Source organism: Lycium barbarum, chromosome 5 (assembly GCF_019175385.1).
Source record: "Lycium barbarum isolate Lr01 chromosome 5, ASM1917538v2, whole genome shotgun sequence".
NCBI lineage: Eukaryota > Viridiplantae > Streptophyta > Magnoliopsida > Solanales > Solanaceae > Lycium > Lycium barbarum.
The window spans coordinates 24,781,403-24,853,491 of record NC_083341.1 but is presented as its reverse complement, the minus strand read 5'-3'; the positions used below and the strand labels follow the sequence as shown (position 1 = coordinate 24,853,491).

Genomic DNA, 72,089 nt, shown 5'->3' with positions numbered 1-72,089 from the left:
AACCTGGCCCGGGTGCAGTGAAGGAAGCGTTGAGGCATCCACGAACAGATTAATGAGAAACCACATACATACAAATCACTATGCAGACTCAATGGAAATTAAATAGACCAAATGGCAGGTCGAATCAAAGTATCCGAACAGTATTCATAATACGCGCCTATATATCATTTGGGAAGGCACGGCAGATTATTACCAGAATAAGACTTTCAGATGTCAAAAATCATTTTGTAAGATTTATAGAAAAATATAGTCATATCATGATTAGAATGTTAATCTAGATGTGGTCTGAGAAAATCGGACAAAAACAAAGTAGTTAAAATTATACCGAGAGTATCGGGCCTTGTGGGCCCACCTCGGACCAACCCGAGGCGACGTTCGTAAATTACAGATAGTAGACCTTATGAGGTCGTCCATAATCATTTGGAAGTATTCCAACTCCGTTTAGGAAAGTTGCATACTTAAAGCTCACTTTGAAGACAAGTTATAAGGAAATGGACTCAATCTTACTGAAGAAATTGGGGCGGATTTCAATCTCGAATTCCGAGGGACGGAATCGTATCTAAGGCTCGCGGCCGAGCCTATTACGTTTAGAACATGCCTAAGAATGAAGGGGTAGGCTTTACATACCTTGGTTGCGTCCTACGCTCGTCCAAACTCGATTCCTATTTCGCCCAAAAACTGCAAATGATCACATTTACCAGTTACTATTCATGAGACTTAAAATTTCTAACCTTAACCGATACTTGTCTATAAGAATTTGGGCAGCACCTCCCCTATACATATAGCCTCCCCGAGATTCAACTCGGCTCCAAACAATCAACAACAACCCAACAACAACATCAACAATTATCATAATTCATAATATACGCAATTAGTCTACTTTACGACATAATGCAATAATCCTCATTTCGACTTCACACTCCCAAATCAATACCAACATTCTCTCATTTATTCTAATCAAAGTCATTACAATACCATTCAGAATCATATCATAACATTTCTACAATATATACACGAGATATACAAAAGATATACAAACATGCAAACTTTCCATCAAAGCCATAATTTATCCAATTCTCCTAATCTTTAACATACAAGTTCATAACACATTTCCATCTTCCAAGTTCATCAACATAAATCATCATTTGCACCTTAACCACTTCATTTTCTTAATTTCATAAGATCATACTAAAACGACATACTTTCCGACAACAACTTAACAACAATTTCTTCATGTTAGCTTAACCCATTATTCTTCCATCTACTTCACAAAACCATAACAACACAATTAACATACCAAACAAAATTAATTCATTTTTCCACCATCAACACAACACCACACGGCTACATTCCATATTTCCAATTTCCGTCGAATTCATTCAACTTTCATTTCTAATACAATTTTCACCATAACTACAACTAGAATACAACATAAAAATTCAACTCATTACATCAATACATCAACACACACACATGGCCACTTTCCAACAAACACACCCACTTTGCAAACTTCCATATTTTCACAAATTCTATTCATTTCTACATATTACAACATAAACCAAACTTCATAACATAAGAAAATGAATTGATTCTTACCTTTCTTCAAGTTCTTCACTTGCCACCAAAGCTACTTTCTTGCCAAAATAATTATACCAACTTGAAGAGCACCTTGAGCTTAGTAGAAATTTCAAAAGAGATGGATTTTTTGAACCAAGAATCAAGCTCCAAGAATTTTTTTTCTTTCCTTTTCTTTTCTCTCTCTCTCTAGGCCGAATTGCCTCTTTCTTTTTCCTCTCAATTTTTCTTTTGTTTTCTTGATAAGTCTTGAAGCTTCTAGGCTTATATAATAATGATCACATGGAAAATTAATTAAAATTCCATGGGCTTGGGCCATTGTTGGCCGGCCACCTCTCTCAAATTGGGCCTCATTTTTCCTTTTTATTTTTGAGCCCAATTGGTTAGAATTCTTATTTTGTAATTCCCGAAACTAATTTCCAAAATTCCTATTTTGCCCTTGGCCTCCTCTCGTATTATATACCCAACCTGACCATAGGCATAGCAAGCATCTGAACCTCGACGACACTGACCGGTATGTAATCTTCCACACTGGCTACACCACAGCACCGGTGGTCTCTGCTAGCTAGGATCACCTCCAAACTGAGAGCCTGAGAGTCTCGAACTCTGACCCGAACTGGAGTAAATAGGGCGATCAAATCTCCTGCCCTCAAACCGAAGAGGTGCACTCGTTGCGGACTGACCCGAATATCTAGAATACTGCTGCCGCTGACCCCCTCTATACTCACTACTAGCACCGACAGATCTGGCCCTCTTGCTCTGTCCTCTGTCAATATCACGTTCACTCCTCCGCGACTGTTGCTGCTCTTCTAAATTCTTGGCATGAGCCTGAATACGGGAGATGTCCATCCCCTTTTCGAGTGAATCTGTCAAACAATCTTTGAACAAATATGGCCCTAAGCCGCTCACAAATCTATGCACTCTATCTCCCATGTCAACCACCATAGTCGGAGCATATCTAGCCAATGAATTAAAATGAAGGCTATACTCTCGGGTACTCTTATTCCCTTGCTTAAGATTCAAGAATTTATCAGCTCTAGCCCGACGAACCTCGGGTGGCAAATAGTGGCTGATGAAAGCATCTACGAATTCTTGCCAAACTGGGGGAGGTGCATTTTACTTCCTCGAAGACATTCAATTATTATACCATAAGACCGCTACATCCCGAAGTCTATAAGATGCCAACTCCACTGACTCGGTATCCGAAGCATGGATGATCCTTAACGTCCTCAATATCTCATCTATAAAACCTTGCGGGTCTTCATCCGACTTTGACCTGAAAAATTCTAGGGGATTTAAACACATGAAATTATGAGCCCTTGCACTAGTGGCTCTATCACCGAGACCCGCACTTTTCTGTTGAGCCTGAGCGCCAACCAACTGGGTCAATAACTGAATGGCCTCGGTCATCTGTTGACTCGAAGCACCCGGTAGAGGAACTGGAGACATAGGAGCCGGAGCTGAAGCCCCCTCTTGTTCTTCTAGAATAGGCGGAGTGTGAGAGGTATTGGACGGAGCCTCATTATGTGATTCACCTTCTTCTATATTTGTTGGTGGCTTCCTTTCCATCCGCTTTTCTGTCGCAGCCTTGCCCTTCTGGCCGGCGGTGGATTTTCTCTTTACCGGCATCGCTGAAATCATAACGCACAATTAGGGAGGAGAAAATCTTATAATATGGCTCTATGGCACGATCTAATAAGAAGAAGAATGGTCATTTTTCCTAAATGACCCGCAGCCTCTTATTTATAAGTGTGGCACACTTCACACCCATAAACGAGACTCTGCTGGACACAGCTCATAGACACATCCTAGGACGGAACTGCTCCGATACCACTTTTGTCACAACCCGACTAGGGGCCATGACGGGTACCTAGAGCTGACTACCGAGCACCACTCATTATGCTAATCATCGTACTTATCCTGGACACATATAATCTCGAAGGCAACACATGCATATATATAAGCCCTCACAGCTGCAAAAATGTTATATAAATGTACAATATAGTCATCATGGGACATCTACCACCCACACATACGCATCTACAAGCCTTTACTGGAGTAATAAGACATAAGGATGGGACAGGACCCCGTCGTGCCCAAATATATACACAAAATAATATCTTAAAAATGGCACCCCCAGAAGAGTGGAGTGCTCCTGTAAATCTGCTGAGTAGCTCCTAAGAATATGGGCCACCTCCCTGTCCACCTATGGGCATGAACACAACGTCCAAAAGAAAAGACGTCAGTACGAACATTGTACTGAGTATGTAAGGCATGAACAATAACAACATATCGAAAAGATAAGAAAGCATCAACTAAGGAAACAGCCTGTAGCTGAATGTCACTTACGACGGAATAATGCATGCTAACTTACATCATAGACAACATCATATCAAGTATGTATATATATAAGCTGCCCGACCATATAGGTACGGCGTAATCATCATTAGCCCGCGTCCAGGCCTCCCGCGTCCGGGGTAACCATCTCATGCCGCCCACTAGCAGTGTCTGTCCATGCCCTCTAGGCACGGTGTAATCTCATCATCATATACTTATCATAAAGCATGCATAAAAACTCACGGACAGGCTCTAACTCTATCGGGGTGACGTAAGGTCGAGAACCCCCGATTCCATTATGGAGCAGTCATAATCGTCATGCCTCACCTTGAAGGAACTAGCTTTATAAGGTGAGTCTAGCAACAATGAATAACATCAAGGAATCATTAGCTTCATAAGAATATCATATCGTAAGCTTTGGAATCTCCAACTTAGACTCATCATCATCATTGTCATATTCGTAACATATCTCTTTCTTTATCTCATGCGAAGCTTTTTATAATCATAGGCTCATAGTTTCCGGAATCTAAGAAAGTCATGGAAAGATAAAGGAAGTCATGTTGTAGAAATCATGCCTTGGAAAAGAAGGGACTATCCTTACATACCTTTACGTCTCTCCAACTTTATCAATTAAACGCTTTCCTCCAATGTTCACGATTCTACATTTAAGAGAATTCGTACTAAGATTAGATAGTCGGAAACATACTTAAGCTTAAGCTAAAGCTAACGAAAATTGGGCAGCATCTCCTTTGTTTCTACAACTTCCTCCATATAATATAACAACTCCCAACATCAACAACACACCCACAATATCATAATCAATAAACTTTGCCAAGTTGGCCATCATTCAATTCTTACAATTCCCTCTCAAAGTCATCCATAACCATAGTTATCACCCAACGTCGTATTCATTCGCATATAATGCTTCTCCAACATTCTAAATATCATTTATAACAATATTATACTCATAACATCTCAAGAATTATGATTCATGTCAAATTGCTATTCAAGAATACCATTATTTCACAATTGAGCTCCAATATTCTACCTTCTTTCATAATCTAAGTCTTTCAACCATTCAATATTCTAAATAACATGAAATGATCATAAAAATCACCTTGATTGTGAAGGAATGGGTTTTGGATGGAAACTCTTCACTTGGAGAAAACCCTAGCTTCAATTCCAAAGAGATTTCTTGCTTCCATCAACCCTAGCTAGCATTCTTCCACTTGATTCTACTACTTTTTGGTGTTTGATCTTTTGATTTTCCCTTGAATATGTGTTGGTATGGTGTGGAGAAAGTTCTAGAGGTTTTGAGAGTGTTGAAGAGAAGTGGGAAATGAAAGGAATGAATTTGGGGCCTCCTTACATAAAATTAAAAATCTGCCCATGGGGAGTTATACGGACCATTATACGGTCCGTATAATTGACCGTATAACTCCATCAGTGATGGACCTTCACTGTAATGGTTATACGGACCGTATAAATGGTCGTATAATCCACCTCTTCTCCGATCTTGTTCTCGTCGCTTCGTTTGATCTCCAATCCCTATGGAACTTTCTTAGCACTTGTTTAGCACTTCATTAACAACCTAAGGAGCATTATGAATTTTCCTCAAGACACTATTACATCAACATTAGCTCGGTACTTTGCAAACCCTTTTTCAAAATGCGACTTATGCTTGACATTCTTCAACGAACTTTCTTCTCTTGCTTCAAATGTCTTTGGAATCTTAATTAGAACCGTTAAGTACTACTTCTTACTTGTAGAAACCTCATACACTTCTTACCCTGCGTTAGGCTATCTACCATATGACGACATGAAATTTTTCGAGGTGTAACATTAGGCGTATTGGAGCCTATTGTTACTCATTTCTTGGTAGGCTCGAGGAAGAGGACTCAGATATTGTGATCTCAGGTACCATTTCTGTCAGTCATAGAGCAACATCTGTGTTATTTGATCCTGGATCCACTTATTCATATGTATCTGCATTTCATACCGTTGGATGGGATTTACCCTGTGATAGCATAGATATACATGTTCATGTGTCTACTCCAGTCAGAGATTCTATGGTTGTTGATCGAGTCTACTGGTCTTGTTTACTTACTTTTATGGGGTATGACACCTAGGTAGATTTGATGATTCTGGATATAGTGGACTTTGATATTATATTGGGTATGTCCTAACTTTCTCCTTATCATGCGATCTTGGACTATCACGCCAAGACAGTCACTTTAGCCATGCCAGACATCCCTCGGCTTGAGTGGAGAGGTACTCCTAGTCCCGCTCCGAAGAAAATTATTTCCTTCCTCCGGGCAAAGAAATTAGTAAGTAAGGGGTGTCTAGCGTATTTGGCGCATGTTCGTGATACGACTGTTGCATCTCCATCCCTTGAGTATATTCCTATTGTGAGTGAGTTTGCGGAGGTATTTTCGTCAGATTTGTCGGGTATGCCACCCGATTGTGTCATTGATTTCTGTATCGACGTGGATCCTATTTCCATCCCACCATATCGGATGGCACCAGCCGAGTTGAGAGAACCTAAGAAACAATTGCAGGATTTATTGAGCAAGGGGTTCATTAGACCAAGCGTCTCCGCTTGGGGTGCTCCAGTGTTATTTGTGAAGAAGAAAGATGGGACCATGAGGATGTGCATTGATTACCGCCAGTTGAACAAGGTCACTATCCGGAACAATTGCCATATGCCTCGTATTGATGATCTATTTGACCATCTTCAGGGTGCTTCGATGCTTTCTAAGATTGATTTATGTTCCGGCTATCTTCAGTTGAAGATTAAAGCGGAGGATATTTCGAAGACAACATTTCTAATGAGATATAGCCACTATAAGTTTCTAGTGATGTCTTTCGGGCTTACCAATGCACCAACTGCATTTATGACCTTCATGAATGGCATCTTTAGGTCGTTCCTTGATTCTTTTGTGATTGTGTTTATTGATGACATCTTGGTGTATTCCAAGAGTAGAGTGGCGCATGAGAGCCATCTTCATACTGTCCTTGGGTTGTTAAAGAAACATAGTTTGTTTGCTAAATTTTCTAAGTGTGAGTTCTGGTTAGAGTCTGTATCATTCTTGGGCCATGTGGTGTCCAAGGAGGGGATCATGGTTGATCCACACAAGATTGAGGCTGTAAGGGGTTGGGCAAGACCCACTACTGTTATCGAGATTCGTAGTTTTGTGGGTTTGGCCAGTTATTACCGTCGCTTTGTGAAGGGTTTTGCTGGCATTGCTTCATCCTTGACCAGATTGACTCAAAAGGATGTTCCCTTCCAGTGGACGGACGATTGCGAGGACAGCTTTCAAAAGCTCAAGCTTCTTTTGACCACAACCCCAATCCTAGCCTTACCTGTGGAGGGCAAGGACTTCGCGGTCTATTGTGATGCTTCCCGTATGGGTTTAGGTACGGTGTTGATGCAGGAGGGTAGAGTGATAACTTATGCTTCCCGTCAGTTTAAAGTTCACGAGAAAAATTACCCTACACATGATTTGGAGTTGTTGGCCGTAGTCTTCGCTTTGAAGCTTTGGAGGCATTACTTGTACGGTGTCCATTGTGAGGTTTTCATCGATCACCGTAGCCTTCAGCATGTGTTTACTCAGAGAGATCTTAATTTCAGGTAGCGCCAATGGATGGAGCTCCTGAAGGAATATGACATCTCTATTCTGTATCACCCTAGTAGCGCCAATATGGTGGTTGATGCCTTGAGTCGCAAGGCAATGAGTATGGGGAGTTTAGCTTGATTGGTTGTTTCCGAGGGTCCGTTGGCCATGGAGGTTCAGACTCTGGCCAACAGTTTCGTCTGTCTCGACATCTCGACCCCGGGAAGGATTTTGGCTTGTATAGAGGCGAGATCATCGTTATTGGATAGGATCAAGGCTCATCAGTTTGAGGATTCTTAGTTGAGCAAGAACCGAGATAGGGTGTCGAGAGGTGAGGCCAAGGAGGCTGTGATTGATTCTGGGGGCATTCTGAGGATTAGAGGACACATATGCGTTCCTCGTGTCATTGACCTGATTCAGTTGATCTTATCTGAGGCCCACAGCTCTCACTATTCCATTCATCTGGGAGTAAACTAAGATGTACCGTGACTTGAGACAGCACTATTGGTGGCGCCGTATGAAGAGGGATATAGTTGATTTTGTGGCTAAGTGTAGAAATTGTCAACAGGTAAAGTATGAGCATCAGCGACTCGGTGGGGTGTTTCAGAGGATGCCCATTCCCGTGTGAAAGTGGGAGAGGATTACCATAGATTTTTTCACGGGTCTTCCTGTCACACCCCATTTTAACCGGGTCTGATTTAGGGGTATGACGTATTGGTGATTCCTATTTGTTTTATTTAAGGAGTCGCCACCTAATTAATTTAACGGTGAATTAGGACACCTAGAGGTTAACTAAGGCAAAGTTAAAACTAAACCCTAATTAATAGTCTGCTTAACCAATGTGATTCTAGGTAAGGGCTCTATATTATCCTAAAGGGAAGGGGTTAGGCATCCTTTAGAATCCGTTAACTTACGGTTATCCGACCAAACTTAGGTTAATTAATTAAGATTAAATACGGTGCTTAAATTTTAAGAAAATGACTTATAATGCTGCTAATGTTTCAAAAAGGAAAATATAAGTTGTTTAAAATAAGACTTATACATGTTGCTAAGGCTTTAAATAATAAGGCTATTAAAATAAAATTAATACTTTGCATAAAAAATCTTAGAATATTATTTGAAATAAAGTTTACAAACGTTACTAATAGTTTAAATGAAAGCAACACAACGAAAATGAAATTTACGAAATTACATATAAGTGGAAGAAGATGCAAGTTTATGCAATATTTTAATAAATATTTAAAACGAACTAAACGATGAGGTATTAATTGACTTTAAGTTTTAGAAGTGTGAACGAGATTATGCTCCGTTGACTGCCTTTCGACCAAAAATATGCATAATTTGGATAAAACCTTAAAGATTCTACAAAATATTCTTTAGTTCTTATTTGCGTGCCAGTGGTGTTTTAAAATCCCCAAGATAATAAAATATAATTCCTTTAACTCAAAATATGAATTTCATGCTATTGAAAATCAATTATTCTACAAAGTATATATTATAAATACTACAAATAGCTTTAGTATAAAGATAGAAAATGAAACTTACGGGAACTGATTATTAGTTTTGCTTGGATTAACTACCCGTTATTAAACTAAACCCCACTAAATCTCCTATAATTCGTCTAAGCTAAGAGACCAATAAAATAAAGTGTTAGTCAAAACAACATAAGTTAAATGCGATAAATGCAGAATAAAAATAAAATAGAAGCCCAAGAAATATAAATAAATGGGTTCCGCCCCATTTGGAGCTGCTTCGGTCCGCTCGCTGCTGTTGGGTCTCGGCCCAGCGGAAATCTTAGAAACTGCTGCGGATGCTGCTACTGTTCCTGTCTATTGGGCTTTGGCCCAGAATGTGTTTCTATTTTTTCGCTGCGGATAGATGGGCTGGACACAGGAAGAGTAATTCACATTGGGCTTTTAGCCCAAACCGAATGTTGGGGGGAAGTGAGTCCCCCGGACTTGTAGCGACGATCATGCATAAAACAAGAGAAAAAGAATTAATATCTAATCGAGGGGTAAGGTCAAACACACAAAATGAGACTCAAAATAGATCAGCGGGTGAGTATATGTCGTGTATATCCAAAAATGAAATAGAGACACAGAGAAAGAGAATGGCTTAACGACCAAATAAATAAGGATACTAGGAAGGTAACTACAAAGAAATAATCAAACATGTTCAAATGTGTTTCTACACTTGCTGAACCAATCTATTATGAAATAAAGTGTGGCAAACCCAAATTCGACTGGCTGGGATGAGTAAGAGATGAAGGAAGAATGCCAAACATAGACGTATGATTAAACAGGGAAACCAATTAGCCTTAGTTCAAACCAGTATATTCATTTTTCAATATCCAAACAAATGAGTGAACCAAACTGCCCCCAGATCTAATTCATTATTTAGTTGGAATCCTTCTGACAAAAAAAAAGATTTACCATAACAGGAGGGAAACGACTTGAATATAGAAAGGAACTTATACATGGTCATTAGCTAAAAATGGTAAATATACAGAATCAAAGTAATTTAGGCACCACACCACAATACAAGAAACCACTTATGATTGAAATCATGACTCAACTACTCGCATTTTAACGAGTCCTCCATTATTCCCTGCTGATTCAGACATTATATTTCACCAATTTCTCCTATCTTTCAAATGATGGCCATACAGATCAACCTTAACATGCTCATTTCAGATTCTTACAACATACCAAGTAAAAAAAAAGCACTTAACTGATTTCATACAAACTCAGGAAGGTAACATCATGCATGAAAACCATAGCAAATAAGTTTCTTTCGAATCAGGGGAATGACCAGGTCATGGTAAGAAGACAAAACTCAACAAATTTGACACTTCCTTCTTTTAAATATAGAATCCAGACAAAAGGGACAGAACTGAGTTTAAATACTTGTATCCCTTTAAAGAAACATATTCTGAGATTTTCATATACTAAAACCAATAGTGAATTAACAACATAGATCACTGACACTGACTAGACTGAAATCATCCAAAACAAGACTTTAATAAACCTGAATGACCTAGACAGGTTCATGTTGATTCAAGTTGGACTCAATTGAACAAACATAAACAATTAGAAGACAACAAGTGGTTATACATGCTTAACTGATCATTAACCAAATTAATTAGGAATGAAAACCTAGAATGAACCTATAAATGCTTCTAGCATGATTCCCACATATAAACCAGATGCAACAGATTCACAATTCATACAGATTTTAAAATGAACATCTCCTAAAGGTATATACTCATATGATTCACAACAATGCTCATAAATGAGCTGAAACAGATTAGACTCAGCAGGATTAGTGACTGAACATCAATGAATGCAATGAAACAGAACACTTTCAAACAGGACAGATTCATATAGATTCAGATTCCTAGGAAACAACACTTAAACAGGTTCTAATTTTCTAATAACTAATCATTCAGATTTATACAGCAGTACGCAACTTGAACAACTAGCATGATTAACTCACACATTTGAATTAGATTAAAACCAAACTGCCATACCTAACATGCGTAATTGTATAAATAGAATTTATTTAACAACTAAACCATCACAAATAGGAACTAAAACATAATCAACCAAACGAATCACATGAGTAGTTTAAAACACTCAAACCACTGCTGAAAATAATTTAAGGGAAGGAAATTTACCTCCTTCGGGTGCAGCGAAGTGAGGCGAAGGTCTCGATATCCCTCGAACACTTCAAAACTTAGTTCCCAGAAATAAAAGAGATGGATAAAAATCAAAATTTTGGCTTAGAGTATGTTTAGCAACAAAACGAACACCTTCAGTTTTCTATGGAATTTTAGGCTAAAAGACTTAAATTTTTCAAAAGGGTTATTGTGCGGCTGAGAGCTTAATTCTTCGGGGGCCTCCTGAATTCCCAAAATCCTCCCTTTTATCCTTTCTTTGTATTGTGTTAAAAAAAATGAAGGACTTACGCGTGGGAGCAGAGGAAATGGGGATGGCAGAGGTGCGTGGGGAGCAGGAGAAGGTGGGGTGTCAGAAGGGGGCAGGGTATGGTGGAGATGAAGAAGCAAGTGAGGTCACGTGGTGTAGTCAGAGGCGTGGGTGGAGACAAGGTGAAGTGGCGAGGACAGCGGCGTGGGGTGGCAGTGAAGGGTAACGTGATGTAGTGGAGGTGTGATGGGGAAAAGGGGGTGTTGATGATGTCGGCGGAGATGGGTGGCGGGTGAAAGTGGGAGGCGGAGATGACGAGGAAATGGGGGGAAGGGAGAAGGAGATGCGGCGGTGGAGAGAATGAGGGGAAACCTAAGGTTTTCCCCTTTTCTTGAACGAGATGGGTCATACCCGGTCCGTAAATGGACCGGGTCAATTTTTAGACCGGGTATTAAACGAATAGGCTAATAAATTAAAACACGGATTATTCTAAAAATTGAGATAAGAGATATGGGCTAGTCCAAAAATATTCAGGAGTTAATCGGACTTTGATTCGGGGTCCGATAAGTCAAAATACGGATTGAGTGCAAGAAATAGTTTGGCTTCTAAATTTAAATAAAAGACCTGTTTAAATAACTTGTGTTAAATATTTCTCAATACAAAATATTCAATCCTCAATGTCCGGATAAAAATGGCGTTGTGATAGCCGTGCAATAATGTTTTGAAAATCCGCACTGAAATAAATACTATTATTTAATTATGCAAAGATAAATGCGATGTGTGTGCGTAAGCTGGTAAAATGCCAAAATGATAAAAAATTGTAATAATAATAATAATAATAATAATAATAATAATAATAATAATAATAATAATAATAATAAAAATACGGTAAATAATAATAATTGATAGAATGATACAATGGCGGTATTGATAAGAGGCTAATAATTATAGTAAACATAATATATATATATATTCTTTTTTTCCCAAAAAATATTAGAAGCTTAAAAATAGGTATTTTGGCAGAGAGACGGGACAAAATTGGGTGTCAACAACTTGTCCCTCTTTGCCCGGTAATGATGAAAAGAGTTGTCGGGCAAAGACGTTGACTTAGTAGCCTATTTTGTCCCGGCTAAAGGAAACTTGAGAGGATTATGACCGGACTCCGGTCTCTGAGTTGCCTACATATCTCGGGCTATACGAGAATCAGGTCGAGTGTAGTTCTGGGACAATTACGACACTTGAACCCCAATTGGCGCGAAACTTGCAAAATATTGTCCCAGGGCTGAATTATGATAGCGCTGGGTATTATGATAGAAACTTGAGAATTCTGAAAAAAATTGAATTGCTGGAATGCAAGAGAATGCTTGTAATTGGAGACGAGTGTTCGAGGTAGATCTTTGACCCGTGTCGGGAAGTCTAATTATCTTTCCCGACGAATTGCCCCAGTTCGCTGCCGAAGAAAAAGTTCCACGATTTGATGTATGATGCCAACTTTGATATTGTCAAAAGCCATCAGCTAAAAACAATTGTTAGCAATAAATAAATATATGTAAATAAGCCAGGGTTGGAGAAGTTACACTTGCAACCCCTGTTTCGAAAGTTGAATCCACATTCGGAGGCGGATGCCCGAACTGAAATATAAGATTCCCGCATTCGGAGGTGGGTGCCTGAACTTGAATATAAAATACCCGCATTCGGAGGTGGGTGCCTGAAATAAAATATAAGATACCCGCATTCGGAGGTGGATGCCTGAACAGAAATATAAGATACCCGCATTCGGAGGTGGGTGCCTGAACTTGAAATATAAGATACCCGCATTCGGAGGTGGGCGCCTGAACTTGAAATATAAGATACCCGCATTCGGAGGTGGGCGCCTGAACTGAAATATAAGATACCCGCATTCGGAGGTGGGTGCCTGAACTTGAAATATAAGATACCCGCATTCGGAGGTGGGCGCCTGAACTGAAATATAAGATGCCCGCATTCGGAGGTGGGTGCCTGAACTTGAAATATAAGATACCCGCATTCGGAGGTGGGTGCCTGAACTGAACATTGAAATACCCGCATTCTAAGGTGGGTGCCTGGATTGAAATTGACATACCCGCATTCTAAGGTGGATGCCTAAATTGAACATTGAAATACCCGCATTCTAAGGTGGGTGCCTAAAATTGAAAATTGACATACCCGCATTCTATGGTGGGTGCCTAAATTAAATTTTGAAATACCCGCATTCTAAGGTGGGTGCCTAAATTGAACATTGAAATACCCGCATTCTAAGGTGGGTGCCTGAATTAGGTTTTGAAATACCCGCATTTTAAGGTGGGTGCCTGAATTTGAAATTGAAATACCCGCATTCTAAGGTGGGTGCCTGAATTGAATTTTGAAATACCCGCATTCTAAGGTGGGTGCCTAAAATTGAAAATTGACATACCCGCATTCTAAGGTGGGTGCCTAAATTGAACATTGAAATACCCGCATTCTAAGGTGGGTGCCTGGATTGAACATTGAAATACCCGCATTCTAAGGTGGGTGCCTGGATTGAAATTGACATACCCGCATTCTAAGGTGGGTGCCTAAATTGAACATTGAAATACCCGCATTCTAAGGTGGGTGCCTAAAATTGAAAATTGACATACCCGCATTCTAAGGTGGGTGCCTAAATTAAATTTTGAAATACCCGCATTCTAAGGTGGGTGCCTAATTTGAACATTGAAATACCCGCATTCTAAGGTGGGTGCCTGAATTGAACATTGAAATACCCGCATTCTAAGGTGGGTGCCTAAATTAAATTTTGAAATACCCGCATTCTAAGGTGGGTGCCTAAAATTGAAAATTGACATACCCGCATTCTAAGGTGGGTGCCTAAATTAAATTTTGAAATACCCGCATTTTAAGGTGGGTGCCTATATCATGTCCACTTCCCATGGTGCAAAAAATGTAAATCCACATCCACTTTCAGGGTGTAGAAAAATAAATCCAAGTTCACTTTCACAGTTCAAAATATAAATCTACGTCCGCATTTCACGGTAAAAAATATAAATCCACGTCGACTTTGACGTCCGTATTATACGGTACAACAGTAAATTTACATCTACTTTCACGTCTGCATTATACGGCGCAAAAATAAATTCACTTTTACTTTCAAAAACTTAAATCTGTATCCACTTTCTACAATTATATGTATATTTTTTTTTTGTAATATAATTCTATTTCCACTTCCATGCTCGCATCCACAATGTAAATGTAAATCCACGTCCACTTTAGAAATAGTATTGTAAAAAGATATCCACATCTTAATCCATGTCCCGTTGTGACGGAAGTTAAATATATAATTAACCCCCACAATTTGATATACGATGCAATATTTCGATCTTGTTATCTTATTAACATACTTCATTCTAAAAGAATTTGATAATGATTTGAACATGTATGAAGTGATGACGAAATTGAGGAATTCTAACCAATAACAGGTGATCAAGGTCAGTGTCCATGATTATATGTATTCGATCCATCGATGAATGTCACGAGCTAAAACAACTGTTAGTGATAAGAATCAATAGCTGGGTCTAAAAGAATTATACTTACAGCCCTTGGTTGAGAAGATGAACTTGTGTCCACTGTTGCAATTGAAATTTCGTGATGAGTGGAACGACGCCCACCATTCGGCATAAGCTACCTTTGCATCCACGCTGAAGAGTATTTGCATTTTGAAGAAAGTTAACTTTTTGATCACGCCCATAATTTAATACATGCACCGTGTTCATGTTAATTGGACCTGTCTCAACAAAGAAAAATTGTGAGTTTAAAAGAAAATTGGTTGACTTGTGCATGTCGGGGAACTTGGCCCTTGAATTGACTTTTGTCTCGGTCGCGTCCACGTTCTTCGATGTCTCACCACATATCTTGCTTTGCCGGGGAGTTTCAGTTATAAAAAAAATGTATTTTGAAAATAAAAGTAATGAGATTTGGATGACTTTGAAAGGAAATACTTAGTGGCTCTAATATGTAACATGATTAAGAAGACTCGATTTTTGAATTTACTCACATTTTAGAAATACGGATGGAATTTTGTTTAAGACCACTTTTATGCTACTTCTAAAAATTTGTCCCAGTTTCAGTCTTAGAGATGCTTGATTCTGGACAATTGAAAAATAAGAACTTATAATGAAAGTTTTCGAAAGTGATTTGACCGACTTCGAAATTTGTCTCAGTTTCAAGTCCTGGAAACGCTTGGTTCTAAACGATCGAAAAGTGAGAAAATTGTAATGAAAATTTTTTGAAAGTGATTTAACCGATTTCAAAAATTTGTCCCAGTTTCAAGATACTAAGACACATGAATTTAAGCGGTGGGAAGACCAAGTCTTGTATAAAAATCCTTATGTATTTTATAGGAACCAAAATGTTTGGACAAACTGAAGATAAAAATTTTAAGATAGAAGGGCCGAACCCGCCTCGGGTTGCCTACGTAAACCAAAGGAATCAGGCCAGACGTAGTTCGTGATAAAAATAAAGACTTTTGAGTTTTTTTTTTTTGTTTTTTTTTTAATAAAGGGGGCCGAACCCTATGTGGGTTGCCTACGTATCCAAAAGGAAATCAGGCCACACGTAGTTCCACCCATACAACAAAACACTGTAATATTTTGGAAAAGTGGCCGAACCCGATGTGGGCTGCCTACGTATCCAACAGGAAGTCAGGCCAAACGTAGTTCCAACCATAAACAAAGATACTGAAATGATTTGAAAAGAGTGGCCGAACCCGATGTGGGCTGCCTACGTATCTAACAGGAAGTCATGCCAAACGTAGTTCGTTACAAACAAAATGACAGAATCTTAATTTAAAAAGGCCGTAACAAAACATAGAGGCAACATGACAAAAGGAACTAAATGTTCTAGTTGATGCCTCCGGCCTACTACAAAAAGGAAATTTAAACTTAAAATACTGAAACTCCCGGCGAACCGGGGCTAAGATAGAAGTCCAATTTTGCAACTCAGGTCCTGGCTCACCAGCCTATAAAGTCAATATTTCAGCAAAGTCTTTGATTATCATAGCATGATCATCTTCATCTTCCACGAACAGGTTCTTGACTCCTTCCACGATATCATCATAGGCAGCCTCAATAATCAGATCTGAAGGTTTTGAGAAAGTTTGATCAATGGTAGGAATAGGTTTTGGCAATGGAACCTCCTTCCTTTTATTCTTTCGTGCTTTCTTCACTTCTTCCTCAGTTGGCTCATATCCCAAACCGAATGTAAACTGTTGCGTAGGGAGAACGACTGGCTCAACCCGCCCATTTAGTGTTTTCCCTAGCCCAAATCCAGGTTGGTACCCATTTCTCACCATTTCTTTTGCAACCATAATTGCGGCACATGATCTTTTGAACTCTTGAGTTTGACATACTTCACTCTCCTTAGTGACATTCACAACCTCCCAAGCGTGGTAAGCTGCTCCGTCGAACCCTCCTTCTGCCTCGACGAATGGGGTGGATTGCTCTAGATAGAAAGACGTGTCTCCTTCTCCGTGTATACATATTTGTTGCTGATCGCACTCGAATTTGACAGTTTGGTGCAAAGTAGATGGTACGGCCCCAGCCAAATGGATCCACGGTCTACCTAACAACATGTTGTATGTCGTGGAAATATCAAGTACTTGAAAATCCATAATGAATTCAACAGGGCCAATCAACACTTTCAACTCTATTTCCCCAATAGGGCGCCTTTGAGCCCCATCAAATGCTCGCATATTCATATCACTGGTCTTGAGCTCACTAACATTATATCCGATCTTCTTCAGACTTGCTAATGGACAGATGTTGAGTCCAGAACCCCCATCAATCAATACTTTAGCCACAAACATGTTACGACACTTGACAGTTATATGGAGTGCTTTGTTATGCATGCATCCTTCTGGCGGCAGTTCTTCATTATCGAAACTGATTCGATGACTGTCAAGTACACGCTCAATCATCCCAGCTAACGCCTCACTAGTTGTTTCGCTTAGGATATATGCTTCATTCAAGATCTTCAACAGTGCATTTCTGTGCATATCCGAACTCAAAAGCAAAGAGAGAATAGGAATTTGAGCATTGGTCTTTTTCAACTGATCCACAACTGAATACTCACTAGCCTTAATCTTTCTCAGAAATTTTTCTGCTTCGAATTCAGTCACGACCCTTTTGGGAGGTACATTGGTTTCCTTAACTTGCCCCAATCTAACTAGCTCTTCTGGAGAATAGCATCTTCCAGACCTTGTCATTCCTGATGTCTTAACCTTGTCAGTGATCGTGTCCTTTCCTCGAGATTCCATCACAGTTTGTTGATAATTCCATGGTACGACTTTTGTATCGAGCACTGGTAACTGATTTGGTGCTTGAACTACTTCCACAGGCGTTGATGAAGCTCCTAATATCTCGATAGGCACACAACCCCTTATCACTACAGCCGGAGAAGCAACGGCTACAAGATCATGATCCTCCACACGATCCACAGGCACTATAAATTCGGTTGGGTCGTCAACATTTCCATCTATTCCAATCATATTTATCGCGGCCCCATCATGGGTCGGGAGTGGATTATTAACCACATTTGGTGTTGGTGGTTTGACTTTGATCTGTTTTGCTTCAATAAGATCCTCAACCTTATGCTTCAATGCATAACAACGATCAGTGGAATGGCCTTTTACCCCCGAATGATATGCACATGTTTTAGTGGGATCAAAGCTTCTGGGTAATGGATCTGGAATTCTACCTTCCACGGGATATACTAAGCCTGAAGCTTGCAGCCTTTCAAAAACAACGCTCAGTGGCTCTCCTAATGGTGTGAAATTGCGAAACGATTTATTTGGGCGAGGTGCGGATACATTGTTTGGATGATGAGTTTGTGATGGTGGAGCTGGATATGTTGGTGGTTGTGGAGCTCGATATGCTGGTTGTGTGTTGTAAACAGGGTAGGATATTTGTGGTGATTGAGGTTGGTAAGATGACAAAGCTTGGTCGTAGGGATGTGGAGAATATTGGAAATATTGTGAGTGGTGAGCGTTAGGCTGGTATCGCGGGGGTCGTTGATGGTGGTACGAGGTGTTTCCCAAAGCCATTACCGAGGCTGCTTCCTTTTCTTTTTTCTTTCCGTTTCCGAGAGTACCTGTTTGTATAGCCCTACTAGTAGACTGCAAAGCCGCAAGACTCGTTATTCTCCCTGTCTTAATGCCATCTTCGATCATGTCCCCAGCTTTGATCACTTCTGCAAAAGTTTTTCCACTCATTGTCACCAAACGTTCATAGTATTCTGGTTCTAGTGCTTGAATGAAGAAAGTAACCATTTCTGTCTCCTCCATGGGTGGGTGTACCCTAGATGCTTCTTCTCTCCACCGTATAGCATATTCTCGAAATGATTCGATTGACTTCTTGTTTAACTTTGTAATTGAGATTCTGTCAGGAGCAATCTCAACATGAAACTTGTAATGATCCACAAAAGCATTTGCCAAGTCATCCCAAGTACGCCATTTGGTTGTATCTTGCTTAGAATACCACTCCAAGGCTTTTCCACTCAAACTCTGATTGAATAGTTTGACTCTTATCCCTTCATTCTTCCCCACACCAATCAACTTTTCACAATAGACCTTCAAATGGAAGAAAGGGTTCCCCGACCCATCAAACTTCTCAAATTTTGGAATCTTGTAACCTGGTGGCAATTCTACCTCAGGAAATGCACATAATTCTTCATATCTCACGCTTTGGTTACTACCAAGTCCACGCAAACTTCTCATGGCATCTTCCAAACTTTTGAGCTTTCTATTTATCATTTCATCATTAACTGACCGTGCCTCATTTTCAACTTCGACATAATGATCAACATCTGTGCGACATTGTCCTTGAATCTGTGTCATGGGTGGAGCTGTGGTATAAGTATACACTGGCGGAACTTGATGTGTGTCATGTGCTGGCGGTATGAATTGAGCTTTTGAAGAGGTGGTTGTAAATAAAAAGGGAGCATTTTGAGTGAGGTGTTCGGAACGAACTGGCTGAGAAGTGGTGAAATAATTTGCTTGGTTAAATTCGTCCAAATTTGGGAATGGAGGTGGCACAGGCAAAGTCTGACGAACTCCCTGGGACGGAGTCATATGTGGCGGTGTTTGAGAAAATGACCGGTTATGAAGTACCATATGACTTAGTTCGGCAACTCGTCGCTCCAGACGAGCAATGGTCTCCAAATGTGTTTCTGGTTCATTAGAGGATGTGGGATCACTCGTGATTGGTAAACTAAGAGATGGTTCAGATGAAGTGGTTGCATTGATCAAACTTTGCTCCATTTTAGAACGAGTCCTTTTAGTTAACCAGGTGATTAGTGATGAGTCAGAATCTGATTTCTTGGCTCTAGACCGTGTGAAATATGGATGCTCCGCCAGTTCCCCTTTAGCACAAGTCAACCTTTTTTGTTTTGAAAATAAGTTTAAAAAGAAAAAAGATAAAAACAAGAAAAAGAAAAGGAAAATGAGTCAGTATGCGGTAAGGAGAATATTATTGCATATAAACACATTATTGCACATAATACATCGCGTTTTATAATGCAAGGGATCTCTTTATGCCAGAGGTAGGCCTAACGAACATTGAAGGACAAACATGTCTTTTATGTATCATTCCATAACTCTTCTTACAACTAATTTACAAGAAAAATAAAATTTATTACATGCCAGTTTAATAATACAATTTAAAGTTGATCTAGGATATCTAACGCTTTATCTCCACTAATTTCTTTTAATTGTCTTCAACCTCCGGCATTAATTTTAGATGCTCCACGTCAACCTGCAACAAAAGGTCAGTTTTTCTTGAAATATTTATCTATAGAGTACTAGGTCTACATATTCCACATATTTGTCCTTCAAATAATGCACATAGATAGTGAGTAGTATCACTTAGAGTCATAGACTCTTTTGGACATTTGGTAAGGTTGACTAATGAACTTAATACACCAAGTGGTCGTTTGGTTTGAGGTCAAAATAGTCCCGGGATTACAATCCCGGGACTAATTTATACCATCTGTTGGTATTATTTTATACCATCTTTCAGATGGTATAAAATAATACCAGTATAAGTGGGTTAAGAAGGTATAAGTTGAGTTATTCCAGCACTAATTTTTATACCACGTTTGGTACAAGGTATAAAATAATCCCGGGATAAATCTATACCTTATATCAAACGTGGTATAAAAATTAGTACCGGCATAACCCATGTTATACCTTAAACCAAACGACCACCAAGGGTATTAAGCCTCCTAGGTTTAAAATGATGCATGTCCTTACAAGGTTTTGGCTTCGCTCTACCCTAAGTAGACTAAGAATGGGTTTACTAGACGCAAGGTTCCCAAGCGGACTGCTCGAGTGAGAAGGCTACGCGGTCCCCGTTACTCGGGCACCCCGCGCATACGCCAACTCTCCTAAAATTTGGATTCTACGAAAGAAATTTGCGGGTGCGCAAAACACACCTCGCGTGTACGTGTGATAGTGTGAGTTTCCAGAAGTGGAAGAAATATGAACGGAATGACAGTTTAAGGAAAGCAGTAATGTACATATTACATAGAAAAAATGCACATAAGGAATGAAATACAAACATTTAGAAGTATATAAAGCAACAATATAAGGAAAATAAAGCAAAACAAACAAAGTGTCCCACAAATTATTTATTAACCTAAGTTGTTATGGTTAGAGCCTAAAATCCCCAGTGGAGTCGCCAAGCTGTCACACCCCATTTTAACCGGGTCTGATTTAGGGGTATGACGTATTGGTGATTCCTATTTGTTTTATTTAAGGAGTCGCCACCTAATTAATTTAACGGTGAATTAGGACACCTAGAGGTTAAAACTAAACCCTAATTAATAGTCTGCTTAACCAATGTGATTCTAGGTAAGGGCTCTATATTATCCTAAAGGGAAGGGGTTAGGCATCCTTTAGAATCCGTTAACTTACGGTTATCCGACCAAACTTAGGTTAATTAATTAAGATTAAATACGGTGCTTAAATTTTAAGAAAATGACTTATAATGCTGCTAATGTTTCAAAAAGGAAAATATAAGTTGTTTAAAATAAGACTTATACATGTTGCTAAGGCTTTAAATAATAAGGCTATTAAAATAAAATTAATACTTTGCATAAAAAATCTTAGAATATTATTTGAAATAAAGTTTACAAACGTTACTAATAGTTTAAATGAAAGCAGCACAACGAAAATGAAATTTACGAAATTCCATATAAGTGGAAGAAGATGCAAGTTTATGCAATATTTTAATAAATATTTAAAACGAACTAAACGATGAGGTATTAATTGACTTTAAGTTTTAGAAGTGTGAACGAGATTATGCTCCGTTGACTGCCTTTCGACCAAAAATATGCATAATTTGGATAAAACCTTAAAGATTCTACAAAATATTCTTTAGTTCTTATTTGCGTGCCAGTGGTGTTTTAAAATCCCCAAGATAATAAAATATAATTCCTTTAACTCAAAATATGAATTTCATGCTATTGAAAATCAATTATTCTACAAAGTATATATTATAAATACAACAAATAGCTTTAGTATAAAGATAGAAAATGAAACTTACGGGAACTGATTATTAGTTTTGCTTGGATTAACTACCCGTTATTAAACTAAACCCCACTAAATCTCCTATAATTCGTCTAAGCTAAGAGACCAATAAAATAAAGTGTTAGTCAAAACAACATAAGTTAAATGCGATAAATGCAGAATAAAAATAAAATAGAAGCCCAAGAAATATAAATAAATGGGTTCCGCCCCATTTGGAGCTGCTTCGATCCGCTCGCTGCTGTTGGGTCTCGGCCCAGCGGAAATCTTAGAAACTGCTACGGATGCTGCTACTGTTCCTGTCTATTGGGCTTTGGCCCAGAATGTGTTTCTATTTTTTCGCTGCGGATAGATGGGCTGGACACAGGAAGAGTAATTCACATTGGGCTTTTAGCCCAAACCGAATGTTGGGGGGAAATGAGTCCCCCAGACTTGTAGCGACGATCATGCATAAAACAAGAGAAAAAGAATTAATATCTAATCGAGGGGTAAGGTCAAACACACAAAATGAGACTCAAAATAGATCAGCGGGTGAGTATATGCCGTGTATATCCAAAAATGAAATAGAGACACAGAGAAAGAGAATGGCTTAACGACCAAATAAATAAGGATACTAGGAAGGTAACTACAAAGAAATAATCAAACATGTTCAAATGTGTTTCTACACTTGCTGAACCAATCTATTATGAAATAAAGTGTGGCAAACCCAAATTCGACTAGCTGGGATAAGTAAGAGATGAAGGAAGAATGCCAAACATAGGCGTATGATTAAACAGGGAAACCAATTAGCCTTAGTTCAAACCAGTATATTCATTTTTCAATATCCAAACAAATGAGTGAACCAAACTGCCCCCAGATCTAATTCATTATTTAGTTGGAATCCTTCTGACAAAAAAAAAGATTTACCATAACAGGAGGGAAACGACTTGAATATAGAAAGGAACTTATACATGGTCATTAGCTAAAAATGGTAAATATACAGAATCAAAGTAATTTAGGCACCACACCACAATACAAGAAACCACTTATGATTGAAATCATGACTCAACTACTCGCATTTTAACGAGTCCTCCATTATTCCCTGCTGATTCAGACATTATATTTCACCAATTTCTCCTATCTTTCAAATGATGGCCATACAGATCAACCTTAACATGCTCATTTCAGATTCTTACAACATACCAAGTAAAAAAAAAGCACTTAACTGATTTCATACAAACTCAGGAAGGTAACATCATGCATGAAAACCATAGCAAATAAGTTTCTTTCGAATCAGGGGAATGACCAGGTCATGGTAAGAAGACAAAACTCAACAAATTTGACACTTCCTTCTTTTAAATATAGAATCCAGACAAAAGGGACAGAACTGAGTTTAAATACTTGTATCCCTTTAAAGAAACATATTCTGAGATTTTCATATACTAAAACCAATAGTGAATTAACAACATAGATCACTGACACTGACTAGACTGAAATCATCCAAAACAAGACTTTAATAAACCTGAATGACCTAGACAGGTTCATGTTGATTCAAGTTGGACTCAATTGAACAAACATAAACAATTAGAAGACAACAAGTGGTTATACATGCTTAACTGATCATTAACCAAATTAATTAGGAATGAAAACCTAGAATGAACCTATAAATGCTTCTAGCATGATTCCCACATATAAACCAGATGCAACAGATTCACAATTCATACAGATTTTAAAATGAACATCTCCTAAAGGTATATACTCATATGATTCACAACAATGCTCATAAATGAGCTGAAACAGATTAGACTCAGCAGGATTAGTGACTGAACATCAATGAATGCAATGAAACAGAACACTTTCAAACAGGACAAATTCATATAGATTCAGATTCCTAGGAAACAACACTTAAACAGGTTCTAATTTTCTAATAACTAATCATTCAGATTTATACAGCAGTACGCAACTTGAACAACTAGCATGATTAACTCACACATTTGAATTAGATTAAAACCAAACTGCCATACCTAACATGCGTAATTGTATAAATAGAATTTATTTAACAACTAAACCATCACAAATAGGAACTAAAACATAATCAACCAAACGAATCACATGAGTAGTTTAAAACACTCAAACCACTGCTGAAAATAATTTAAGGGAAGGAAATTTACCTCCTTCGGGTGCAGCGAAGTGAGGCGAAGGTCTCGATATCCCTCGAACACTTCAAAACTTAGTTCCCAGAAATAAAAGAGATGGATAAAAATAAAAATTTTGGCTTAGAGTATGTTTAGCAACAAAACGAACACCTTCAGTTTTCTATGGAATTTTAGGCTAAAAGACTTAAATTTTTCAAAAGGGTTATTGTGCGGCTGAGAGCTTAATTCTTCGGGGGCCTCCTGAATTCCCAAAATCCTCCCTTTTATCCTTTCTTTGTATTGTGTTAAAAAAAAATGAAGGACTTACGCGTGGGAGCAGAGGAAATGGGGATGGCAGAGGTGCGTGGGGAGCAGGAGAAGGTGGGGTGTCAGAAGGGGGCAGGGTATGGTGGAGATGAAGAAGCAAGTGAGGTCACGTGGTGTAGTCAGAGGCGTGGGTGGAGACAAGGTGAAGTGGCGAGGACAGCGGCGTGGGGTGGCAGTGAAGGGTAACGTGATGTAGTGGAGGTGTGATGGGGAAAAGGGGGTGTTGATGATGTCGGCGGAGATGGGTGGCGGGTGAAAGTGGGAGGCGGAGACGACGAGGAAATGGGGGGAAGGGAGAAGGAGATGCGGCGGTGGAGAGAATGAGGGGAAACCTAAGGTTTTCCCCTTTTCTTGAACGAGATGGGTCATACCCGGTCCGTAAATGGACCGGGTCAATTTTTAGACCGGGTATTAAACGAATAGGCTAATAAATTAAAACACGGATTATTCTAAAAATTGAGATAAGAGATATGGGCTAGTCCAAAAATATTCAGGAGTTAATCGGACTTTGATTCGGGGTCCGATAAGTCAAAATACGGATTGAGTGCAAGAAATAGTTTGGCTTCTAAATTTAAATAAAAGACCTGTTTAAATAACTTGTGTTAAATATTTCTCAATACAAAATATGCAATCCTCAATGTCCGGATAAAAATGGCGTTGTGATAGCCGTGCAATAATGTTTTGAAAATCCGCACTGAAATAAATACTATTATTTAATTATGCAAAGATAAATGCGATGTGTGTGCGTAAGCTGGTAAAATGCCAAAATGATAAAAAATTGTAATAATAATAATAATAATAATAATAATAATAATAATAATAATAATAATAATAATAATAAAAATACGGTAAATAATAATTATTGATAGAATGATACAATGGCGGTATTGATAAGAGGCTAATAATTATAGTAAACATAATATATATATTTTTTTTTCCCAAAAAATATTAGAAGCTTAAAAATAGGTATTTTGGCAGAGAGACGGGACAAAATTGGGTGTCAACACTTCCGAAGACCCCTGGCAAGTTTGATTCTATTTGGGTGATAATGGATCGATTGACTAAGTCTGCTCACTTTCTTCTGATTCAGGTTTCTTATACTGCGGAGAAGTTAGCCAGGATGTATATTCGAGATATTGTGAGATTACATAGGATCCCTATTTCTGTTGTATCTGATCGGGGTACTATCTTCACTTCCCGATTCTGGATAGCATTTCATGATGAGTTGGGTACCCGATTGGCCTTTAGTATAGCTTTCTATCCCCAGACCGATGGTCAGTCCGAGCGGACCATTTAGCTGCTCGAGGACATGTGAAAGCATGTGTTATTGATTTTGGTGATCATTGGGATCAGCACTTTCCTTTGGTGGAATTTTCATACAACAACAACTATCATTCGAGTATTGGTATGACACCTTTTGAGGCCTTATATGGTAGGAGGTGTAGATCTCCGATTGGTTGGTTCGATGGGTTCTAGGCTCGACCTAGGAGCACGAATCTATTGAGAGAGTCCCTTGATAGAGTAAGAGTTATTCAGGCCAGACTCATGGCGGCCCAGAGCCGGCAGAAGATATATGCGGGCCGGAAGGTTCGGGATTTGAAGTTTGCTATTGGTGATCAGGTTCTATTGAAGGTTTCACCTATGAATGGTGTTATGAGGTTTGGTAAGAGGGGCAAGTTCAGCCCTAGATACATTGGCCCATTTGAGATCGTGGATTGTATAGGTGATGTAGCTTATGAGTTAACATTGCCGCCAGGCTTGGCGGGAGTTCACCCGATTTTTTCATGTTTCAATGCTGAAGAGATACCATGCCGACGATGCCTACATTATCCGTTGGGATTCTATATTGCTTGATGAGAATTTGACTTATGAGGAGGAGCCTATCGCGATCTTGGATAGGCAGGTTCGAAAGTTGAGGTCCAAGGAGATTGCTTCTGTGAAGGTGCAATGGAAGCACTGCCCTATGGAAGAGGCTACTTGGGATACTGAGTTTGATATCCATAGACAATATCCCCAGTTGTTCACTGATTCAGGTATTTCCTTACTTTCCTTCTTTACTTGCTCGAGGACGAGCAACAGTTCAATTGGTATCTGATGTAACGACCTGTTTAGTCGTTATGGCTCTTTTGGCATTTTCGCCACTTCAGAGCATTGATTGACTCACTTTTGACCCGAGGTTGACTTTTGGGCAAACGGACCTTTTTCGGAGTTTCGTCAACTCCGAAAGGTCTAGATGGTTGTTTAGAACCTGTATGTATAATTGGTTAGATTCCCAATGTATTTCGAGCCTTTGGATGGGAAATGAGAAGTAGGCACCGGTGGTTGACTCGGTCAACGAGACCTCCGTTGGAAAATCTGAGACCGCGAGTGCGTTAGTAGCGTATTTTTGTATAGGTTTATGTGGTCGGATTGTGAGTAGGTATCCTCGAGAATAACCCGGAAATCAGATCGAAGACTTAGAGAAATTCGGGAAATCTGGTGTCTGGTGCTCGCAATGGCGGCACCAAAGCCGCCCCAGCGGCACCGCTGTGGCGGTGTGATGACCGCTGGGGCGGTGATGGGTAATAGAGGCCATACCTCTGCGACGGTATCCCAGCCGCCGTAGCAGCACCGCCATAGCGACATTCCAACCTCCGTAGCGGTGACGGGCAGTGACATTTCATTAAATCTGTCTTAAATAAGTCTTAGACCCTCATTATTTCATATCTCCATATTAGAGCTTAGAGAAACTGTTCTTGGATGTAATTTGAAGAAACTTTTGGAGGTAAACCTTGCCCAATCCTTTACTCTTCCTTAATCACAATCATCTTAGAATTCCCCCTTCCCTTTTACAATCCCTTAGAGTTGGAATTTGAAGAAGGGTTTTGGGATATTTTCCCTTAGGGTCCTGTATGATAAATTGATGATGTTGATGATAAAACTTGATGAATCTAAGCTTAGTAATCATATATCTTTCACTTTTAACATTGAGTTTCGGATTTGGAGAATTAGGGTTCATACCCAATTTGGGGGTTTTCACTAGAAATCAGATTTGGGGATAATTCTTTAGCTAAATCAACAATTAACGATAGGGTTATGATTCCTTAGGATTCAATTTATTATTTTACCCGTGAATTTCCCGTTTCGCCCTTGTGGGCCTGTTTCCCCAATTTCTAGGGTTAAATTGGACCTAATTGATATCATAGCAATATTAGTATCATTATTCATGATTTCTAATTTAGAATTCGATTATGCTTAGACTACTTTGGTTCTGAGCTTCAGAGGAAGGGCAAGGCGATAGAGTGACTTGTTGGTGTTGCGGTTCGGCAGTCCAAGTAGGTTGTGGTTTACCTTTGGTGAGACTTAGTATAGTGAATCACATATTTAGATTATGAAGTCGGAGACAACATGTGAACCTTCGGGTGTGAAGTTGGGATGGATATTGCCTTAGGTTGGGCCCTGATGTGTGTTAGGACTAGCAACCCTGTTATATGTGTTTGATTGTTTAATTGTGTTGGCTTGATGCCATGTGTAGTTGGTAGATAACGAGTGTCGCTTGTTGTCCTGATTCGGATAGGATTTACATACCCGTTGTTGGTATTTGTACTTGATACATTATTGGCGTACCCACTATTGGTACTTGAGTTATTAATATATATATTGGCGTACCCACTGTTGGTACTTGAGTTATTGATATATGTTGGCATACCCACTGTTGGTATTGTGATATGATACATTGTTGGCGTACCCAGTTGAGGTACTTGTGATATTGAGCTGCTTGTTGATGATTGACATATGCATTGCACGCATTCTCTCATAATTATCATGCATGGCCGATATCCGGTGATGATTCAGTATCGTTGGTTGAGCGAAACTGATATTTGATAAACTCTTTTACGTGAGTGATTGTGAAAAAAGATGATGTCCAAAGATCAATTCCGGAATCGTTGTTTATATGAAACTGATACTTGATAAACTCTTTTACTTGAGTGATTGTGAGGAGGCCGGTGTCCGAGGTTTAATTCCGGAATCGTTGATTTATAAAACAGATATTTGACAACTCATTTGAGCGATTGTGAGGAGACCGATGTTCGATGGTTATATTCGGGCATCGTTGTTGCATGGTCGATTCTGATGTTATTCCGGAATCGATTGTAGTGCATGGGCTCTGCGGGTCCCCCAGAGTGATGCCGGTAAGACTCCCCCTGTGAGCAATTAGCCAGGGGCCCGTCTGTCTATTTGGCAAAGATCCGAGATGGATGGCACTCAGACTTCGCGAGTCACACTGGGTTGTGCTGCCGAGACATCGATATTTTCGTCCTAAATACATGTGTACATCTCATTTGTATAGCATGGCATGGCATCACATTCATACCATTATTGTATTGCTTTGCATTATGACTTGAGTGAGATATTGTGATGATAATATTGTGACGATTGTGTTGTTGATTCTATTGTGTTGATTGTTTCAGGATTAGATATACTCAGACTTGTTATATTGGGGCTAGATACTTACATAAGTGTTGATGGATACTCGGTTACGATTATAGTGTTTCATGCGTGATTGGCTTACTTGTTTATCTGCGTTTTTTTCTGAATTGTGTTAACTATGCTTAGTCCGCCTATGATGCCTACCAGTACTGTTGTTTGTACTGACCTGCACTTGCTGCATTCTTTTATGAATGCAGAGTATCAGGCTGGATCTACTTCTCTGACTCGTAGCTGATCGACTCCTCAACTTCTACTTGATTTTTCCAGGGTGAGCATCGTGTCCGCTGACCTCGAAGACCCTTTTATTGCTTATGTCTTACTTTTCACTCAAGACATTTTATGTATTATTATTCATACCTTAGTATTCGAATTTAGATGCTCTTGTATGACCAGACCAGACATTGGGGTGGATTTATTTACTTCCGCACTTATCTATATTATATTATATTGTGAGTACGTCATTTTACTTCTTCCGCTATTTTATTATATTTATTGATTGTGAACGTTGAGTTAAGATAGGTCGTAACAGGAAAAGACAGGACAAGGCCCCGTCATGCCCATATCAAAATAACATACCAAGAAGGCCCGCAGCTCCGGATTAAATAGAGCGCACTTACTGCGGCTGAGGGGAAGACCTACTGGGCCGGATCGTCTGGCTGACTACCTGAACCTACAAGCATGAATGTAGCGTCCACAAGAATGGACGTCAGTATGAATATTGCACTGAGTATGTAAGACATGAATAACAATATCATAAGAAATATGAAACATAACATGAGATAAAGATAACCGGTACATCTGATTGCCTCATAAGGCGAATACCATGCATGCTAACTTTATCTTTTAAAACAGCATTATAAATATATACAAGTAAACTGTCCGGCCATGTAGGCACAGTGTTATCATGTTTAGCCCGCGTCTGGGGTAATCATCTCACGCCGCCCACTAGTGGTGTCTGCCCAGCCATATAGGCACGGTGCTATTATCATATCCATAAGTCGCCCACCAAAGGGGTGTCTGCCCGGCCAACGAGGCCCGGTGTAATCATATATAAAAATAAGCATGCATGAGAGCCCAATTAAAAGCTACAAGTTTATCGAAGTGACGTAAGGTCGATAACCTCCGATTTATATTATGGAGCAATCATCATCGCTATATCTCACCTTGAAGGGATAATTATCATAAGGTGAGACAACAACAATGAATGAATCAATAAAATCATGAAATGTACTCAACATTATCATAATAGCATCAAAACCATAAACTTTGGAATTTCTAGAAATAAAATCATCATCATCATCATTATCATCATAAAATCATACTCATCTTAAGCATCACAAGAAACTTTAAGAATCATGAATCTCTAGCTTCTGGAAATAAGGACATTATGGAAAACATGTATGGGTTCACAAGAAAGGAATCATACCTTTGGAAAGAAAGGGACTAGCCTTAACATATCTAAAAGTTTACTTCTCGACTTTCCCACCTATTTCAGATCTCGCAATCTACATATAAGATCATTCATACTATGGTTAGGCCTATCGTCATATGCTTATCTTAAGTCTTCAAATTAAACTTCTTTAGAATCTGCAAAAATTCGGGCAGCATCTCCCCTGTTTATATCCCTAGACCGAAATCACAATACCAACAATCAACACAACAACAAAAACACTAACACCAATAACATTATCATCAATACCCAAAATATTCCATTAAACATCCCACATGATGTTTATCCAATTTCCCAACCAACAAATTCGTTATACGATCATTTAATAGCTCTACCTCCGTGAATAAACCTAAATCAATATTAATAAGAGAAGATTCATACCTTACTTCTGTTGGAACCGCAATATCATCACTTTTCACCTTGAATCCAAGCCTAGATTAGCCGCAAAATGATATTATAATCCTAACTATACGCTCTCTGAACCTAAATATGCAGATTTCCACTTAATTTGCGCTAAAATTTTATAACTAGAAGTTGGGGGAATATTCCAGAAAGTTTGGGGGAGTTTAGAGGGGTGTTTGGATGAAAAATGAAGGGTAAGCCCCCTTATATAACATTCTAGAGTTGGTTTGCACTGACATAGGATTTGCTCAGCGCGTTCGCGCCACCTTGGGGGGCGTTGGCGCTGGGTTAGCCCCTGGGTCCTCTACGCGTTCACGCCACCTCTAGCCGCGTTCGCGCAGAGTTAATCCCTGCTCTGGCAGTCTGTCTTAAAATGCTCACAATGTGTGATTCCGGTGTCGGATCGACGCGCGGTTTGTTGAGTTGGAAACTAAACTTCATGAACTTCATCTTAGGCTTTTACTTTACCTTAAAACTCCTCATATACTAAAAGATATTCTTTCCCCAAGTTGGATCATATTTTACCGTTCAAAGTACCACTCATCTTCCTCCAAAGTCATACTAACTCAACTTCTTCAACTCATTTCCTTATAGAACCTTCCGGAGTTCCTTAGGTACATTCCTTACTCATGAAATATACTTAATAATGCTTCGCTCCTTATATTCCAAGGTTGCTTTACTTAGCCTTATCCTGCTATACTTACATTAAAATTTGATAAATGCTCTTCCGAAAGTACGGGGTGTAACATCCTCCCCCCCCCTTAGGAACATTCATCCTCGAATGTTGGAGTAGAACTCATGTTGTTGTTAGTATCAATACTTTTACCTGCATCTGCTGGTATTTATTTTTCTTGCTTGCAGTCCTACTCATGTATTCGGAACCGAACTCATTTGGACTATGCAACTTATGATCCTCCACATGGTTTCTTGGAGTCGAGGCATCTTAAGTTAACAATCCTGTAACTACAATTTACAGACTTATGATGCTATATCAATTGTCGGAATGTCAATTCTCTCATGTTCATTTTGGGGTTTAAACCTCTATATGTATGGCCCATTCAATCTTTCCTCATATTCCACTGGTGATTTTTGAGAACCTCTCTATTAACCTCATAATTCATATGGATGGTAATCAACTTGATCTTTAGGTCTTTCTTTCTTCTCACCCCTATGAGATTTACCCATTATATCTTAGTTAATTAACAGTTGCATCGAGAGCTTTTCTGCTGAAACGTCACTCCATCTCTTGTCTACATACCATTCGGTCGTGCCGGTTCTGATTGATTCCGCTCAACTAGTTAATATTTTCCTTAGCCTTTTTGGGTTTTCCCTACGCTGAATCTCTGGCATGTCCGGTCTTACTGCAGTAGCCTTTGATAATCCCTCACTCCACAATTAGTTTTCTTTGGATTCCTTGGTTTCTTTATATGAGCAACAACATGGTTTCTTCTTAGCATATACAGTCTTTTCTCGTGCTACGCACATGTAGACTCTATATTCATAGCTTTACAACTCCTTTGGCATCTCTTGATTACTGTTGTTTTACCACCAATGGATATATTCTCGAGTTCACTGCATTTTTGCCCAATCAATTCTTGAATATTATTCTCTTTCGCTTATAACTTAGATTTTATGCTCGTACTCACGGCTTATCACCTGTCTGTCCGCTAGTTCTTCATACTCTATCATTCTCATTATCTCTTTGACCTGTGTCATTTACACCTTTATATGCTCGTTTACCAGGTACCTACCACATTCCTTTGTCCACTTTTTCATGTCAGAAGTTCTTACTCCTTTGACTTTTATGTATCCTTTTTACGCGTCACTGAACTTCCATACCTTCATTTTCTTAGAGTTTAACTGATTCTTTTTCCTTTAAGGATAACCTCAGAAACTGGTAATATAGTATCCCTTGTTTTCCTGTAGCAACTGGGTCAATTCTTGCGTAATTTTGTCTTCCAGCTAGTATAACACCGACATTTCCTTTTACCCGCACACTTTACTCAATTTTCCTCTTCAAGGTTTCTTATGATCGGTGTGGCTATTGGTAATCCTTGTACTTACTCCAAGAACATCCCGAATCTCTTCTTCAATGATATTCTTCTCTTAGTTTATCCTCAAACTTGTTAATCCTCAGTCTGGCTAATGAACTAGGAATAAATTTAGAAATTTGCAGAAACGTAGATCAGGCTCTTTATCGAGCTGTGATTTCAAATCATCTTATTCCTTCCTTTGTCTACAGTTTTCAATCATAGATATCTAGCAGAACTATTATTTTGCTTGTTCCATAAGATTTCATTGCCGCCAGCTTTGTTCTAATTAGGTACGTCATCCTCTTATTACATCCTTTAAAATTCTGCTCGGACCTTTGGTCTTCACTTGATTTTTACTTGACAAATATTTCCTATAATCTGGCATACCTTACCTGTTCTTTGATTTTATCACTCGCACCATAATTAGAGTCCTTAAGTGCTCATTTCCTCTATTTACCCTTTTTGCGATTGAAGGTTTGTTCCCTTTCGTATGCGGACCTTATCTCTTAACCCATCAAATCTGATTTCTTCTTCTAATACTATCATAGTCAATGTACTATTGCATCTACTTTCCACGGCCTACTCTTTCATTTATCCAGCTCACACTGTTTTGTAATCTCCCTTTACTAAGTAGTTGTATCATAGTCTGGCGTCATAATTCTTCCAATATCTTGTCAATTCTTCTCCTACTCATAATTACTCATAAAATATCTCTTTTTCTTCCTCCTTTCATCCCTTTCTTATCTCCCCTTTCGATACAATAATTGGTTTCTATTTATACATACCCCTCATATATTCATCATATTCCCTTTGCGATCGAGTTTTGTACTCCTTATCTAGTCTCTTATCCCCTGTTATCGATGTTTTGTCTCTTGACCAGACTTGTTAGCCTATTCAACTTCCTCTTGTCTTTAGTGGTTACACAACTTCCTTTAACTAATTCATCAGTCCACTTTTCTTACTGTCACCCTTAGGGTCTTTCCTAACTTCCCTTGCTCATACAGTGTTATTTTCCACTTGCCATTCTATAACGTTGGCCCTAGAATTTCATAGAACATTCCATTAGGAATACAAATCCTTTCTATTCCTAAGATCGTCCCTTAAGGGGGGGTTTTTTCCCACTTTCTACCTGAACGTGTCAATATGGCTTCACATTTATCCTCTCAAGTATACCTTAAAAGCCAGAAATCCCTTGACACCTTTCATCAAATCTAATTATTCCCTCTCAGGTTACATCCATGTTCACTGTTGTTATACTGCAATCCCGTTTGTCAAGATCTGTTTCCTGAACCTCTATATTCGTCTTCTATTCCATATTACCATACCCTATCCTTTCGCGTACTTACTTTAGAGATTCATCTGAATGGCTCTTCGCCTCTATTGTCGTCCTAAACTCTTTTTTTTCAGAAGCTTTACTTAACCCTTACTAGCAACAAACTTACCTTGCTTACCCTTCTCATAATATCTTACTCTTGTACACACACTTCCTTCCTTTCCGTGGTATTACTATATCAGGATTATCCAACCCTAATGTTCAGAGAAAAAAATATCAATCTGCCTTGTATCAGTTGCTACATTAACTTCAATGCCCATCTCCATCAATGCCTTTAGCATATCGTGATATCAATCATAAGGGCACACATACTGGTTAATATAACCACGCATGAGTTATCGTTTATGTCATTTACTAATACCTCACTTATGAAGTACCCCCAGCGCTATTTAAAATTATCTTGAATTTGTAGCTTTAATACATCTTCTCTCTTTGTGCCTAGCTAACCCGTCTCATATTTCACGAACATTTAAAGTTTCAACCGTAAGGCCCATATACTCCTAATTTCCCTCGGCTATTCTGGTTTCTCATATTTTCGTACGTCTGAATCTATAGGTCTCCTTAACATATTTCCCAAGTCCTAATTATGAGCTTCTGGCAATATCGTCTTAACGAATGATCTCCTCTCAAACACCTACTCTTCTTTCATTTCTATTCATAGGCCGACATCGCTCTTATTTTTTTACTGTCAAGTGACATTCACCGCATCTGTCTAAAACGTCAAGGCAAACCTTTTTATAAGGGTCACACCCGTCCTTTTTACTGCTACATGGTCTTTTCATCACATGTCCTTTTTTTTTTTTAAATGATTTAAAGTTCTAATTGGAAACCCAAATAAAACCCCGTAATGCATTTCCTCCAGGCTAGCAAAATCCTTTACTCTCCTAGTTGGACAAATACTATCGTAACCTTTGGAACTCCCAATATCTAGAAAATTCTCCATAACCATAAGTCAACACACGCGACTGCTTTTCAGTTTCAGTCTCGAGGTTCCTCACGATAGCAAAAATGTCTTAGTCGTAATTACCCATAAATACTTCAATTATCGGTTCCTTTAGAATTCCCACTCGTCAACTATTAAATGATATCCCATAATAGTCGCACATAACATAAGTAATTTTGATAAAAGACGCATATACCTGTAGTCGGCCTGTCCTGATCCTGGTCTAGGGGGCTGTAAAGTGAAGTATCTCTTTCACCATCCTCCCACCATCTACTGGTCTGCCCATCCTCGTCTTCCCCGTCATAGTCCGAAGGATATAAATACTCTGGTAGCTCCTGATTAACTGAAGGCCAAGACAGAGGGCTAGAATACTCTGTAATACTTACACTCGTGGCTGCTCGGACGTAGTACTCAATCATAGGAGAAACTGGAGGGGCCAAATCTGGTGCGACCTCAGGAGTCTCCTGCTCCACTGGTGTCTCATACGAACCCCCAGATAGGTCTGTCTCATAACTATCCTCTGATGGATCTTCCTCCATAGAAGTCACAGGCTCTGGGGTAATCGTCTCAATATGCTCAGAAGGATCTGTCTCAATTGAGTAACTTAGACTCCTCCTAATCTGTCCCGGTACCTGTGGTACGGAGGCCACCCTGGGGGCCTTCCTTGCACCCCCACTATCAGAAGCCAACCACTTTATCTTTATCAATCTGCGCTTACCTACAGGAAAAGAGGGTCAGAAATGATCTTTCCTAGACTCTGGCTCTATCGCACGATCTAAGATAGGAAGAAAAGTCAATAATTCCTAAATGCCTCGCAGCCTCTTGTGTATAAGTGTGGCGCGCTTCACATCCATAAACAAGACTCTACTGGATACGGTCTGTAGATAACCCTAGGAAAAAACTGCTCTGATATAACTTTTTTCACGACCCAAGCCGATGAGCCGCGACGAGTGCCCGACCACTACTGACCAAGCATCCCTAGACTCGTACTTGTATCTTACTGAGTATCCTGGTGGCCCATATATAACTTATAACTGAGCTATACCGTCTTCTGTAAAATTATTACCGTAAACTTAGCATCGAAAACTCATAATTCGTGTATGTATATATATATATATATATATATATATATATATATAAACATATGTGCTAAGGATAACAGTGCAGGCCGACTTGGCCACTATATATGCCGTACAACAAAATAAGAGCTGACAAAGTTACACAACATCCTACTATATACTAACGTCTACAAACCTCTATGGATTACGAACTGTAGAAAAGACAGGACAAGGCCCCGTCATGCCCATATAAGCACATATCAAAATAGCATACCAAGAAGGTTTGTAGCTCCGGATCAAATGGAGCTCACTGACTGCGGCTAAGGGGAAGACCTACTGGGCCGGATCATCTGGCTGACTACCTGAACCTGCGGGCATGAACGCAGCGTCCACAAGAAAGGACGTCAGTACAAATAATGTACTGAGTATGTAAGGCATGAATAACAACATAATAAGAAATATGAAACTTAACATGAAATAAAGATAATCGGTACATCTGATTGCCTCATAAGGTGAATACCATGCATGCTAACTTTATCTTTTAAAACAACATCATAAATATATACAAGTAAACTGCCCGGCTATGTAGGCACGGTGTTATCATGTTTAGCCCCCGTCCGAGCCTCTCGCGTCCGGGTTAATCATCTCACGCCGCCCACTAGTGGTGTCTTCCTAGCCATATAGGCACGGTGCTATTATCATATCCATAAGCCGCCCATCGAATTGGTGTCTACCCGGCCAACTAGGCCCAGTGTAATCATACATAAAAATAAGCATGCATGAGAACCCAATTAAAAGTTATAACTCTATCGAAGTGAAGAGAAGATTCATACCTTACTTCTGCTGGAACCGCAATATCTTCACTTTTCACCTTGAATCCAAGCCCAGATTCGCCACAATACGATATTATAATCGCAACTATACGCTGTCCAAACCTAAATCCAGATATTTCCACTTAATTTGTGCTAAAATTATATAACCGGAAGTTGGGGGAATATTCTAGAAAGTTTGGGCAGTTTAGAGGGGTGTTTGGATGAAAAATGAAGGGGTAAGCCCCCTTATATAACATTCTAGAGTCGGTTTGCACCGATATAGGATTTGCTCAACGCGTTCGTGCCACCTTGGGGCACGTTCGCGCTGGGTTAGCCTCTGGGTCCTCTGGCCTTCGCGCCACCTCCAGGCGCATTCCCGCTGATGTGCCGTGAAATTACGGGATATTCGATGCTAATTTCTTAAGCTTTTGTAACTCTTCAAGCACTTTTGGTGTTACTTTTCGTGTATTTAAATCATTTTGTAGGATAAGATGTCCGGAGAGCATAACAGAGCAAAATGGAGCAAAACAAGCCAAAATAGAAGAAGCGTGACCTGCGAGTCGCAGGTCACACATGCGAGCCGCATGTTCTGCAGCAAGTTTGTACAGAGATTTTGGAAATTTGAAGAAATTGGATGCAGCATCTGCGAGCATCACCTGCGAGACGCAGATACCACCTGCGAGACGCAGTTACCACCTGCGAGACGCATCCATGACCGCATGTGCTACAAGTCATCTCTGTACATTGCAAGACCTGCGAGAGTTTCGTACAACCTGCGAACCGCAGGTTGAACATGCGATACAACCTGCGAGACGCACGTTGCGCACGCAGGTGTATTTTTGTATAATATTGGTGCTCTATTCAGTTTTATGTGATTTAGAAGTGATCGGAAGAAACCAAGTGAAAACAAAGTCAAAAAGAGGCCAAACTGGACAGTTTTTCAAAACTGTCAAAACTGGACAGTTTTGCAAAAACGGGACAGATTTACAAAACTGAAACTTTGGGGTTTATTTTGTCATATTTTGACTTGGGAAATTTAAGGAGCTACAAAAGAGAGACTTGGGGCATATCATTATCATCTTTGGCCATTCAACACAAGTTTTGGAGACTAGGGTTCCTACACCACACTTGGGGATTGAAGATTTGAAGTTTTTATAAGAAATTTCTTAACCCTTCACTCATTTCTTCAATTCCTTGTTTTGTATTGTATATCTAAGTGTGTAGACTTTTATTCCATAACTTTAATCTTGTTTATGAAAATATTCATTTGCAAAGTTGGATGAAACCTCTTGTTATGCTTATATATTGAATGATCTTTATTGCTATTGAAGTAGGTCTTTGTTGTTTTAATTAATCTTGTTCTTTAATGTTTCTTAAGGGATTACCTAACCCTAAGACTCGCTCATTTACTTTGATTGAGCTCGGAAGAGGAAATCTAGGTTGGGAAAATTAATTAACAAGAATTTGGGTCATTAAACCCATCTAATAACTTGAGCTCGAAAGAGGATAGTTACTTGAGGTTAAATTGATTGTGCCTAATATCCCACTCTAAGGCTTGGAAAAGCTTAGAGTGAAATTCATTGATTTGGTTGGAAGACTTTCAATGAGATTTTAGAAATCATTATCTATCAACACAAACCGGTTCTTAGTTGTAAAATCATAAAATACATTGGATCGTTACTTGAGAGTTTCTTGTATCCATGCTTGTGGCCATTGATCATTTTACTTGCTTTCTAGGTTAGTTTACATTTCCGCATTAGTTATAATTTTCTCAAAAACCAAAATATTATCTATCGTTTGGCTTAGCTTGGTAAGTGAAAGTTCCTTACTTTCTTAATCGCCTAGTATATTGTTCCCTGTGGGATCAACCCCGACTCATAGTTGGGTAAATTATATTGCATACGACCGTGTACACTTTCTCTTTGAGGAGTGGATTTGGACGTTATCACCCGCAGAGTTGATCCCTGCTCTGGCAGTCTGTCTTAAAATGCTCACAACGTGTGATTCCGGTGTCGGATTGACGCACGGTTTGTTGCGTTGGAAACTAAACTTCATGAACTTCATCTTAGGCTTTTACTTTACCTCAAAACTCCTCATATACTAAAAGATATTCTTTACCCAAGTTGGCTCATATTTTACCGTTCAAAGTAACACTCATCTTCCTCCAAAGTCGTACTAACTCAACTTCTTCAACTCATTTCCTTATAGAACCTTCCGGAGTTCCTTAGGTTCATTTCTTACGCACAAAATATACTTAATAATGCTTCGCTCCTTATATTCCAAAGTTATTTTACTTAGCCCTAGCCTGACATACTTACATTAGAATTTAATAAATGCTCCTCCGAAAGTACGAGGTGTAACAAAAGGCTTGTCATCTTCCTGTTGAATTAGAACACAAAGCTTATTGGGCACTAAAAGCACTAAATTTTGAAGTGAACTATGTTGGTAAAAATAGAATTTTTCAGGTTAATGAGTTGGAAGAGTTGAGATTGGAAGCCTATGAAAATGCTAAAATTTTCTAAGAAAAAACCACAAAATGGCATGACAATTTAATCCGACAAAAAAGTTTCAAAATTGAAGATCAAGTACTTCTCTACAATAGTATACTGAAGCTATTTCCAGGAAAATTGAAATTCAGGTGGGCAGGTCCTTACAATGTTACAGATGTTACTCCATACGGAGCAATTGAAATTCAGCAGACCAATGGAGGAAATAAGTTTAAGGTAAATAGTCACAGGTTAAAATTGTACTTCGGAGGAAATTTTGAGAAACAACCATTTGTCACTCTAATAGATTGATGAAGTTTAGAATTTCTGAGTCGAGCAGACGACGTTAAACTCAGATCTATGGTTTCTTACCCGTAGCCATTGCGGGATAAGCAATGGAGCCTTATAAGCCCAACATAGATTTGAAAAATTAAATGCTTAATCAATTGATCTGGTCAATATCTAGATTATTGTACAACCAGAACATCCCATGAAGGCCTCTACAAAAACAGAGTCACCTACAAATGAGCAACTCCATGGTAATCAGTATGCCTAAGTAACTGGTTGACTAACTGTTTAATGATACAACTCATATGTTGGCATAGGTAAATTTTCTAGTTTATATGTATAACCAGGGCCTCATGACTGTTAATGTCTTAAATTAGTTCAGTCTATTACACTTAGAATATGTGTGGTCACAGTTTCTTTCAAGCTTTCTTCTGTGATCGTAAATTTGAAAGCCAAAAAAATAAATAAATAACTTAATGTTACTAGTATATATATATATATATATATATATATATATATATATATATTACTATTTGATTCTAGTATTTTTTTTTTCCTTACTTCTTAAGTCTGTTGCACTACTAGTAAGGTTAGTAAAATTTTATTACTTATATATAACTATTAAAATTTGTAGATATTTAAAAAAAAAAAAAAAAATTGTAGATTCAAAGGAAAAAAAAAGATGTCATAGCATGTTTTGAGATTTCAAGATATGTACGTATTGGACATGTGTTTAGTCTACAATTTTATTTTATTTTGGTTAAAAAAAGAAAGGAAAATACCCCTTTAAAAGAAGCCAAGTACGGTGCTTTTTTTTTCTTTCTATCCACACCAACCAATTGAAATTCCCCTGTTTCAACTTCATCGTCTTCACATCTTGGAGCCACCAAAGAATCACACGTCTACACTAAAAAGGTTAGTCAAGGAAACTATTGAGTAGTAATTTCTTCCCCATTTTCTCTGATTTCCCCATCTCTACTTATCACCATGTAAGAAGTACTTTTCTTTTTCTCTTTGTCTTTAACTTTCTTACTTCCTTTCCTATTCCATGTAAATAGCCACCATCATCTTTTGTTTTCTCTTTATCAAACCCTTACGAAAAAAAAAAAAAAGAAATAGATGGCTTCCTCAAAAGACCCTATTCAGGAGATAGTTCTAGGGTTTCTAAGAAACAAGAAGTTGAACAAGTAATGTGGATGAACTTTGAGCGGAAAGCAATTAGATAGTATGAAATAAAACTCTCACCAACTGATGGAGAAAGGGCGTGTGAAATTTTGCACAATATTAAATTTCATGGTTGGAAACATTTTGTGGAACATCCAGGGGAGTATGATAGAGATATCGTCAATGAATTCTATGCTTACATCAACAAAGACGGGAAAATCTCGATGGTGCAAGGTAAGATAATTCCTTTCAATCCTAAAGTTCTGAATGAGATATTTTCTTTGAAGGATATTGATGATGAAGATGTTAAAATTAAGATTAAACAAAAAGATGAAAATTTCTTTAGGGAAGCTCTGAAAGCTATTTGGCCAAATGGTGTAAGGATCAATACAGGGTCACCAAGGAAACCTTTGCACATTTCTAGTTCTTGTATGCTCGAAATGGCACGAGCCTGGGGAAAATTTGTAAGTTCTCGCCTACTCCCTTATCTGAACACCTCAAATTATAATCGGAAAAGGGTGATGTCGATATATGCTATTCAGAAACATCGACCAATCAATGTTGGAAGAATAATTTATGAATCAATGATCAAGTGTCGTTTCTATCATAAAGAATGTTTGTATTTCCCGACTACAATCACTCGCTTAGCGAGATTGTTTAGTGTACCAATGAATAATTTGGAGAGAACGAGAAATACTTACATTGCTGGAAAAAAATATTTAAATAGCTTGCAACCGCCCCATGGTCCGGATTTGAGTTTGTATAAAAATGATGTTTCAGCAAGTCCGGCATTGAGCATGGCAGAGAAAGCAGAAAGATTAAATGTGGGTACGTCCTCTTTTCCAATTTCGACCGATATTCTAGTTTGCATCCAACAGGTGTTACAAGAACAAGTTGCAATGAGAAAAAAAAAATGGGATTCCTTTGCAAATGAGCAAGCAAATAGAGAAGCAGTGATGAGCTCGTATATAGCACATATTATGTCAGAGTTGGCGGAAGCTAAACTTGATCGAAATATTATACGTCAAACTTTACAAAATCATGTTGCTGTCACATCTCCAACCGTCTATACAATGGAGAAATTCTTGGGGAATTTTTATAATGTTGCCCAGTGTTTTAACAATCAGAATTTTCAGCCACATGCATTCATAAATCTGGGCAGGAACAATCTTACTAATGCAGATACTAATTGGTGTCACACTCCAGAACTTTCAACGACATTGCCAGCACCAACGATGCTGGATTTGATGCCATTTAGTAACCGATCTTTCTTTCCCGATGTAAGTACAACTTTTGGAATTGCTACTTCCGACAGTTCTATGGATTTCCTCTCTGAAGGACCATCGGTTAATGTTCCACATTTGGCAAAAAAATAATTTTGATGCGGATTTTTTTTTTTTTTTTTTTTGGATAAAGATAAAGAAAGAAGAAAGAGGAAAAAAAACAAAAACAAAGTGCAAATGATTGTTAGTTTATGCATAAACTTTCATGATAAAGATAAACATTTAGTAAAATTAAAATCACCTGAAAGATAAGGATTATACAAAACAACTTTGTATAGCTTAAAGATCTATCCATTATGAACTATTTACAAATCACCAAATCTTACCTATAAGAGCGCCACAAGTTCTTCCTTCAACAAAACACCATAACAACCATTAATTCTTACCTACAAGAGTTCCAAAAGTGCTTCCTTCAACAATACACCACCATTAGTTCTTACCTACAATGTCACGACCCATTTTAGGACCGCGCGGGCACCTACCTTTCCCACCTCGGTAGACGAACCCTCTCAGTGAATAATATATCAATTAAATAAAACGATCTGTTTAAACCAATAGATATTTAGAAACGACAGTGGAACATCATAATATAATCAATAACTCAAGATTTAATATGATTACAACAACTTTAATAATTACAGACACGATCCAACTTCCCATGACCTAGTCTAGACTAGGACAAGAGCGACTAAATGATTCCATATTACCACTACATTCTAAGACTCAACCTCCGTCCCGGAATGAAGTGGGAGGAGGCCATCCAGATAGACACCGCGCATTTTCGCTTCATACTACAACCAACCACCTGAAATAATCTGCACCCCGAAAAGGTTGTAGCAAGTGCAATATCAGTACGATCCACGCGTACTAAGTAAGTATCATAGGCCAACAATGGTTAGTAAAGCAATCAGTAAAAGAATTCACGAACAACCATGATAATAATTGAATCAAGTCATACGTCTATCTACCGCGCATTATAACAATAACATCCTCAGATTATAACTGCACTCTAATAATCACAAGTAAATTTCACAACAATTCACAAGTCATATACCAATTCATCCTTCGTTTTAGTCTAGGGGTCAACTCATCATTATGACACCTTTTATCCTACGTCACTTAGAGGCCAAACATATAGTTGATCTTACGGGCTATCTGATGTGCCGTGAAATTACGACACATTCGATGCCAATTGCCTAGTCTTTTGTGAATCCTCAAGTACTTTTAATGTTGTTTGTCGTGTTTTTGTGTTGATTTGTAGAATAACAAGTGTTGGAAGCAACATGAGGCACAATGAAACAAAAATAAGCTAAAGTGAGCCAAAACACCACCTGCGAGTCGCATGTACTGCATGCGAGTCACAGGTGCTGCAGCATCTGATGACAGAGGTACTCATAACTGAAGATAGTGGTGCAGCACATGCGAGCACCACATGCGAGTCGCATGTGGTGCATGCGAGTCGCACCTGATGCAACAGATGCTGCACCACAACTGTTTGAAGATGCAGTACCTGCGAGACTTTGGTGCAACCTGCGACTCGCAGGTTGCACATGCGACACAAAGTACGATTCGCACCAGATGCGCAGGGGTAATTTTGTCTGGAATTTGTTCCCATTTTGAAAAGTCTATAAATAGATTTCTAGGGTTGTGAACTCATTATTCTACAGATTTTAAAGTTGTCTTTTTGTGGAGCTCATTTATTATTTGTTGGTGAAGCTTTTAAGAAATTCCTTTGCTTTTGTCATCTTCTCCATTCAATACTTTAGTAAGCTTTATGAATACACTTTATATTATTGCTTTAATTTTAATGAATATGAGTAGCTAATCACATTAGCTAAGTTGTGGGACCAAATGTGTTAGTTATGTGATTGGGTTTCATATTCATACTTGATTTATATGCTAATGGTGTTTTCTATTAACTCTTCAAGCGTTAATGTCTTGTGATGGTGTACAACATTACTTGTGCCTTAATATTATTACTTTGCTTGGAAAAGAAAGTAGAGGTTAGGAAAAGAGTTAATAGCAACAATTTGGGTCATTAAATACATCTAATAGCTTGAGCTAGGAATAGGAAAGCTAGTTGAGTCTAAATGGGTATTCTCATATAAAACATTCTAGGGCTTGGAAAAGCCTAGGATGAAATTTGCTAATTTGGTTGGAAAACTTTTGGCAAGAATCACGTGACCCTTGGTTTAATACACCTAGGCATCTGAATGAATTGAAGTGATACCCAAATGCATTACTTTCCATTGGAACCACAAACTTAGTCCCTTTTACCAATAGTTTACATCGTATAACAACTCTTAATCATTAATGAACAAACATCAAACCAATTACTATTATATTCCCCTCTCCCTTGAAATATAGACTAATAGTCGAGCATTACACTTAACAAGTATATTTCTTCATTGTATTCTCTGTGGGATTCGACCCCAACCTCGTTGGGCTCTATATTTGACAACGACCGCTTACTCCTAATATTAAAGGTGTAATTTGGACATATCACTATCTACGGATAATTCAACAAGTACAAACAACAAATTAGAAACCAAGCACACGTCATTGCCTAAGTAGAACCGCTAAACCCAATTGTACCAAGTCTCCATATGCCCGATCCGAAACCGACATTACAAGCAAATTACCAAGTCATCACAAAATAAGACACGAATGCAATACAATGCAATAATGTCTGAATACGATGTAATGCCATGCATATGTTGTGTACACATGTGCTCCGGACGGAAATATTGACATCTCGGTAACACAACCCAGTGTGACTTGCGAAGTTTAAGTGCCACCCATCCCGGATCTTTGCCTACAGATGAGTTCTCGCCGACACCACTCTGGGGGACCCGCAGAGTTCATGCACTCCCTCAATCAACGATTTCGAAACTATCATCGGATATCGGCCATCCACATCACTCAAGTAAAACCGAGCCCAATTCATCAAGATGTTTTATCAAATATCATCAGTATCTCAACAGTGTATCATGAAAATGAGAGTGCGGGCAATGCATGTATTCATATCAATAATCGTGCTTAATGTCATAAGTACAAACAAATGTCAGAATCACAAGTACCAACATGGGTACGCCAACTAAATATTAGGTCACCAATACCAACATGGGTTTGCTAACACTATCATCAATATCCACGTAAGTCATACAGAACTCTATCCACGAATCAACATCAATCAAGGTACGACTATAACACAAGAAAATTGTAACAATAATTCTCAATACCAACTACTCACTCGTGGCATCCAGTCAACACCAGAGATCAAATCAGTCGCAACACACTATTACCGCTCTTCCTTTATTAGCCTATTAGCTTAGTACAAGTAAATTCACCACCTACTCACAATCATTCGTCACAACTCAATCTAGAACGCAATCACAATCATTATTACATTTTATCCTTCCATTATTCAACTAGATTCACTATTAATGGCATAACACAATTAATCACAAGTTACGAAAATTCTCGTCGTAAGGCATAGAAAAATTAGGTATCACCCACTACTACCAAGTCACATAAATCCACCGATATTCAAACAAGCCAATCAAGTATCCTAAGAAATCTACAGGCCACAAGCCCGAACACACAAATCACACACAACACCATCCTAGAATTCCATCCCGAATCTCCAATTTCTACGCATGCATTCTCCGTTCCTTCTGATACACGAATATATGAAACTAATCGGAGTCTACCAAAAGGGAAGCCATAACCTATCTCATGGCCGAGCAGGTGCCACGAACATCCATTGATTCTTCCAATTGATCACCACATCGTAATCCGCACGAAAAAGCTTGGAGATAACATGAAGCCCAAGAATAGAATTTCCATTAGAACCCTTATAAGAGATTTCGGATAATTAAGGAAGGTTTGGGATCTTAACCCACTTCTAGATTTAATCTACAACAACACTAGGTGATTTATCAATTTTTAAGCTTATATTGGGAAAGACCCATTTCCAAGATCCATGAAAGAACTCATTTTTAGAAGGAAGGAATGTAGGAATCTAGGTTATTAACCCATTTAGAGGAAGAACATGAAGATTACCTAATGGAATCATGAGAAATATAATGCTAACCCAACATTTTTCCAACTCTAGGTACTTGTTTAATACCCAAAAGATGGTTTTCTATGTGAAGACCGTTAGGAGTAATTTACTAGATGGAAGAAGAATGTGAAAGTGTTAGAAGGATTTTCAAAACCAACAATCTGATTTTTAGGTTTCTCCAAGGACCTGGGCGGCTGGAATTTTAGGGTTGTGAAACATAGGACCAATTCCCGAAAGAATGTGACTGTGTGTCACCGCTTCAGTGGTTGGTCTGCCGCTTCAGCAGTAGTGTTGTAGTGCTAGAGTAGCCGCTACAGTGACCTGTGCCACCATAGCATCACCTCTTCAGTGGGGTCAAGGCCGCTGGAGCGCCATAGCTGTAGCGCTTAGCTGAGCATTGGGACGGTTTAGCTAGGTCCTTGACCCGGATTTCCATGTTGATTCTCTTCCGTTCAATGGTTACCACTAGGCTAGATGCCCGTCGGAAATACTTTAGTGAAAGGAAATGTCCCGGAGGACACGTTTACGGATATATCAGAATTTTTACAGTAACGACGAAATGGGTCGTTACATATAAGAGTTCCAAAAGTGCTTCCTTCAACAAAACACCACCATTAGTTCTACCCTTTATGGGATATTTACAACAAAAATAATTTCTAGTTAGATGCCAATCAATACAACCAAACCTTTCTTACTTACTTTCACAAAAATATGGTGACCATCATATCAGAAGCAAACTATAGTTTCAAACCATGGAGAATAAAAGGTAGAATTGTATCATCTCCACACTTTGAATCATTCGTTCTCCTGAATGAATGATCCAACATCACTGTCCACTAGTACATGTGCCATCATCCTGAAAAAAATTAAGATATGCATCAAAATTATGTTTTTTGCCAAGTGTGGAACATTAACCGATGGTCCTTCAGAGAGGAAATCCATAGAACTGTCAGAAGTAGCAATTCCAAAGGTTGTAGTTACATCGGGAAAGAAAGATCGGTTGCTAAATGGCATCAAAACCGGCATCATAGGTGCTGGCAATGTCATTGAAAGTTCTGGAGCGTGACACCAATTAGTATCTGCATTAGAAAGATTGTTGCTGGCCGGACTTATGAACGCATATGGCTAAAAATTCTGATTGTTAAAATACTAGGCAGCATTATAAAAATTCCCCAAGAATTTCTCCATTGTATAAATGGTTGGAGATGTGACAGCAACATGATTTTGTAGAGTTTGACGTATAATATTTCGATCAAGTTTAGCTTCCGCCAACTCTGACATAATATGTGCTATATTCGAGCTCATCGCTGCTTCTCTATTTGCTTGCTCATTTTCAAAGGAATCCCATTTTTTTCTCATTGCAACTTGTTCTTGTAACATATGTTGGATGCAAACTAGAATATCGGTCGAAATTGGAAAAGAGGACGTACCCACATTTAGGCTGCCGGACTTGCTGAAACATCATGTTCATACAAACTCAAATCCAGACCACGGGGCGGTTGCAAGCTATTTAAATACTTTTTTCCAACAATGTAAGTATTTTCTGTTCTCTCCAAATTATTCATTGGTACACCAAACAATCTCGCTAAGCGAGTGATTGTAGGCGGGAAATACAAACATTCTTTATGATAGAAACGACACTTGATCATTGATTCATAAATTATTCTTCCAACATTGATTGGTCGATGTTTCTCAAAAGCATATATCGACTGCACCCTTTTCCGATTATAATTTGAGGTGTTCAGATAAGGGAGTAGGCGAGAACTTACAAATTTTCCCCAGGCTCATGCCGTTTCGAGCATACAAGAACTAGAAATGTGCAAAGGTTTCCTTGGTGACCCTGTATTGATCCTTACACCATTTGAACAAATAGCGTTCAGAGCCCCAAAAGGGTAGAACTAATGGTGGTGTTTTGTTGAAGGAATCACTTTTGGAACTCTTGTAGGTAAGAACTAATGGTTGTTGTGGTGTTTTGTTGAAGGAAGAACTTGTGGCGCTCTTGTAGGTAAGATTTGGTGATTTGTAAATAGTTCATAATGGACAGATCTTTAAGCTATACAAAGTTGTTTCGTATAATGCTCATCTTTCATGTGATTTTAATTTTACTAAAAGTTTATCTTTATCATGAAAGTTTATGCATAAACTAACAATCATTTGCACTTTGTTTTTTTTTTATCTTTCTTCTTTCTTTATCTTTATCCAAATATATATATATATATATATATATATATATATATGGCACATGAATAGCATTCAATAATTTTTTTACTACATTCCTTGATTATTTAAAGTCCATAAGAGCTTTGAGAACTTCTAACTTTATGCCACCATTTTGGCAAATGTAAATAGTCTACTACAATGAAACTTTGATTTCTGAAAATAATCGAGACTTGTAAATTAGGATAGTCAATAACTAGAACTGGCCTCTATTGTCGTCAAGGCGAAATCCTAGAAAAATGCTGATTTTGGAAAAGTAATTAGGCCATCTTTGGAGTGATTGAGCCTTTCTATTAAGTAAAATTTTCACAAATAGCTACCTTTTAGCTGCTTCTAACAAGCTATAACTACAAGTTCATTATTTACAATTCGTAGCTGATGTTTCCTATATTTAAGTCATGGACGCGTCGCATACATATAGCCAAAATATAGACTAAATACACGGAACTGTTGAGCAAATAATGCCTCTATTTAAGGAAAAAAAATCTTTTTCAAACTAAACAGAAATCTGTTTTTAATGTTCCATAAATCACGCAAATCTTATTCAACATCTAATCATTCACATAAAATTTGAATTCAAAAACTCTTTTCATATTTTTTCCCAAAATATAACTAAAAAAAAATCTCTTTTTAATGTTCCATAAATCATGCAAAGCTTGATTTGTTCATCAACTGAATTACACGTTTCACCATGTAATTGCAACTTTTTTATTTTTTATATTTTTCTGAACTTTTTAGTTGTTTTTCATATATATTTTGGCTATATTTTTAATTGTATTTTGATTATTATGTTCAATATTACTTATTCTGGTTTCTGTTGACTATATTTAAGATATATTTTTCATATATTTTGACTATATTTAGAAAAATTTCAGAAAAAAAAAAAGTTGCAGTGAAAACGTTGCTACCTCAATTATGAACTCAATTATGACTATATTTTGGCTATATTTTTTAATTATATTTTGATTAATATGTTCAATATTACTTATTCTGGTTTCTGTTAACTATATTTCAGATATATTTTTCATATATTTTGACTATATTTTTCAAAATTTCAGGAAAACAAAAGTTGCAGTGAAAACGTTGTTACCTCAATTATGAACTCAACTTGAATTCGATATTTCAACAGATGAATTCAAATATATATTCGTCGTTTAAAACGCAAAAATAACAGAGAATCTTACATATTTTAGGAAACAGAGTTGAATTTTTAGGGTAAAAGGTTGAAATTAATGAGCAGTTAATACAGAGTAAAAAAAGGAAGTGAAAGAAATCAGAAACTGATTTGAAAAGCACGAAATTAGGGGAGATGGGGAGTTAGAAACGTGTATATTTAGGAAAGGGGGGGAGAGAGAAAGTGTGCAGCTAAAAAATAGGGGTGTGGGGAGTGGTAAGTTAATTGGTAGAAAAGTGGGTAGCTATAAGTTGTAAAAATATAATATTATAGCTACTAAACTTAATTATTAAAAAGTATAGTTATGTTCCATAAATATGTAACATAGTAAGTTATGCAAAGTAAAAATTACTTCTATTAATCCCACCAAATGAAAATTATCCCTAGTGTCCAAATTTTGAGCCTCTTTACCTTTTCTTTTCTTACCCCAAAAAAAAAAAAACACATATTTATGCCCATTATCCTTTTTCCTGGCTATGTGCTTAAAAGGACGACAAATCATATTTGTTGATGAAATACATGTCTACCTCTTAGACAGTACTGCATGAAAGAAAACAAAAACAAAATAAGGGGAGATATATATTCCTAGTATTTGCAATAAAAAGAGGGTTATTAATTAAAACCCTCATGATCATCTCTTATGAGCAATACCGAGTCTTGTATAAAGTCATCCTTTGCATTTATAAAAGACAGGAAAAAGAAAAGTCACTTTAAAATATCCTTATATCATACCAGCCCTCAGCCTAACATTACAAGCCAATAAAAGTCCTAAAAGATTCTAAAGTCAGCATTGATCTACATGAGTGGAGATTGACAAGAAAGGCAAGCCTATAGTTTATTGAACTTCTCTTGAAACAAGCAATGTTCTCGATATTTTTCTTAAATCAAGGATTTTTTAGCAGTGACGTTTACAGAGTAAAAGTGAAGGTATAAACAAAGCAAATTCTTAAAAGATCTGAAGAATTTAGAGTATCAGGTGTAGTCTTCGAATTTTGGTTGTTTATGAATGTGCAATATCTCTCTCTCTCTCTCTCTCTCTCTCTCCCTCTCTACATATATATATATATATATTAAAATTTATTATCTCTTGTTTTTCTTTCCTCGGGACGAACAAAGGTTTAAGTGTGGGAGAATTTGAAAAGTATATTTTGTTGGATTATAAATATATAATTATTCTTACAAAAACAATTATCATTATTTTTCCATATTTTTTAAAAAATATTGCAGGAAAGAATTAGTACAGGGTCAAGTAAGATATCACAAAAAAACACAACAAAGCGGGAAAAAAAGAGCAAGAGTGTCATAGAAAGAATACGGAAGACATTCTACAACAAAACCAAGAATTCATAACATGTTGTCATGCCAAAACCATTACCAACAAGCAAAATGGTTACGAGAAGTCATAAAATGTTGTCATACCAAAACCGTTAGCAACAAGCAGAACGGTTATGACGAAGTCACCTTATGGCTATAGAATGTTGTCAAATTCTGGAGGAAAAGTGAAGCACTTGGCTTTTGAATCATTCTAGAGAGTAATTTTCTTTTTAGTTCAAAATAATTTTTCAAGACTGGAATTACTCTAGTTCCTGATCTTAATTAAGTAGGGGAAATTATTCTTCTTGAGTATTTCTTTCTATTTTCTTATTTAATGGACATGAATATTTCCATTATCAGTATTAACTCTAGCATGGAGTAATTTTTCCTTTTGTTGGATAGTCATGAAACTTGATATATTTTATAATACTACTAGTGTAGTAGCTCGCGCTTCGCGCAGTACAACCACAACACTAATATATAAGGGATATAATTGATATCATTATAAATTTACTCGAGATAGAATAGATTAAATTTTTTATGTATATGCATACAATAATTAATATCATATCAAATAAAAGCTATGATATCTTTTATTAGAAGTAGACTTAGATGAACTGGGTTTTCATTAGCAGATCTTTTAAGAATAGATAAATGAAAAAGTATTACGCATAAGTAATTTTATAAACATTTGCTTACTTAAAAACTATTTTAGACTTCAGATCTTAGACTGATCAACTTTAACATTTTGGTGTAATTCATTTCTGACACTTACTTTTATAATTTTCTCTATTTTTCATTCTAAACTAATAACAACAATAAAAGAAGAATCAAAAGGAAAAATAAAATCAAAATCGAATAAATATAACCCAAATTCACTGAATTAAATCGTAAGAATTTCTTCTATATTTATTACTATCCTTTCCTTTCTTTTTTTCTAACTGTGTTTCATTTTTCCTTCTTAATTCCGCACATGCTCATTTTTCAGAAAAATATCAAATTCTTTTATATGCAAGTGCTACCGTTATAAATTTACTCGAGATAGAATAGATTAAATTTCTTACGCATATGCATACAATAGAATAGCTTATTTCAGCAAAATGTACGTACTATCAAATTAAAAGGCGTAAGTGTAAATAAAATGATTGTAGTTGTTCAAAGAGTGATGAAGTTTTTCGAAAAAAGAATAACTACTACAATTTAAGGGGTAGAAATAAGCAAATTTTACCGCCTTTCATTTCTACAACTCCACATTTTGTCTTCCTTCTTCGTTATTTTCTCCGTTGACTCCTATCTTTGGATATTTAGAAAATAATTAAGAAAAGTAAAGATAGGGAATCGGATATCTTAAAGATAAAATTCTTCTTCAGCTTTTGTACATAAATTACAAAGAATACAACAGATTAGGAATTTCTTTTGTAACTTTTTTGTGATTACAACATTACATCAAGAACTGCCTTGTCTCTTCTGTCATTCAAATTTTTTTACTCCTGTAGTTGATTCTCCGCAAGACAACGAAGCTCCTTGAGGTCTTCATCCTAAAAACGAACAAAAATAAGAAAAAAATAATTGGTACATGAGATTATTTTCGATAAATGGTAGAAGAAATCGAAACATATTTAATTAAATCGTAATTCATAGACTTTTGCTGGAGTAGTGAAACGAAAAAAATACAACAATGTAAAATTCGCAAAAGCACAAAAATTTAACTGATAGATCAATAATAAAACAAATCAAACTAATATTAAAAACAAAACGATAATGTAAAAAAATCTAGCAGAGAAAATAAATACTTGATAGTACTCCCTCAAATCGTTGGAAGAACAAAAGAACATAATACTACTCCATCATGCAATAATTTAATAGGATGAACAAACTGGAACTGAAAGATTGCTGCAATCTTCTTCTTTCCAACTTAAATAGTAGACAAATTCTTATGTTCTATTCATTAAAAATTAAAAAAAAAAAGTTACAAATGATCACTTTATTAGAGAAAGCAAAAGAAAACAAACGGCTGATATGACTTAATTAGGGGAAAATGGTAGATTGGACCTTATTAATGCAATAAAAATATATATGTGGACGTTAAATATAGTAAATGTATGAAAACAATAAAAAAGGAAAAAAAATGAGAGAAAACAAAATTTGGGGGACGTGGAGTATTGGGTGGAGGTGTAATTAAGAGATTGTGGGATGTGATTTTTGGGAAGAAATTAAATGAGACTAATTGAGAATAAAATCACTCTATAATAGGAAGAAGAAAACGGCTTTGTATAGAAGGAAGGAAGAACTTAAGGAAAAGTAATTAATTGTAGTAGTAATAATGAGGGGAGAGATGAATAAGGTATTTTTAATAGTTTTTGCAGAATTTTCAGACCAAAAGAAGGGGGGAAATCTCAAAAAATTGAGAAAAAAGATAAATATTAATCCTGGCCTAAGAGAGGTGCCACATCACTCTCTTATTGCCCAGCTTTATTATATACTAGAGAATATTTCCGCGCTTCGCGCGGTTATGAATGTAATTTTGTTTCTATTTTTAAGAGGATAAAATTCAGTATTAATATTTAAGAAGGTTTATCTATAAATATCAGTTGGGTAATTTGATAACGTAAAAAATTCTTATATTCGATGTGTATAACTCAAAATGAAATCTTTCACCACGACTTAAAACAGAACTATCATATCTATTGCAACCATATAAGATTAAGAACAATGAGATCTTTTTTAATTGACAAATTTTGTAAAAAGCCTACACAACAATGAGATTTTTTTTAATTGATAAATTTTGTAAAAAGCCTACAACATTATTAATTAATCAGCATTCACATGGACTGTTGAGAGAAGTATACAATCTTAAGCCTTGATTGTGAAAACTATTGGAATACTCCATGTATAGAAGTATCACAAACTAATATTTCATTGTAGCGATCAATTTATAGCTATATCAAATCGATCGATAAGATCAGTCGGACTAAAGTAAAAATTCCTTTTAAATATTTTGATACCTTTGCTCTTAAACAATTACTTAGGAAGTGTTTATTCTTTTCTTCTTTTTCTTTTGTTGTTGAAGCGTCAAGATGATTATAATGGGGCAGATCTCTTCATTTTTTCCGATTGTATGTGTGTAAATCTAAGCCGAAAGCTAAAGTAATTCTTTAGAGAGAATTAAGAGGTATTATAAATGTGACACGCCTCTTCAGATTTTTCCCCTTTTACAGGACTTGAAATTTTTCATTTTTATATATGAAAAATGCTTATCTAGTCCACATATATAGATACTTAAATACTTGAATATTGTTCAATAAATAAAAATTATAGGGGAAGGAGAGAGGTTGAGTAACAATGAAATAAAAATGACCAAAAAAAGATGAAATAGATAAATAGATTGAGATAATCATATTACAACAAATAAGTTGTTAATTCTTTGATGATCACCTTTAAATTTGTTGTACCATCCTAGAAATTTTCGTGCTCCCATGCTTGTTTCCTCTCCTTCCCCCATAAGTCATTATATAGACCACATCCATCTCACAAATCACAACTCTTCATTTCTATAACTCCTTCCAAATAATTAATGAGTTTTATTATTATTAAAAGCTTCCGTCAGTTTATTTCCTAGTGCTCCAAATAGAGCTAATCAATATAATTACTTTCTATAAAAACTTAAATAGAGGAAGATGAAAAGAACAACCTCAAACAAAAAATGTTAAATGAAAAAACGAAAGATAAAGAAGGCACAAAGAGGGAAGTACTATTTATGTCTTGAAACAGACATAAATAGTAGTAATAATAATGAGGAAAGAGAAAAATTAAAGAGTACCTAATTTCTGAAGATTTCTTTAAACATAAAATAAGGATACAATTCAAAAAATTAGAAAAATAGATAAATATAAATAGCGATCATAGAAAGGTATCACATCACCTTATTTATGTCTAACTTTATTACATAATAAATAAATAGATAATATAATAATATAATAATATAACATATAGATTGAATGGGTAGAATGAGGAAAGTTTCATTGCTTTTAATTAATAAATTTAATACAAAGTAATCACAATAATTATAAGGGAAGTGATGGCAAATATAATGCTATTAAATGGTGAGTCAGTCTTTATTATGGGTGGATGGATGAAATCTTTAATATTTTAATTTATTGAGTAAAATAGAGAAATGAAGAGGAAAAGGTCGAAAAATTGAGAAAAAAGATAAATGTCAATGGAGGTCATAGAGAGGTGCCACATAGGATTGGTTATTCCTAGCTTTATTATATATATTGATATAGATTTTGGTTGTTTACATTCTTGGCCTGCACCTTTCATCTACATTTCATAATGTGTTGGAATGATGGTTTTATATTCATTGCTATCACGTCTATATATTTTATTTCTAAGTTATCATTATATTAATTTTGTAATTCTCACGGAGCAAAATTAATATATATATATATATATATATATATATATATATATATATATATATATATATATATATATATATATATATATATATATATATATATATATATATATATATAACAGATGAATAAAATAGTAGAGTGATAGTAATTTTTATTAACATATTATTCCAAGCCCATAATCTTGCTTGCCTCGATTTTAATTCTCACGGAGGAATTGTTGTAGAAACAGTTATTGGTTCAAAGTAAAAATATTCTCAGGAAGTTTTTACTATTTTTAGCACAATTCAGGCAAGCGAATATTTTCGTTTAATCGTCACTAGTTTTAAACCAATTAATTAACATAACCTCACGGAGTGTTAATTAATTATTTGTTTCTTAGTGTGAAAATATAATTGTATTAGCAATAAGAAATTATTCTTTAGATAAATGCACGTAGAAACTGAGATTTTATAATAATAATAATATATCAAGTGAATTCAATGATTCCCAACACTTACTAAATACATTTGCACCGGAAGTATTTTGTTTTTAATCCAAGTAACTTTCATTTAAAAACAAAAAAAAAACATAACTCACCCTTCATCAGTTTGATTCTCTCAGATAGTGGTAAAGATATTACAAATCTATAGCATAGGTGGTTTCAATCTCTGTGGGACGATATCATAAACTCTACTAGAATTTGGCAAAGTACGAGCATAAAACCTTATACAAATTAACTTTGTCACTTGCCACGACGCAGCGTTAATCCGATAAGTTGATTCTATCCTTGTGCTTGTTTTACTGATTAATATTGTTAATATTTCCAACAATTTGAAAGTGACTTATTTTATACAATATGAATCAGTATCATATGTCGAGGTAAAATAATTTTATACATATTTCGGTAATGAAAGATAAAATATTTTTATTTCCTCTCTAAGAATGTAGTCATGAAAAAAAACGTATTGGATTGAATTCCTTGTGATAGTGTCTTAATTTGAAGTGGATCCCAACGGAAAGAGAAATTATTCATGTTCATTTGAAATTATTTTCGTCTCTTGGTTGGGTGATTTTTGGCGTTTCCTTATAACATATTTATGAGTCTATTGTATTTTAACTTCCCCATAAGTTAATAAAACTTTATTCAATTTTAGAAATAGTGGAGATTGGGGGAAAAATGACATAGAAATATATATATATATATATATATATATATATATATATATATATATATATATATATATATATATATATATATATATATATATATATATATATATTAACGCAGGGCTGCAAGGATAGATGCCAAATACTAAGTTTTCACTTTCGTTGTTATGGTAAATTGTGATTCTTTTGTGGAAAAATAATAATAAAAGTTGCTCCTAGTTCACAAGCTCCGTGCTAGATTTTGAGTTTGGCTCTAATGTGAATGGATCATGGTATAGTTTACATGGGAAAAAATAGAGTTGATACATGAGTCTGATGGATTGGTGACTGAGACGATAAATGACTTTTCATTATGACATTAGATACGTGAGGATATCTAAAAAGTATAAATTACTTTCAGTAATTAATTTTCACACTTCGTTAGAATTTTGTTTTTATTTTTGCTTGTATGTCAAGAGTGCATCTCCACTGCTAATAGCTATATTATTTTGTCTGGGGCAAAAGAAGTCACCGTATCCTTTAATGTAGAAAAAGATTCGAAGAAATGATAATCCCGATAAGTAAAATAATTTTGTCGAAGCGGATAATATACATAATTATTATGGTCATTTATTAAGTAAATCTTGTGGCTAATGTAAGAGATTGAGTGTTAGGCTCTTGTGTTGCTAAGCAAATTTGTGCTAACAAAGTTTATTTTGTGTCACCCAAGTTGAAGAAGAAGAATGATTTATTAATGTTGGTGATTCAAGAACTACTCAAGTTCTTGAAAAGAGAAAGTTCTTCTTAAACTCATATTGGGAAAAGAAAAAAAAGAGGAGTGAAGGTTTTATTTGAGTATGATAAGTTGTGCAGTTATCTTCGTCAAATAACTTTTGGAGGCATGCTCATTATAATATTAACAGAAATGACGGGCAAAGAGGTTAGCTATTTGCGATTTGAACGGTCACGAACCCGAGACAATAATAATCTTCGTTGGGAATGGAAATTGTCATATTTCAATGGAAAGACAAAGACAATTTCAAAGTGCAAGAAAAGAAAGTGACAAAAATCGGGTTCTATTTTCTTACAAATCCGCTCTTATTTATTTATGAATCTACCCTTGTGATTCTTGTAAAAACTAGTGATATAAGTGATTAAGGTAGATATCAATTTTTTGATGATCTTAAAATGTATTCTAAGTGTTGGACTAACGTATATCATATGCTTGTGATGATTTGCGATCTCATCATATTTTTTTTTAACGTAAATATATATATGTTGCCTGTAAGATCATGTGGAGTTTAATTTCAAGTAGTGAAATGATATGAATTATTTAACTTGTGAGGATCATATATACACTTGAAAGTTGCTATACAATATTTTTGACCGTGTAAATAAATGATATTTACATTTAAATATTATCTTAAGGTTGGTGACCTTATTTTTGATAGCTAAAAATTGTGAATTTCTATAGACTTTAAGAGATCATTAATAATGAAATAACTCTCAATTCTGCGTATATTACTGAGCCTACTGATTTGTGGCAGGGTAGGTTATTGTTAATATTGCTTCTATTGAAAGATTTAGAAAATAAATTTAATTCATTTGATGAATATATTGATGAGTTTTCTAAGTGTTCAGTTTGTGTGGAAGCAAAACATAACAAAAGGCCTTTAAAAATTGTCACTATAGAAAAACAGAATGGGTTGAACCAGTGCATTCGGACTCGACTGATTTCAAGAAAACTGTTAGTTGAGGTGGTAATATATATTACATCTCTTTGTGGATGTCAAGGTGATAAAGAGCTGAAGAATCGGCGAATATCAAGGTAGAATTTCATTAGCCCTGTTGTGAGTTGAAAATGTATATTATTTTTCTACCTATCAAACTTAAGAGATGAAAAGGTAAAATTGTCTTTTACCTAAAACTTCTTTATTAATATGTGATACATTTTCATAAGCATAATATTTTATTAAATTCTCAAAAATAGTGGGGATTAATGAAATGAGAAAAAAAAATTCATCATGAAAAATGTAATTTGTATTTTTCAGAATTGCTTTTAAAATAATAACAAAAAAGTGTTACAAGCGCATATATTAGTCTTGGAAAAACTCACATGTTATTATTTGTATATGATGAGCTTTAGCTCCAACATTGACAGATGTGCCATTGTGGGGAACAAGCTAACCCAAATTCTTTATATTATGACTCAAAGGAGGCAATTGAAATTGCTAAAAGTAGTGTGTGAACGGAAACGAAAAAGATACATTTGTGTTAGACACGATGTTGTCAAGAAATTGTTGAAGCTTGGAATTTGTAAGGTCCGAGAGAAATTTGGCGGATCCTTTAATAAAAAAAAATTGCAAAGAGAATAATTCTTGAAACGTCGAAGGGGATAGGGCTAAAGCCCGTGGATTGAGATAATATGGTGGATACCCGTTTGTGGTCAAATGAGGCCATATAGGCCATCAATATACACTACATATCCTATCCCTATTGTGTGTGGTAGTATTTTGTAAGGTTGAGTTTTACTCTTAATCCATAGCCCGTTGTGGGGTGCGTTGGAGACGCACTTGATGGATTTACTTGAGTTTTGCTCTTAATGTTTCCATAACCCATTATGGTGGTGCTATTGAGATATGAGAAGGTTGAGCTTATTCTGCTCTTAATGATTCCATAGCCTTAAGGTAGTCTATTTGAGATAGACTTAATGGAATCACTTACGTGAGTGTAAAAGTATGGTCGCCTTTTATGAAAGACTTGGGCCATCTTTCTAGAGCACTCATAAGACCCAAGGTGTGTGCATGACCATAAACGCACTTTGTTAGTATCGCGGAGTTAGCATAAAATGAAGGATATTGTATGTATTGTGGGGGTCTCAACTTATATCCATTCAGTTTAAGAGTACTTCACTTTGTGGATACTAGTTGTTGCCTTACTTCACTACGTGTCAATTCAAATCGAAATATATTGACACTGTCACACCCCTTTTTCACCTCGGATAAGGATCTTATGATTTTAAGGGTTTTTCCAATTGAAGTGACGGTTTTGAAAGAGATTATTTATTTATTCAGAGTCGCCACTTGGAATTGAGTTCGGTGTTCCAAGTCACCTTATGAATCCCCAATCAAAAGGAAATGACTCTATTTTTATTGGTCGACAAAAACAAAAGAACGGGTAAAGAATTTTGCTGACCGGGAGGAAGGTATGAGGCACCCCCAAGTCCCGTGGTTCTAGCACGGTCACTTTTATTGACTAATATTCGGCTTAGGTTACTCTTGGATAAAATGTACTTACGAGCCTTGAAATGCTAACGATCTCTTTCTTCCGTCAACGGGGTTTGAAATAAATCTGCACCCCCTATCGCTCATCTCACAAATAATTAATGGGGCCATAAACCTTTGTTTTGGCTCAAAGTCTAATTGCACATGTCCAAATTATTCAAAAATAAGTGGAAGCTTTACAGCAAAACGACTCAATATTATCACCTGAAGCAGAACATGATCAAATCCAATAGCAAAGATCGTCATAAAGAAAATGCTGACTTGTAAGCATGGTATGTCCTACTACATGTTTATTTCTCAAGTAAACTTAACCCCAAAAATAACTTTTATCTACACAAGCATCTGTTTCTTTTAACTCAAAAATTACCAACTAACAAATATTATAGAAAAGATTTTAAAATGTAGCCAATAACCATTATTCAACCTTTAATACTATGAAACAACTTTTAACTATGATGTTCACTTCTTAAAATAAAACGTAGGAAAATTTAGTGAAATAGATCTAAAAGGTTATATATTTGCACCAATCTGAATTCAAATTTTAACTTAAACAGTGGTGATTAAATTGTGTTGGACCCATTTCCTTCTAAATTTATTAAAGAAACTAATTAAAAAAAAAAATAGAAGAAACGGACAAACATGTTGCTCTAAACTAACTAATAACTATCAAAGATAAGCATAAAAGGCATTTCAACACGGAAGAATTAATTTGATAGTCTACTTATTAAACTAACTAAAGAAAATTATACTAAATGATATCAAAGAAAAAGTTAAGAAAATTGACCTTCATGGAAATCAAACACATGCATATACACATGCATATCAGTAGAGCAACTATATCTTTTATCCTACAATAACTATGAGCTATTATTAGTCAAATGTTAAGCCAGTAAATGTAAAAATAATAAAAAGAAATCAGCAAATATCACCAAACATTATCCACGATCATGAAACTAAATAAACAAATAAGAGCATATCTAAACAATAAGAAAGAAACTTAAATAAAAGAAAAATTCTACTAGTAATGAGATAGGTGATGGAGTGAACCTTTCAAGATGTTTTTCACTATTAAATGGAGAAATCCCCGCAAAATACAAGATTTGAACGATGTAAACAATCAAGAATCGGACCGCAAGAATCTCAACAGCGAACTCGACCTCGAAATCCGACGACGGCACCTCTGTGAACTCGACCAAAGTGATGAAACGGATTCAGATTTTTGGTTGGGTTTTAATGGGTGATTCAGTGAGGTTTATATGGTATTGGCAGCTGGCTTTACCGCTACTTTCAGGCTTGAATGATGATGGTTGTTATGATGTGTCAGTGATGGAACATTAATAGAGGAAAATGGTGGAAAAAAAATGTAAAAGATGAGTCTGTTTATGGTGGTTTTGTATACGGTAAAAACCGGGTATGTGTCAAACCGGTGAGACCAAAGGCCGAGGGAAGAAAGGGACAAGAGCGTGCATGAAGACTCCCGTTCTGAACCGGGGAACGCTTAGACCGAAGTGAAAGAAGGGCATCATTTGGTCCGGTTCTTTCATGACCGGGTTGTTCGAGGCCGTATGTCCGTTTGATCGTGGCCGGTGGTCCGGGAGATCCGTTGCGCAGTTGTCACGCGTCGATGGCATTCTGCTATGTTCAACTGCCAATCGTACGGGTGTCAGATCGTACGGTCCACCTAATCCAACCTAACCCAACTCAGAGCTTTTTATTATTATTTTATTATTCATATTGTGTGAAGCCCATGGGGCACTACTATAAATAAGGGGCATTGCCCTCCTCTTAAGGGGTTGGCTCCTTCTTATCAAGAATTCTTGTAATAGCAAAATATATATAAAATCTCTCTCTCATACATCAAATTCGTTCCATATTTGTTGTGTTTAATCCGTACATTTCTTAAATAAAATAATACTTATGTGCTAGTAGAAACGCGCGTCTGTAGTGAATCATTGATAATCGATTGCTCCTTGTAGCATACTCATATATTTCTTCTCTCTATCAAATAAGTTCAAGATATAACCACATATCCTATACCTCACCTACAATTTTAATTGATTATCCAAAACCGGGGTAAACAAGTTTAAAAATGAGAAATGGCGTTTTGGACAATAGCTCTGTGTATTCTCTTGCTCTCTGTCTGTGTGCTCTTGTTTGTGTTTTGTAAGTCTATTTATAGTAAGGGAAAAGAGTGAAGTGTGTGGAATGTGTAGTGTGAAAATAGGAAAATAGAGGAGTGTAAAATCTGTAGGGAGGGAAATGAGGGATTGGTTGGGTAGTATTTTTCAAAGGGAAGATAGGGTAATAAATGCATGGATTTGTTTTTTGACTACTACACTTTTTCTTGTCTTTTTGATTTTATCTTTTTTTTCGTTTTTTTTTAATTAATAAATATAATGACGAAAAATATTAGCTACAACTTTAGACTTTAATAAAAATTTAAAAAATTTAAATAAAATATAACTAAGAAGAGTACTAAAATTACTAGTTTATTTATTAAGACCTGAATTAAAAGAAAACACGCACACATATATATACACATAGTGTAACGTCTTAGGTTTGGTCAAAAATTAGGTGTTCACATACACTTAAGTACATGTTCCTTCCTTTTGCCCAAAATTTGTTCTTACTATTTATCTTTGCATTAATAAGAGATTGATGAAATTAATCCTACCTTTTGTGCTTTTGTTTAATGCAAAGAATATAGATACTCTTACTATTTATCTTTGCATTAATGGGAGATTGATGAAATTAATCCTACCTTTTGTGCTTTTGTTTAATGCAAAGAATATAAATACGTTACAAGAATATGTACATATTCATTCCTTCCAAGTGAATTCTGTAACATATGGAATAATGATCCACTAATTCTACCAAATGAATTTTGTAACAAATGGAATAATGATCCTTTAATTCCATTAATTCTATTAATGTTCATTAATCTCCGTTAAGTCTTCTCTTTGTAACAACTTTTGGCATATCCTATTATAAGTTGTGTCAGTGGTTAACATAAGACACAGAAAAATCATCTTTTCTTTTTCTTAAAAGTTCTCTTCTTTTCCTTTCAATTTCTGGGCAATTGTATTTATGCAAACTCCAAACTTCCAGCCACTAGTGCAAGTGTTTGGAAGTGTTGTGGAACCTTGGGGACGACCGGGCTAAACGATTTGTACCGTAGTCGGTCCGAAATCGCTTTCAAGGCAGTGGCTTGCCACGACGCAGCGTTAATCCGATAAGTTAATTCTATCTTTGTGCTTGTTTTACTGATTAATATTGTTAATATTTCCAACAGCATCAACCAGTGGCGTCTTCAACTTCGTTCCAGTTTGAGGAAGCACAAACACGAAGGTGATTTTCTCCTTTTCTCTTTTTTTTCCCCTTTTTTTTTTTTTTTTTTTTGCAATTTATGTTGCTTTTTTTTTTTTTTTTTGTAGGCTGTGGATCTGTTCTTGAATCATAATGACGTGATATCCATATAGATGGAATGCCCATATGGACAGAATATCCTTATCAATCAATGGTTTGCCCAAATCGACGGAATGCCCTTATCGATGGAATGCCACAAAGTGCCCTTATCGACGGAATTCCATATCGACAGAATGCTTAATGATGGAATGCCCTTATCGACAGAATGTTCATATCGACATAATGCTCTTATCAACAGAGTGTCCTTATCGATGAAATGCCCTTATCGATGGAGTGCCCTTGGCGAAGGAAAGCCTTTATTGACGGAATATCAAAAGACAAATCCGCGACACCAAATGTCCATATCGACGGAGTTCCCTTAGCGAAGGAATGCCTTTATCGACGGATTATCAAAAGATAAATCTGCGACACCAAATGTCCATATCGACGGAGTATCAAAGGAAAAATCTACAGTGCCAAATTTTCATATCGACAGAAGTTGAGCGGATAGAAAGACTACAATTTGTAGACTTGGAGGACTTGACAACTTGAAGGACTTTGAATATTACAATTTGAAAGACTTCAACTTAGAGTACGTCGAGTAGAAAAGAAGACAACAATTCGCAGATGTTGTGGCTTTGGACTTTATCTTGAAGAGTTGGCGGATTTGAGGACTTCAACTTGAAAACCGGCAAATTGAGGACTCGAACTTGCTGATTTGAGGACTTTAACTTGTTGATTTGGCAACTTTCTAAGAGATTACAGTCATCCCATCGGAGAAACCCATTAGCCATGGAGTTTTTCCCCCCTCAAACTGTCAATATTTGGTGAAGGTTCAAATTTCAATGAAAGAACGCTTGTAAATATGATCTGCATGTGCCTCGGTGAAGACCGCCTCTTGCGGGATTTTCAACCTAGTATATATTTTTTTGTTTGGGGTTGTGCATAGTTTATACCCTTGCAAGCCATGAGTAACATGAAGTTTATACTCGTACGTCAAGGAGTGTTTTAACTTAAAAGTTTAGCTCGACTTGAAAAGCTTTGCAACTTGAAGATTTAGCTCAAATTTGAGGAGCTTCGCAATTTCAAGATTTAGCTCGAACTTGATGAGCTTCGTGATTCGAATTTGATATGCATAGTTTATACCCTTGCAAACCATGAGTAACATGAAGTTTATACTCGTACGTCAAGGAGTGTTTTAAATTTGGCTCCTAATTTGATGAGCTTCGTGTCTTAAAGATTTAACTCGAACTTGAGAAGCTTTGCGACCTGAGATTTAGCTCAAATTTAAGGAGCTTTGCCACTTGAGATTTAGCTTGAACTTGAGGAGCTTCGCGATTTCAAGATTTAGCTCATAATTTGATGAGTTTTGTGACTTGAAGATATAGCTCAAATTTGAAGAGCTTCGTGACAAGGAGCTCGTGTATGAAGGAGCATTATAATTTGCAGTTTAGGCTTGTGCGCCGAGGAGCATCGTACTTTGCATTTTAGACTCGTACGATGAGGAGCATTGCAACTTGCAGTTTAGGCTCGTGTGATGAGGAGCATTTTAACTTGCAGTTTAGGCTCGTGCAATAAGGAGCATGGTAACATAAAAAGACTCTTCAGTTTCATCTTCAAATTCATACTTGCCCCCACTATGGAGTTGTTCTATATCTTCATCTTTGCGAGGCTCAAAGACTGGCAACCATTGATCTCCACTTGTAGCTGATAAGTTGGTATTTTACCAACTTATTTCTTCTTTAATATTAGATTGTTGCTATGTTTTGATTAAGAAAATAGTGCATTTAATGTCGTTTACTTCCATTTTGTAGGTTTATGTGATTTAGAAGTGGTCGGAAGAAACCAAGTGAAAATAAAGTCAAAAAGAGGCCAAATGGACAAAAACGGGACAGATTTGCAAATCTGAAAACTTGGGGCTTATTTTGTTATTTTTGGACTTGGAAAAAGTTGGGAACTACAAAAGGAAGACAAGGGAGCAATTATATTCATCTTTGGCCATTTTCATACAAGCTTGGAGGCTAGGGTTTCATCTACACCATTGGAGGAGAAGATTAGAGCACCTTAATAAGATATTTCTTAAACCTTTCTTAAATTCCTTGCTTTGTATTGTATATCTAAGTGTGTAGTATTTATTTTCTTCACTTGAATCTTGTTTATGGAAATATTCTATGATTAAAGTGTTGGATGAAACTCTTGTTTTGCTAATGTATTGAATGAGTTTATTGCTATTGAAGTGGGTCTTTGTTGATTTAATTAATCTTGTTCTTTACTGTTTCTTAAGGGATTAGCTAACCCTAAGACTCGCCCATTTGCTTTGATTGAGCTCGGAAGAGGAAATCTAGGTTGGGAAAGATTAATTAACAAGAATTTGGGTCATTAAATCCATCTAATAACTTGAGCTAGGAATACGAAAGTTACTTGAGATTCAATTGGTTGTGCTTGATATCACACTCTAAGGCTTGGAAAAGCTTAGAGTGAAATTCATTGATTTGGTTGGAAGACTTTCAATGAGATTTTACAAACCATTATCTATTAACATAAACCCGCTCTTAGTTGTAAAATCATAACATATATTGGATCGTTACTTGAGAGTTCCTTATATCCAAGCTTGTGGCAATAGTTCATTTTATTCGCTTTCTAGATTAGTTTATATTTTTGCATTAGTTATAATTTTATCAAAAAAAAAACAAATTATTATCAAGTGTTTGGCTTAGCGTAGAAAGTGATAATTCCTTACTTGTTTAAATCTCCTAGTATATTGTTCCCTGTGGGATCGACCCCGACTCATAATTGGGTAAATTATATTGCATACGACCGTGTACACTTTCTCTTTGAGGAATGAATTTGGACGTTATCAATTTTGACGCCGTTGCCGGGGAATAATTTGGTGTATTTGGGTTAGTTTGGGATTTAAGCTGACTTGCTTTGGTCTAAACTTGTGAATATTTGTTTAGTTGTTTCTTTGCTTTATTTTATCTTTATATATAAAAACAAATATAAAAAAATAGAATCATATAATGAAAATTGGTCGGATGGTAATTGTTCATACTTTGATGACCCTTGTCTTTATTGTGGAGGATCACACTCATGACAAAATTGTTTGAATTCTCCTGGGGGCGGATTGTGCGCACAATCCCAAACCTATGAGTGGAGTATTTGTGATAGGCGTGATGGTCAAAATGGTCATTGGGATAATTGTGCTTATTTGTCCTTCCCTTCCCCGAACCCCCACTATGACTATTCTAGTTTTGATTTTGATGATAGTAGGGATATGGAAGTGGAAGAAGCCTCAAATGCTCAAAATGAGAGGATAATACTCATGTTGGAGACCATCCTTGAAAATATGGAAAAACATGACTTAGCGGTTAAGGACTTAAGGCAACCACTTCATGACTTGAGGCAAACAATTAATTGTAATGACAAAGCTATTCACACCTTGGAGGATCAAATGAAATTATTGGTTCAGACTTATAATGCTCACCAACTTGAGGGTGTTGAAAGTAGACAAGAAAGTCGCCAAAACATGAATTTCTCCAAGGGTGGATTTTTACAAGCTTTGAATGACTCTCAACTTGAAGAAAGCCTTGACAAAGTGGAAATTGTGAGCCAAGATTGGCTTATGACTCAAGCTCAACAACTTGGAGCCTATGGGGATCATCGTGAAGGCATTTCGAGGATGATGGAAAAAATTTTAAAAATCCATGTTGACCAAAGTCAAGAGTTGAAGAAACTTGAAATTGCTATCCGTGACTTGGAAGCCGAATTGAATGCAAAAGTTGAGGTATGCAATACTCAACATCAAATAGTCATGGATAGTAGTTTTAAGTTGGTTTCCAATGAAAAAGTGGTCAAGATTGATTTTCAAGAGCTAATTATGAATTGCCAACCAACCAACCCAAAAATAATGCAAGATGCCGAAATTGAAGAAATGATACTAGAGTTGAATGAAAAGGTTCACACAATAATTTTTGAGGACTCTAGTTCATTTGTGGGTGAGGATGTCAAAAATGGAGCGAATTTGAAAATGGAGCGCCTTAGATCGCATTCCAACCATTTTTCAACATTATTCTTGGTTAATGAAATGGAAGTTGAACTAACCGATCCTATGGAGAATTTTCGAGATGAAGAACAAAGTGTTTTCATTTTGAAGTTTGCCATGCCAAGAAGATAACAAAAAATGTAAAATGCGATACCCGAGAGTTGGCCTCTTTGCTTTCCTACCACCGCCCCACGAGCACCACCGGAATCTTGATTCAAAGTTGGGGCGCAAATTCATATCTTCCAAATGGAGGGAAAAGTGGTAAAGGTAACCGTCATGCCATGACGTTAACTTAAGCGCTTGGTGGGAGACAACTCATTGTTTTAAAAATTTTAAATCATTTTTGAAATTTTATTTTTTAGAATAGTTTAGTTTATGGTTTTTGACTAATCTGCAATGTTTCAGAATTTTTGGAATTGATTTGAGCAGGTTTAGATCTTCGGACAGCCCCAAATGCTGAAAATTGCAGAACTGTCAACTGGACAGTTTTGCAGAAACGCAAAACTGGCCAGTTTTTATTTTTTGCAAAACTGTCCAGTTTTTGCTGCTAAAATATGGTTCCAGGTGCCTAAAAAAAATCATGTGACATCACCTGCGAATCGCAGGTCATGCCTGCGAGTCGCAGGTACTGTTCGCAGGTCGTGACAGTAAAAAAAAAAAATTGCCCTCAAACTATTTTATGTTTTGTTTTGATTATGTGCAGCGAGGACACTGCAATGTTTGTAGTTGGGGTGGCATGTGGTAGCACATTATATTTTGGTTATACTTGATTTGTGCCCTTGTCGAGCTTTTGTCTTATGTATGGATATTGTGTGCTCTTACCGGGCTTGTTTTGTGATTGCTGGTGTGGCTGTGGATAGTTGTTGTTACAAATGGAACTTGCTCAAAGTTTTGAATTTTTTTTTTTTTGTTGGCATGTTGTGGATTAGTCACTTTTATTATTTTATTTCCGTTCTTAGTTAGGTAGTTTAGGAGTAAAAATGGTGTTGCGATGTGATTTTTTATTTTTATTTTTCCCCTTGGCTAACTTTTGGCTTGCTTGGTACCAACTTATTTAATCCTTGGCGTATGAATTCTTGATTTTTGAAAGAAAAAAAAATACGATTGAAGTAAGGATTCTTGTTGTGACTTTTAGACTCAATTTTTGGCTCTTACTTTCACTAATTAGTCTCTTTAGGCTATGAGTGATTTTTTGAGTTCATTTTGTTCGATTGGTTTTTGGATACATATTTCACTTGAGTTTACATGTGTCATGTGTGGTGAGGTTTTTATGAGTTCTTTTGCATTACTTGTGGTCTAGAACTTTGCCCGGAATGTGTTTCAAGGCGAAATCCTAGACTACACTCGATTTGAAAAATGATGTTAGGCCTTCCTTGGACCGTTTTTGTGCCTTAAATATCCTACCCTTGCATGTTTTCCCTAGTTAACCCCTTTTGAGCCTTTAACCTTTTCCTTGACAACCATGTTACAAGCTTTACCCTGTTTTTCATTGATCCATCTTTTGATACCCTACCTCCTTAAGTGCTTTCAAAGTGCAAATATAGGCTAAAAGCCTAAGTTTGGGGGTGATGGTTGGAAAAAGTTGTTATGTGGGAGTTACTTTAAAGGCGAAGAGGTGAAGAAAAAAAAGAAAAAAAAAACTTCCTTGTTATTTTGAAAAAGAAAAAAAAAAGAAAAAGAAAAATGAAGGAAGAATAAAGAGTTGTGAATAATGGGAAGACTAAGTGGTGAAATGAAAAATGAAGAAAGGGGTGGAAAAGTTTCAAAGGAAGTGTGCTTTGAATGTTGAAAATTGTAGTGCTTAGAGAGGTTTTGAGTCACTTTTACCCAAATTGTGCCCTACCTTAACCAAAAGCCTACATTACGACCCTTTAAGTCCTAGTTGATTTTGAACCAAGTGTGTCTACATAAGTGGAGAAATACATGAAGGGCAAGCTTATGGTACTACTTGTGTGCATTTGAACATCTTTGTGTGAGAGAGAGAGTTAATTCTTTCTATTTGATATCCCATTTGTGTTTTGAATTACATTTTCTAAGTGTGGGATTCTCTCTTGAGTGTGAGGGCACATGAGAATTTAAGTTGTGAATTTGTTCCATTTTCCAATTGAGAGGATTGAACAAAAGAAAGTTGTTTTGTGATAAGGAGGCAAATTTTGAAGCTTTAGTGTCATGACTTGATTGCTTCTTTGATTAACTTGGTGTTTGAGCACTTGAAATGAAAATGAAGTTTTTGAGAAGAAGTTGGTGATTCATATGTTTTGGATTAATTGTTGGTACCAATCAAAATCATGTGTTTGTGCTTAAAGTGGACCTTTTTGACTTGGTATGATGTTGGTGCACTTTTGAATGGAGTCCTTTGAAGGAAATTGTAATTTGATTTGCTTGAGGACAAGCAATAGTTTAAGTTTGGGAGTTTGATAAGTTGGTATTTTACCAACTTATTTCTTCTTTAATCTTAGATTGTTGCTATGTTTTGATTGAGAAAATTAGTGCATTTAATGTCGTTTACTTCCATTTTATAGGTTTATGTGATTTAGAAGTGATCGGAAGAAACCAAGTGAAAATAAAGTCAATAAGAGGCCAAATTGGACAAAAACTGCACAGTTTTGCAAAATTATCAAAAGTGGACAGTTTTGCAAAAACGGGACAGATTTGCAAATCTGAAAACTTGGGGCTTATTTTGTTATTTTTGGACTTGAAAAAAGTTGGGAACTACAAAAGGAAGACAAGGGAGCAATTATATTCATCTTTGGCCATTTTCATATAAGCTTGGAGGCTAGGGTTTCATCTACACCATTGGAGGAGAAGATTAGAGCACCTTAATAAGATATTTCTTAAACCTTTCTTAAATTCCTTGCTTTGTATTGTATATCTAAGTGTGTAGTATTTATTTTCTTCACTTGAATCTTGTTTATGGAAATATTCTATGATTAAAGTGTTGGATGAAACTCTTGTTTTGCTAATGTATTGAATGAGTTTATTGCTATTGAAGTGGGTCTTTGTTGATTTAATTAATCTTGTTCTTTACTGTTTCTTAAGGGATTAGCTAACCCTAAGACTCGCCCATTTGCTTTGATTGAGCTCGGAAGAGGAAATCTAGGTTGGGAAAGATTAATTAACAAGAATTTGGGTCATTAAATCCATCTAATAACTTGAGCTAGGAATACGAAAGTTACTTGAGATTCAATTGGTTGTGCTTGATATCACACTCTAAGGCTTGGAAAAGCTTAGAGTGAAATTCATTGATTTGGTTGGAAGACTTTCAATGAGATTTTACAAACCATTATCTATTAACATAAACCCGCTCTTAGTTGTAAAATCATAACATATATTGGATCGTTACTTGAGAGTTCCTTATATCCAAGCTTGTGGCAATAGTTCATTTTATTCGCTTTCTAGATTAGTTTATATTTTTGCATTAGTTATAATTTTATCCAAAAAAAACCAAATTATTATCAAGTGTTTGGCTTAGCGTAGAAAGTGATAATTCCTTACTTGTTTAAATCGCCTAATATATTGTTCCCTTTGGGATCGACCCCGACTCATAGTTGGGTAAATTATATTGCATACGACCGTGTACACTTTTTCTTTGAGGAGTGGATTTGGACGTTATCAGTAGCCATGCTCAATTCCATATCGTGCGCATGGGTCGCCAACTCTTCAAATGTATTTGGCTTTATTCCTTGCAAGATGTAGCGAAGACCTCAATTCATGCCTTGAATGCACATTTCAATGCTACAAGTTTCACTAAGGCGATCTTTGCAGTAGAGGCTCAAGCTCCACCAGCGATTGATGAAGTTAATAACTGGCTCACCTTCTTGTTGGCAGGCTCTTGTAAGTTCAATCATACTAACGATACGTCTTGTGCTATAAAAATGATTGAGGAATTCTTGCTCCAGTTGCTCCCAACTATCTATAGAACCAGGTTCAAGATCAGTGTACAAATCAAAAGCATTTTCTTTGAGAGATTGAACGAACTACTTAACAAGATAATCACCATAAGTCCCAGCATTATTTCAAGTCTCAACGAAGTGCGCTATATGTTGTTTGGGATTTCCTTTACCATCAAATGTTGCAGCTTACGAGGTTGATAGCCAGCATGCATCTTCAAGTTATCAATCCTTCGTGTATAGGGCTTTACATATATGAGAGGTGATTTGGATGAGGACTCAGATTTATCTTTGATGGCCCCCATGATGAAGTTCTTCAATTGGTCAACAAGAATCAAACCTTCAGTAGAAACTTGGATCTTTTTTATCATTATTGTTTGCTTTACGGAAGACTCTTCTTTCTCTTGATTCAGGAAGCTTTATAGGTGTTTGACTTGATTCACTCTCAACCATACTTTCCATATTATTTGTTAGCTTGGAAAGTTGCATGTGCTTTGTCAAGCCTTCAACTGCCTTGGTCAAACTTGCAAGTTGTTCTTCTATAGTGAATGCGTCAATCATCATTGCTTGCACGACCGAATGATGAAAAATGATATTGATCACTACTCGAATAGAGCTTGAAGTGGGGAGTGACTTGATAGGAAGTTGGAGCATATCCATTGTTTAGGGCATCATCATCTTCTTGCGGGAAGGGGTTGTTCGACTTGCAATGGCGTTCTTGCGGTAGATTAAGTTGAGCCAAAGTTCTTTCAAGCACCTCAGCAATATTATTCCCTTCTTCTAGCATGCAGGATGTGGATATCATTCCTTTTGGAGAAGATGAACTAGAAACATGAGTTGGCTTGAACGGTACTTGAAGCACTTGTTGTCCTCGCATTCCAGTTTTACTCCTTTTGATTTGTCCAATTATCTCTATGGCAACTTCCAATCCACTTTTAAGTTGAGCAGTCGCAATAGCATCAGATT

General features: G+C 36.7%; 1 protein-coding gene and 1 long non-coding RNA gene across 2 annotated transcripts; one reads left to right on the top strand and one right to left on the bottom strand.

The window, feature by feature from the left end:
• The first annotated feature begins 40,599 nt into the window (after positions 1-40,599).
• On the top strand, positions 40,600-42,312 carry LOC132642406 (uncharacterized). Its single transcript, XM_060359623.1, has 2 exons — positions 40,600-41,136; positions 41,249-42,312. The coding sequence occupies exon 2, from the start codon at positions 41,334-41,336 to the stop codon at positions 42,276-42,278; it is 945 nt and encodes a 314-aa protein (XP_060215606.1). The 5' UTR covers positions 40,600-41,136; positions 41,249-41,333; the 3' UTR covers positions 42,279-42,312.
• Positions 42,313-52,276: 9,964 nt separating this feature from the next.
• On the bottom strand, positions 52,277-61,286 carry LOC132642405 (uncharacterized). The gene is made up of 2 exons (XR_009583137.1): positions 60,834-61,286; positions 52,277-52,494 (listed from the first exon to the last, which is right to left on the bottom strand). It is a non-coding gene; the product is annotated as an uncharacterized LOC132642405 (long non-coding RNA).
• Positions 61,287-72,089: the final 10,803 nt, after the last annotated feature.

Coding starts and splice junctions, on each gene's coding strand:
- LOC132642406 (XM_060359623.1), top strand. CDS start 41,334: ATGCTCGAAATGGCACGAGCCTGGGGAAAATTTGTAAGTTCTCGCCTA.